Source organism: Larus michahellis, chromosome Z, assembly GCF_964199755.1.
Source record: "Larus michahellis chromosome Z, bLarMic1.1, whole genome shotgun sequence".
Classification (NCBI taxonomy): Eukaryota; Metazoa; Chordata; class Aves; order Charadriiformes; family Laridae; genus Larus; species Larus michahellis.
This window is the reverse complement of record NC_133930.1, coordinates 19,543,366-19,615,454: the sequence shown is the minus strand read 5'-3', so window position 1 is coordinate 19,615,454 and position 72,089 is coordinate 19,543,366. Positions and strand designations below refer to the sequence as shown.

General features: G+C 40.6%; 1 protein-coding gene across 1 annotated transcript; it reads left to right on the top strand.

The window, feature by feature from the left end:
• Positions 1 to 17,984: 17,984 nt before the first annotated feature.
• LOC141736400 (chondroitin sulfate proteoglycan 4-like) lies at positions 17,985 to 59,220 on the top strand. The gene is made up of 10 exons (XM_074570502.1): positions 17,985 to 18,117; positions 28,821 to 28,984; positions 29,592 to 33,161; positions 33,983 to 34,453; positions 35,294 to 35,470; positions 40,777 to 40,975; positions 44,553 to 44,684; positions 49,414 to 49,586; positions 53,315 to 53,498; positions 54,003 to 59,220. Exons 1-10 carry the CDS (start codon positions 18,030 to 18,032, stop codon positions 56,054 to 56,056), a joined length of 7,212 nt encoding a protein of 2,403 aa, XP_074426603.1. The 5' UTR covers positions 17,985 to 18,029; the 3' UTR covers positions 56,057 to 59,220.
• Positions 59,221 to 72,089: the final 12,869 nt, after the last annotated feature.

The following is a 72,089-nucleotide window of genomic DNA, read 5'->3' as shown; positions in this document are numbered from 1 at the left end:
CAAAGCTAAAATGCAGTGCCAAGAAAATACAGGCATTTTCAGTGTTATTTGACCCATAGGAAGTAATAAGAACATGACAGAGCTGTCATTAGGGAAGAAGAGGAATATGTAAAATATCAGCTGATTTAACAGACAAGTGCACATCCTAGGTGAAATTGATCTTTTTCAACAAGATATTGAAGACAAGACACTTGTGAGCTTTTAAAAAAGTTTAGTTTTCCAGAACCTGGGTATTTCTCACAATGGGACAGGTTTTGTGAACGGGCATTTTTACCTAACATTGACCTCCGAACACCTATTCTTTGTCTGTTATCTTGAACATTTGTCCTCCTAAGTGTGACAAATAGGAAAGCAATCAGTTAGTCAAACATAAAACCAACCAAAGTGGCCTCAAGCATCCATGGAGAGGGAAAATCATCACAATTTGGTGCCATGATTCTGTAATGACATGATTGACACCTCAGTTTCCCAAAGGCACTTCAGAACAATAGAAATAACTTTTTACTGTGGCAGGAAAGAATAAAAAAAAAAATATCCAGAAAGATACTAAAAGTAACAAAATCACTAACCAAGGTTTCAGAGGGATATAAAGTACAAGCTGGTGTCACCATCTTGGCAGAAATGGCTCCTGAGGTGGCTAGCAGAGAGCAAGAACTGCAGAGGAAAAACAGCAACAAAATGCTTAAGGACAGAGAAACAACAGACCCTTTCTCTTCCTCTCTGTTGAGGACTGATCCCAAACACCAAACCAGGAGGAATGAAGAGCCTGAAATGTCTTGGATGAAATGCAATTCTGACTTCCTTCCGTCCTGTCTGGTACTTAAATAGAAGATGCAGATCCCTATCTTAAACCCTTGCCGAGGAAGGAAGAACTGTGTTAAAACTCTGTGTGTTCAGAGGGTGAGTAACTGCGGATATGACAAGGGAATTAGGCATTTCATTAATTTCTAAAGCATTTTAACTGAGTCCATCTTCACCAGGTAAATTGGCTCTGGGGGCAGGTGAAAGGATACATCACTTGTATGAGTGCAATATTAAGCCACAGTCTTGTTCAGACCCCACAATTGCTCAAACAGAGACAGGGGACAGTGCATGGGAACACAACTCGATGCTGACATCCCAACAGGTGCTGATAAAAAGGCAGTGTGCTGGAAAAAAAGCAATAGGAGACCCTAATCTAGAGGTCTATATGCTGGGAAAGAAGCCAATGCCCAAGGTCTTCAAGGGTGGTATCAGGGAGTGGGAGGTGAGCTTGCTGGGGACTTCATCCGTTACTCTTGAGCTTGACTTGGAATGTAAAGAATTTGATTTGAGGGAATGCACGCTTTTATGGTTTGAGAGAAGAATGTGCTTAGAGAACAAAATCAAATAGGAGGCTTTGTTATGGTCTACTTAATAAAACATCTGTGGTTTTTTCATTTTTTTTTTTCCAGTGGGAATTCCACAAAGAAAAAGCTATTTTGCTCAGGTTGTGAAATCTTAAACTGATGCTGTTGGGAAGGAATATATCTGATTCAGAAACGTAACCAATAATTGCTTATAAGGCCTGTAAACCTAGAGGATTAAATGTCACAACTAAAACAACCTAATAACCTGAGATTTCTTAGAATTTCCTCATCTGAAAAGTGGCCAGATCTCACTTGGCTGAGCTTACTGATGAGGACAAATTCACATGAATCCAGTGGGAGCAGGACTATGCACGGCCATAGAGAAACTCTTACAGAGTCTTTTGGATTACATAGCCTGCTAGAAAGAGAACAATCAGGTATTTTAAGAATTCAAATAAAATCTACAGGTTATCCAGAAGTTAAATACTCCAAAAGAAGAAAAGAAGGTAATTAAAAACCTTTGTATGATGTCATATAACGTGGCTTTTTCTTCATATTACATCACATACTACTTGTTTTGGCCTGTTCTTAGTAGTCTAGCAGCAGTAACGAAGGAACAAAATTGTGTCTCACACTCAAAGCAGAACACTACATACCAAATACAATCATTATTAGTGCAGTCACTAATAGGATGTGGACACGTAGTTTTGACTCTGAGATTTTGCTCTAAATCTTACATGACAGTTTCTCAGAAAGATGCTACTTAACAATTCATGAAACAAAAATATTAAACCCTGAGGATCTGGTAGTGAACTTGAATAGTTACTACATTACTTGTGAGCTTACTTTATCAGTTTGTTTTAGCCAACAGATCTGTCCCTCAGTGGTCTTCCTGATGTGGGTTCTCTGTGACACGCTGCCATTTTGCCTTTTACCACAATATTTCTACAATGACATGGAAGAAAAAAAATTTAAACCTCCCAAAATCTTGTTTGACATTAAATTTCTTGGTTGCTCTTCTGTAGCTCCTTACTGCAAAATCAAGATATTATGCAAAGGTCACTGTCTAGGAGGGTACCATGTGCCCAGCGAGACAGAAATAAAAATAGGATAGCCAAAACCAGTGAAAGAGAGTTAAGATCTAGGTGTTAGATGTGTTGGATAACTACCCTGGTAGTTATGCTGGTGGTTCTTGACACACTAGTGAATATAATTTATACACTATCTTTTTGCAGAAAGAATACAGCTTCATTTGCTTATAAAGAAAAGAAGTTGGCAAACCATCTCAAAGAAAACATTTCTGGCCATGTTTGCTAGTATTTGCTGAAAGAACTCTGAATTTTTGAATTACCTCTGTACCTCTGTGTGATCCATGTTTTGTCTCAAATGGAAACTTAGCGCAATTATGCAAATCTACACACACAGATGCAAACTGTTCAAGGTTGTCTTCATAAACTTTTGAACCCTTCTGGCTTCTAAAAAGGAACACGATCACAAAAGAATTTTTAAGAATTATTGGAATTATTTAACAGAACAGGAGATTAAGTACTAATAAACAATAACCTGTCATTGGTGTTTTTGAAAGATCCAAACCTAGTTCACAATTCCACATTGAAAGTATTTGTCAGGCCTCCAATACGATACCCGAGGACTGTGATTAATGTCATGTGCCTGTTTATTTTTCCCCTGAGAACGTGAAAGGGTAAAAAAAAGATCACAACTAAACAAAAGCATATCAATAACAGGAAACTGTTGGTGAGAAATACCCCGATCTTCCTGTAAATTCACGTCACCACATTCCCCAGGGACAAAGGTGCGTGAACAGCATGGTAAATAATTATGATTTAATATGAGGCCTTGCAATGCTGTTTACAGTTTAACAACAAAAAGGAATTGTTTCTCAAGGCGCAAAATAAGCAAATAATAGAAACACATATCAATATAATCAGGAAATGATGATGTTATGTCTGGGTCAGCTGCTGAAAACAGATTGCAATCTATCAAAGTATCAACCTGATATCTCTGTGCAGCCCACAGAGAAACGTCAGTGATGGGAGAGAGTCCTTCCCTGGTTTGCATGCCAGTCATCTCACTTTGATCATTTTATGAAAGTGCTGGGGACTGGGGTCTTGCAGAAGACTCTCAACAGCTATTTTTGCTTGCTGATGTTTAGTGAATTTGACATTTAGTTGAAAGCATCTAAAAGGATTTCTTGCATTTTGCATTACAAAACTGAAAATAAAGCATTGGTGGAGGAGAGAATGGAAGGAATAGTAACAGCTGGTCTCTTTCAGGAAAATTATGTTGTTGAATCTAGCCAACAAATCGGGAATAATGATAAAAAATATTGCAGAAACACAGGGGTGAATTTCAACAGACACCAGTGAAGCTTCTTAGTTCCTTATTAAAAATATATTTTAATGAGAAATACAAAAAACCCATAGTATGTCAGTTTGCAGCAATTTTTCCCCATAGAAATATTTGTTAGGGATGTCAAGGCAAAATCAGCTATGGAAAAGCTAAACAGAACAATGTATCTTTGAACGGAGGACTAACATTGATAGCAGAAAGCCTAAAGCATGTAAATATGTGTTCAACCCTTAGCTACAGAAAAATAATTCCAGACCATGCCTGTCAGATTTTAAAGTTAAATGGGGTCAGGTCAGGTCAAAGCTTGAATGAAAAAACATCAAGAATTTTCTTAGTGTTGTCTGAAATAGCACCGATGACTTGGGAGACTTTCCTCCATCACTCAGGACTGAAATAAAGCATCAACACTTTAAGACTGGATTGCTTCTAGTATTGCAAAGATTCCCTGAAACTCCCAAGAATGAACTAATATTTGAAGAACTCTATTTTTTTTTTTTGCCTTTATCCATACTATTATCCTCAAAAGTATTTTGGAGCTTAGCACCTACGTAAGTGTCAGCTCCTGCTGAATGAATCAGCATGTGCACAACTGCCATGCATAGGAAGCATAGGCAACAAGCACCAAGCTTTGCGCAGTCTCCTTGAATTAAAGCATATGCTTTATCATACCCACTGCAAATTGAAGCTACTGTTAATTTGCTTTGGCTGTGCATGCCTGCCATCCCAAGCAGACAATTTCTACACGGTTGTCTGGATAATGCCAATCATCTTAACAGATGCTTGTGCTTTTATCTGTGCTCTGCATCACATTCCTTGAAGAGAATGCTGCCAGAAACAAACAGGTTTTCTGAAAGTACATAGGGGAACAATGGACAATAGGAGCTGTTCCATACCGCTGGGTATAAACAAGAACAAAACCCAGTTCACATGGAATGAAAAACACCGTTTATCAAGATGTAAGTCAGTGGCTGGCAGGTTGCAGATGACATTAGGGATCTGACAAAGCACTAGAGCAGATTCCAGACATTCAGTTTGTAAGAAAAAGCACTGCCAGAGCTGGATGGAGCCATCGGTACAGTTTAGGTTGATTCTGTAAACAGTTTCAGAGGAAAAAAAAGGAGAGAATTTATTTATTTTTAGAAAATTCAAGACATGTAATTTTTAAAAGTTTCCAAATAAACCATTTCAAATGTCCTTTTGAAATGACACTTCAGGATTGTCAAATGGCATTTCAGTTTTCCAAATACTGGATTAGGAAAAGGGTATCAATTTAAATGACATTAAAGCTGTTTGTTTGGCAGATAAGGTGCCTGTTCCCTCTAAGGCAGGCAGGATGCTTAGAAAGTATATAAAGAACAAGAGAAAACATCTCTGTCCTTTCCATACCTCAGATCCTTTTATCTCCTCTTTCCCCAGCTGCCTTCCTGTATGCTTTCAGACCCCAACCTCTGGTCCTGTTGGAGGACATGGCTGGATAAGAGGAGAAAGAGAGGAAGGGGAACTACTTGCCAGAGCTGGATGGGAAGGGGAGGTGGTGTCAGCAATAAGAGTTGTTATTTTTGGCTTATGAATTCTTAAAAGTATTCTTTAAATTGATGATTTGTTATGATTAAAAACCAAAGATAAAAGTCATGCTTAAAATTAAGCTCAGCTAAATGCAATTAGAAAAGTTTTAAAGATGCCTCTTCTCCCTGCTGCCCCTGAGAAAGAAGAAATCAGTGCTGTTGTGATAAAGTGGGCAAACACATCTGCTTGCCATTTAGGAGAAATGCTTCAACATCCACATGCCTATATGTAAGCACTGTGCTTGCTTCCCAACGCTGATGAAAATGAAATACAGGTTTGGTTTATGGATCTAATAAAATATTTAATTTCACCATATTTTTTACCACATTTTTTTCCAAGGTAGACCCAAAATATTTCCCCCCCAGTTTCTTTTGGTTTAGCGTCCTAACTGAAAAATCAAAGCATGCACACCATTCTACAAGCGTATGACTAAGAAACAAATACCTTAGAGCTAACTGCTTGACTGTTCTCAGTGTCTTCAGAAAATTGTTAACAAAGAAAGATAACAGATAGTTTTAATCTAAGCATTACTCTCCATTGTTGCAAGAACAATGTGACTGCCTCGCATGCCTCGTAAGAATTACTTAAAACACCCAGTGAACTTCACCCAGGTACCAAAACAACCCCGAGAATTAGACAAGGACCGCATATATTTTGCAATTTACATCTGGAGAAGCCAAGATGAGAAAAGGGAATGAGTCATCAGAAAAATTAGGAATGAATCACATTCACACTGGAAAATGAATGGTGTGTAATACTCTTAAGATTTTGATCTTTTGACAAGAACAGTAGGTAATATTTCCTGGAATTTACCAAAATATTTGCAGGCAAAGGAACATACCAACTTGCTGTGTCCCCAGCTCAACAAGTGCAAGTTTGTAAAAGTTACTCATAAAAAATTGTATCCATATTTCTCTATCTCTTTCTCATATTACTCTTGCTGTTGCCTATAACATTAATGAGACAACAAGAAAGTGAAGAGCTCTCTTTTTTCTATGGGAAGGGTCTATGATATGATATAGAACTACTAGAAAAAAATAAGAATTAAACCCCAGCATGCTGTTATTCTCTTAGCTCATCGGAATATACCTTGCTCACCATGGTTACATGCAACAACACCAACTCAGATGCTCAGATGGTGTACATCAGCATCGCTGCACTCACTGAAGCAGAACTGAGACAATTTCTACCTCAGCTGGACTTGAGGTCCAGTTCATCTGATACAACCTTTCACAAGCTCTCCATGGAAAAGAAAATCACAGTAGTGTTCATATTCCAGTGATTAATTAATGGACATTTATTCATAAGAGTCAATGGTCTCCAAAGCATCTCCTTCCACACTTCAAAAGCTTTCTTTGCCTGATATTGCTGTGGTGTCTGTCACATCAGTGCTGGCACGTGCCTGTCCTCACCAGCCAGCATATGGCCAGATCCCACAGTTACTCTCTGATTTCACAAATAGAAATAACTGGTGACTTCGTGGTTCCTTTGGCAAACTTTGACTTTTTACTGCAGGTCTTTCCACTGAAAATTAACATAATGAGGGAGGTGTTAAACAGTCAAAATAACATAATTGCTTAGTCTGATCATCCAAAACAGCAGCAACTGGGAAGTATTAAGTTTCAAGACAAAGAAAAGATGCTAAGCCCATTGGTTAAAATGTGTACAACTCTTAATTCCATTTTCTCGGCAGGTGAACAGGCTGCTTGGGTTTTGAAAACAACTGGCCATGCAGCTGTTTGTCTTAGAACTGGAAGGAGATGCTGGATGCTCAACACTTTCAGGGAAAAGGACTGGAAGCACAAAGGAAATCCTTCTTTCTGCTGGAGGATGGAGAGCTCAGCCATGCACGCCCTGCACAGCGGTAACGTCAGAGGAGGACAATAACAGAAAGAGTAAATTTCTCCCTTTGTTATTACTTCCCTCTTGAGGACTGCTACACAGATGAGGGAATATCCTATCATGAAGATTATACACCAGAGAAACTAATGCTCTCAATGGGTGTATTTCTGAAGTCATACTGCATTCAGAGAATTCTGAGCCACTGCAAAATACAGCTCTGAGGCTGCCCATACCGGCAAAATCCCTTTTTGACTGTCAGGTGGAGGATTAAAACTACTTCTGTGAGGAAAGCCAAATGTTAAGGACATTTTTACAATAGATGGATTCTGATAGTCAAAGCAGCAGGTACTTGTGAAGTCAGAGAGACTTGGATCACTGAAATCCATAGGGAGTCCCTTTCCTACTTCTAATTATTTTCATTGGATCACATGGCTGAAAGCTTTGGCTCATTTAAAAAAAAAAAGCCTCCACACTGTATTTAAGGGAAAAATGACTATCTGCAACACACCACTATTCAAATGTCAGCTATCAAATTACTAATTCTTTTTTTCCATATGAAAAACCACATTTGCACAAAGGAAGGTAAGTGGTTGCTTTCTTTCAAAACTCTACACTCTTTAAGAACTACAAAAAATCTCACTTGATCTATCAAGAATTGTATTTTATGAGCATCAATTTTACAGCCCTGAAGCAGAGTCCGGAGTGGGTTGGAAAAAATTACAGAAACCCGTAGAATGCACACCAGCGGGCTCCCATTGTCAGCAGTTTTCAAACACTGGAGTTCATCTGGATTTGGTGGTGCCACATCAGTAGGAGTGAGGAGGGAGTTGGGAGCTCTGTGGGCAGACTGTTCCTCAGGACACACCCACGCAAGTAGTTAGGCCTGAGATCTTGTCTCAAGAATCATATTAGATTCAGCTGACCTCTGCCCCTGTTAATGAGAAAATTGGGACGATATTGGGACAGCAAAGATTTTTCTACTTTTAGGGGGTTTTGTTTAATGTCTACCTCAAAGGGTTCTCACTGGCCACACAAGATCAACCCTGCCAGGAGAAGCAAGAGTGTCTCCAGAAAATCTGACAGATCAGTGTGCTGTGAATACAGAACTGAGCAGAGTGCAATGGAGATGCATGTCTATTTTCCTCATATTCTGGGTAAAAAGAGTAGGGAAGCCAAAATAAACCAGACATGCTGTGCTTAAAAGCTAAAGTGTTTGCAGAAGAAGCATGGCCAGATTACTTAACAATAGAAAGTATTGTTCTTCTGTGCAAAGAATACAAATCTAGAGCCTTGGAAAATCACAATTCATTGTGAGCACAAAGAAGAGGGGAGAGAATCTCCCCTCTTTTAAAGGGGAACAAGGCTGCAACTGGAAGCTCAGGGGTCTGCGTATGAAATAATTGTAAACTCTCTGGATTACCCTGGCTTTAGGGAAAATGCTGAAAGACGGCAAAAATAAATGATCGGTGAAACCTCTTCCCTAATTCATTAGGATACTTAACTCTTCTTTCCAGTATCTGTATCCCGGCCACACATACACAGATAGCTACCTACCACCTGCAGGGCAGACAGCAAGGCAGGTACAAGAAAGGAACAAACTCTTTCCCTGCTGCTCTTTTTTCCTTCATACATTTTTTTCTGTCTATTCTTTATCTATCCCCCACAATCCTTTCGAGGTCTTCCTGATTCCTGACAGAAGTTGGACCAACCATTAGCATCCAGGCTCCCTCTGTTTTGAAGCAACTCATCTCTGCCTGCTTTTGACTCCAGTAATGTTGCTGTGAAGAATTTCTACTTTGAAACTGCCCTGAGGAGTGGACATACCTTTAAAGCAGCCTGGGGCAGCTTGAATATAGGTTTGGAAGTAATACTGGCACTCCTCATACCTGTCCCTGTTGCTGCTCTCAGTGCTAACTCAAGGTCCACTTGTATGGTGCAACTGTTCAGTGAAGGTGGGTCTCCCGACCCAGCTGCTGCTTTCAACCTCCATATCACTAGACTGCCCTGTCTGGGAGGACCACACCTAGTGCTTAGAGTGTCACTGTCACTGCAAGTTTAGACACCCAGTCTCAAACCAGGGCGCAAGCTTTACTAGTGCTGATAGTGCCACTGCCAGGTTGGCGACAGTGGGAAAGCATGGGGAAAGCCTGTTCAGATGCCATTCTTAAACTGCCGAAGAGAAAAGCGAGTCCCATCCCAGCACAATCCTAAAGCACCAGCTGAAGAACAACAGCACTACGTAGATCTGAGATGACCGGTAAAAGCTGGAAAGAGAAACTAGCACTCAATATTTGACAGAGATTTTGCACTGAAAGACATTGCAGATGAGCTCTACCATCACCTGTGCCTGGTCAGGGCCTGAACTCATATTTTGTGTCTTACAAGCAGTCCTTCATGAACACGAGCTTTCAAGGGAGAAGCTTAATGTCTCAGATTATCTTGCTGCCACCTGTGTCTTTTGCACCCAGTTCTCCTAGCTAAATAACAGCAAGGAAACAAGCTTTCATCAGTAATCAGTCTAAAAAAAGATCCATGAGAATAGCATGTGATCAGACAGTTGGAAAAAAACATAGGGCAACATCGTTCCTGATGTTGGAGCCCCTGTCTGAACAGGTGGCTGGGTAGATGTGCAGTGGGAGACACTATGTGCTCTGCCAGTGGGTGGGCAATGGTTGGGTTTATGGACTGCTTACACACAAGGTACCCCTCATATAGTAGCCTACAGGCATACTACCTGGACTAGTAGACACTCCATAAAATGGACTGGGTATCACTGACACCATTTACAGATGGGGAAGTAAGTAGCTCATGTTGGTTTCACAGCGCATCTTTCTCCCAGCTGTGTCGGGGCCACCCAAACCACTGAAACATTCCTTGTTAGTAACAGCACAGAGCGAACTGGCTCCAGTTCAGCTGGTCTGGAGAGTGGAGTGGGATACAATAACCAGGCTGCTTCCAAAATGTAATCTCAGGGTTGAAATACCACACACCAGAACGAACTGTTCACGCCGGGTTTATCAGGGCACTGCGTGATCTGCCAGACAGGATGAGTCCAACATGCCTGAAGTGTTAAGAGGTAGCTTTTCAAACCAACACCCTCCTTCTTAAGAAAATTGATGGATTAAAAATAAAAACAATCTTACTCTTCTTTGTATAAGGAACTGTCCGGGCTGGGAAACACTGTGAAACCTGGCTGGATGACAAGTTAGCCACAGAGGGACAAAAACTGAAGCCGTGTAAGGACTTGTCCCCCCTGCCTGCAAAAACTGTAGGCATTAGGAATCAGCTTTTACCAGTGACCAAGTCACTTGAGACCTGCCATGTCTCCAGGTTTCTAAGTGTATTCAATTTTTTTTATTCGATCCCAGCCCTGTCAAGCTCAATGCAGATGGTTTTGCTGATGTTAGTAGGCCTTTAGGTTAGTACTATTACTTGCCTTTCCATTCAAGGCCATACATCACTGAGTTTGTGGCATCTGCTTCATCAAGGATGCTAGATTTGACGGTCTTTTTGATGTTCCCTTCAACTCAAAATCCCTCCTGTGCTTTCCCTGATCCTCTCACCTGATGCAATGCTCCCAAGCCCCTGAGCACCAAGCCAACGGCCCAGCCTTCAAATCCCATTCTTCCAAACTCTGTGGCAAAACTTACATGATACATAAAATATTAACCCTATTAACCATTACAGAAACATATCACCAAAGTATTGAAAACCTAGAGGCAGTTCTACATGATGTCCCTTTTGCAGCTCCCACACCTCATCTCAGTCTACCATTTCACACTTTCCTCAATATTCCTATCCCGTTGGGCTGTGCTTGTTTCTACATAGCCTGCCCTGTGAGAAGTGTGGCACTTCTGTTACCCCAGGGCAAATCAATGGTAATGATGAAGCAACAGAGAACTGGCACAGAGTCCTCAAGAAAAAGCTGTGATGAGGCAACTTGGTTAGATATGAGAAAAACAACACAGCTTCCAAACCATTAGAATAATCACGTTCAGGGGCGGTTTTGCAAAGGGTGAATCAGGCATAGGACAGGGATGAGACGAAGACATCTGAGTGTTTTTAAGACAGTTCAGTAAATGAGTAACAGTAATTATTATATGAGGTAATGTCTGCAGTAGCTGGGAGGGGGAATTTAATTATTCAGGTGGTCCCTTCCATCCTACATTATTATGCACCTGCAGCCAACATTATTCTGTACCCACAGCCAACAGAAAACAGAGAGGCTCCCATTACTTCTAATGCAAGTGCTTTAATAAGAGTCAAAATCATGGAAATAGCTAACATGAGCCAGAGGTAATTTAGCAAGCGCAGCAGCACCTGTGTAAGATCGAAGCAAGACAGGAATCAATCCAGATGTAAAAGCAACTATCAACAGAGAGTATTGGTTTACAGGAAGAGGCAGCTTTCTGCATAGCAATGGTGTGAACTTACTACAGCTGCAGTTTGATAATTAATCTCAACAGCAAAGCCGTACAAAACGCATTTGCAAATGCATCTTTTAATACAGGCAGTAGGAATGAGAGCCATGTCAGTATGAGAGCAGGAGGGCTGTAAAGACATCACTCACTTCTACTGATGTTAAAGGCAGGACATGAAAAAGCAACAGATGCTCAACCAGAATAACAACAATGACACTGACGAAAGTTCTCACCAATCCAGGATTCACTTGTTGAAAGAAAGATGCATGACCATTATTGGAAGAATCTGAACCATTTGCACAAGCAAATGAGAAAAACAGATTGGTGTGGGTGAATATAAATGATTTTCCTAGAGAGCAAGGGTCTAACCGAAGGGGACTGAGTTACAAACAACAATCATGAAGTTACCGATGAGCAGGAGTGGCATAAAAAGCCTGCTAAAGCCAAATAGGATTAGTAAAGCTGCATAAATAAATGGAGCAAAGTGTATCAGAAAAACAAAACTTAAAACTGTATGATTTTTTTTCTGTTTCACTACTTTTATTCAGTATTCTGACATACACTGCTTGTATATGTGCTGCTGCAGTGTCTGATCCCCAGACAGTCTCTAAATCAGCCATGTCACAGAATGAGACAATGTTTTTCACTAAAACCTAAGAACTTAAATTCTGTAAATGTCTTGAGGGAGATCACATGCCACTGCCCTGGAAGTGAAGACCTCTCCAGGGAGCTGCTTTTCTCTTTCAGTGTGCTGAAGCCAGGGGCGTGAAAGCATTTTCTTTAGCACCATCCCTTCAAGTCTTTCTGCCTCCTTTGACCTGTACAAAAGCTGAATTCTAGTCTCCTCCCTGTGCTAAGATAACTTACATAGTTTTGCTGTAGTTGTGTTTCTGCTTTTTCTTTGCTGGACTTCTGGCTGACTGACAGTTGTTTTGTTTTGGCAGATAGGGGTGAAGATCTGGTTCAAGACTCCTCGTTCTGACAGATTATCTCTGAGGAAGCTTCTGGAGTTGGAAGCTTTAAATAGGTTTCCTTGAAAGAAATGACCTGAGACTTGCATACAGATTTGCAGAAGAGAGGACACTAAAGTGCAACACTTAACACTGAACTTGGGGCAAATGAATATTTCTTCTAAGGCCAGTTCAAACTCTTGCACGTATGTATATACGTGCAATATATACCTGGGATAAAGAAACACATCTCTACATACTGAAACTGAACAAACAAGCAAAAATAATATAAGCTAAGGCTACTGCATTGTTGAGTGCACTTCCCACATTTGTTTTAATAATCATAGTTTGAACAATCATTCAATGTAATACCATTATTATATTCTGTAAATGAAGGAACTGAGTTGCTAAGAAATGACGAGACATTGAACTGTGACTAGGAGAGACCACATGGAGAGCATCCTGTGTTTGCTAACATGTATTCTATACAGAAAAAGGCAGAGTGTACACTGTGGCAGTATCATAATGCATATTCAGGCTTCTTCATGGTATGTCTTTTCTAAAACTTTAGCAGAAAGAGCAGCCTTTATTAGTGTAATTGATCAGTCATGATAATTCGGGCATGAACATGAGGACAGCAGGTGAGGACAGCAGGTCCTTTGCCTCACAGCCTGTAGGTATGTCCACAGCTCCAAACTGATGTAATGGGCCTTAGCACCCACAGGGGAAAAAAGGGGAGGAGGACCATGCCTAAGCCTTCACTTCATGGATAGCTCCAGGGAGAAAACACGGCCTGCCTACATGGCTGTGGTTTTCCTCTTGCCCCAGTAACATTACTGCCCTGGGGATCTCCATTGGGCTGGCCATGTAAGCAGCCCAGTACGGACTATCACTTAGCAGCTTCTCAAAGGCACACTACTGCCATGCAGGTAAAGGGCACCACTAGCTACCAGTGTCATGCCACCATTTCTCCTCTGGGTCCTCCATCAGTCAAACCTCTTCCTCCTAGGAGCTGCTGCAGCTTCCTGTGATGAGTCCCTCAGGCTGTGCCGCTCTGGATGAAAAAGAGGAAGATTTTAGTTTCCTGGATGACCTGTTCCTGAATGCAATCTTAGAGCTCTCTGATAGAGCTCACCCAACAGCAGGAGAGGAGCAAGAGCTGAGCACTCGTTCGGTGACATCTTGGAAGGGACAGGGTTTGTGTCGTGAATACCCAAAGCAGGCTAAGAGGTTTTGGTTAGAGGCATGGGCCACCGAGGGGAAGAAAGGAAGCATTTGGATCCCCAGTGAATGCCAATGCCATACTCCCTCATTCAGAGCAGAGAGCCTTGTCTTGCTTTAGGCTCTCTCCTAAAGCAAGAGAACCTGTTATGGTCCCCCACAGCACAAGATGTATTCCCAACCCCAGTGGCACAGGATAAGCTATCACACTGAGCTACTGAGCACTGTTAGCCCTAGGTGCACGTGAATTTCTCTTTCAGATACCTACATTTTTCAAAATTGTTAAAGTGGTTTAGGAACATGCATGGACTAGCATCCCACAGTGACTTGTGGGATGCAACTGCACTTTTGTGAAACCTATTTTTATTGCAACTGTGTAGCCTGATCTTCAAGATGCTGAGCATTGACAGCTGCCATTGACTTCAGTAAAAATTCAGTTTTTTAACTTGAAAACTCAGGACCACATGGTGTCTTTTAAATCTTCAATGAGGGATCACAAGAAGGGCACAGATTTTGTAGAACAGGGCACTTGTAATTTAAATTACTAGAACAATAATGTAAGAGATTCTTTTACTCCATTTTGAATGCTGACCTTAAATATCATCTTTACTGAAAAAATAAAGTCTTTATTACCATGCCCTTTTTTAAATTCACTTGGCTTGCTTAATGAATCGTTGCAAAACTTGGAATTTAGAACTTGAATACTGTTTGATCCCACCTGAATTGAATGGCTCCTTCATTTTGCCCAGAAGCTCTATTTCAACAACATTTTCATTTATAAGGCAGTGTTTACTTAAGAAATTGTTACAGGCAAAAGATTTTCTTGCAGCCTCAGGACTCCCTCTAGTGTCATTACAGGCAGGCTCTTTGGGGATCTGTATGGACCACTGCAGGTTTGTGTTTGCTTTTGATGAAGACTACAGAGCACACCTCTGTACCTTCCTATTTCTATCTGCGATGTTAAGAAGCTTTAGTCCACTACGCTGCACTCTACTCAGGAAATTCAAGTTGAATATTTTCCATCTGATACAGTGTTAAATTAAAATTAAGATGTCAAATTAAAATGTCGTTTTAATGCAATAAATGTTGGGTCAATACTGCTTTATCTAAAGACTATTAATTTCTTCTATTTAGCTGGAGATCTTCATATTATTAGCACAGGAACTCTCCTGACTGCTTGCAGACAGCATTCAATCTTTCCCATCAGAATTATCCAGGCATATCTTGAGTGTTTGTCACTTATCCACAATAGTAATTTCAGCATAATTTATCCAAAACCAAAGAAATCTGATACAAGTTGTTTCAAAACGTGGAGAGTTTTTTTTTTTAAAAATTGGTTGAAAGCCTATGGAAACTCTAAGGAAGTCTTGGCTGCAGCAGCAATTTGCAAAGAGTATTGCTGGTTGAAAACTGAATAGAAACTGATCTCTAAAGTGGTTTCTGGTGAATTTCCTTTCTTCTCAGTGGAACCTTTCTCCAACCAAATCCAACAAAAGGAAACCGACATGCAGTGTGTTATAGCGGTCAGTAACACCATGCATTCTGCTTTGACTAACAGACTGATAGGCTGTCAGTTACAAATAAGCAGATCTCCATCATTAATAAGAAAGAATCTGTCAACTAGCTGAAGGATTTTTCACATTTTCACAGAAGTGCTCAACACTGAGGCTGACTACTGTCTATGCAGCTGGCATACAGGAACAGGGGAGGAAGAAAGAACACAAACCAGAACATTTTACATACTGGATTTCTGCCTGTCTGACTGCATGACATTTTTGTTTAGGAAACAAGTCCTGTCATGCTTTCAAGACATACGAAATATTTGAGTAATAAAAGCCAAAGATGATAAAAAACCTGCAACCCCCTTCCCCTGGGAACTGCAGAAACAAAGAAAAATTCATATTTATATTTCTTAAGAAACCTAAGTCCTGCTGAAAGCAAGTAGGACTCAGGGTTGGAAACTCCTGAATGACGTAAGAAAATGTGGCTTAAAGCTATAGACCATTTAGGCCCTTCTCAAGATGTGCCCTTTATCTTCTCAGAAGTCTCTTAATGTTTGTTTTAAATGACCACGGGGATTTCAGTCTGAGCCACAGCACCACAGAATGGTTGAGGTGGGAAGGCAGCTCTGGAGACTGTCCAGTCCCACCCTTCTGCTCAAAGTAGGGTCACCTATAGTAGGTTGCTCAGGGCTCTGTCCTGTCAAGTTTTCAATATCAACAAGGACAGAGACCCCACAGCCTATCCAGGCAACCTGTTCCACCGCTTGACTACCTGCAATGTGAGGAAGATTTTTGTGTTTAAATGAAATTTCCCGTATTTCAGTTTGTGCCCAGTAGCTCTTGTCCTTTCACTGGATATCTCTAAGAAGTCCTACTCCCTCTTCTTCACATGCTCCCATCACCTGTTCAGAAACACCGATGAGATCACCCTGAGCCTTCTCTTCTCCAGGCTGAACAATCTCAGCTCTGTCAGTCCCATCTTCTGTGTCAGAGTGGATTGCCTTTCTTTGGACGAGAGGTAATTTTAAAATGAACATACTATAAAAATGATTACTCTGTTTAAGGAAAATATTATTTCAGTGACTGCTGAGTTACTCACTAGAGTTACACATAACATATTAATTGACTACATTTTTGTGACTGTATCGGTGTAGCTGCAACATGGAATAGATTTTAAATTTCACATACCCTAAAAGAAATGCATCATATTCCCAATTTTCATTCTATACCATGAATTACATGATATTTAAAAAAAAAAATCTCTGTTTTTCACAAGATCGCAAAAGTTTGGCAACTCTGTATCCAGTGTAATACCTCCAACCACATCATCGATTCGTTTTCCCCTCCTCTGAACTCAGACCTCCAGCTTGCAATCCAGCCCAGCATGGAAGTGCCACTGCTTGCACAGCATCCTGCATCTGGCCTCACCAACCCTGTACGTGATACTGGGGTTCTCGCACTCCCTGTCTCACTATCTCCATATATAGCACCAAAACACCTCGTGTGTATGGGATACTCCCATTTACCTACCTCTGCCTCTCATCCAAGCATCTAGCTGCACTATTTTTTTCCTAATGTGGTTTTGAATATTCCTTCCCAAGGCCTACAGTGCAAGTGATGCCGTGCCTTTTGAGGTATATGCAAGGACTCTCACTCTGCACAGGTTTAGGGAAGCCAAATGCTCCTAGGGGAGGATATGTGAAGTCAGACCTGTGCAACACATGAATGGTGCAAAGGTAATTTTTTTCCCCAGGCTTCCCCACCACAGCACAGTTTCACTGCCATGCGCCTGACAGTCTGCTTTTCCAGCCTCAGTCATATTATTGATCATTATTCCATGTTAAATCCTTTCTTTGCGCTTCTTGTTCACATCTTAGACTGGCGCCTTTTTAAAATTCCTTCTCCAGGTTTTCACAAATCTTCTTCAAGTGCCAGTCTGAAGAAAATCAAGTTTATTAGGCCTCTCTGCCTTGGAGATCTTTAATAAAGCTGCTAAGTGGTATTTGGGTGAAGATAACCCCCGTGATTTCCCTCCGGGCATGGACACTCCCCCTCCCCCACCATCTACATTATTCTAAAACCATAGAGACAGCGAAGCCTGCCAAAAATTGCTAAAGAAAATGTAGACTAAATGATGACTGCAAACCTCAAAGGAAGAGAAGAACCAGACGGCTGACCCAGAAAAGAGATTTATGTCGTTCTTCTTCTTTCTGCAGAGTTTGGGAATATTATCTCGGTTACTTACTCTGCTTGCTTAGTGTCAGATTTCAGGCCACGGATTCCAGTCCTGCGTGTAAGGGAGTAGTTAAAAAAAATAACCGACCTGTTGAGGCACATCGCCAGCTGATAACATCCCAGAAAACTGCATGGCTGCAGGGCCGTTCCTGGCAGGGAGGAGGTATGTAACCCTCAAATACGCCTGCATATTTGAACGAAGGCCGACGAGTGGCCTAGACACGAGTGCTTCAAGTGTGCTCTTTAACACATTTTAAAACAAAATCTCGAGCAGCCCGGCCTGGCCGCACGGCGTGACTGACGCCTGAGGCGACGCCGGTGCCGGAGGCCTGGCGCTCCCGCGGCGGGGGCTGAGGGGACGCGGACGGCCCCGCTCCCGTCCCAGGCCGGTGTTTCTGGAGCGGGGGGCGGGACGCGGGAGCAGCTGCGCTCTGAGGAGGGAAGGAGGAGGCCGTCCTGCGGCGGCGTGCGGGGACGGCCGTGCCGGAGCCCCCGCGGGGCCGTGGCGGTGACACGCTCCCGCCGCTCCCCAGGGTCGCGCCCCGCCCCGGTCCCGCCGCCGCCGGTGGTGCCCGGTCCGGCCACGGCTCCGGCATGGTGGGCGGGCGGGGGCCCAGCGTGCCCGTCGCTTTGCTGCTGCTGCTGGCGCTGCTGCTGGCCGCCGGCCGGCCGGCTCTCGCAGGTAGGGCTGCCCGCGGGGCGCCGCCATGGCGGGAGGCGCGGCCAGCCCGCGGGACGGGCGGCCGGAAGGCACCTGCGCCGGGCGGGGGAAGGGGCGGCCCGGCGCTGACTGACCGGCGGCCTCGGGTCGGGCCGGCGTTGCCGCTGCCGGGCTCCGGTGGGGCTCGCTGCAGAGGGCTTTTGGCCGGCGGCCCCGCCGAAGGGAGCCCCGCCGCCCCGGGCCGGCGGAGGGCGGCGTGGCGTGGGCCCGGTCGGGTTGAGGCCCGGCAGCAGCCCCTCGGCCTGGGGCGGCGGAGGTGGGTGGGTGTCGGGGGGCTCGGGGTGCTGGGGATCTGCCGCCCTCGGCCTCGCAGGTGGCTGGGACAGCGGTTTGGGTCAGGGCGTCGGTGTCGCCTTCCCTCAGAGCGAAGGCCGAGCCCTGGGCTAGGGTGTCCCATATTGATGCCCGCATCCCCTCCTGTGGAGGAGGCACTGGGGATTGGCACAGACTTTCTAATAAACAAACAAACAGAACTCAGGCAACGTGGATGAACACCACCCTCTCCCCCTTTCATAACTCTATAATATGCCATGGGGAAAGCGCTAAGGCGCGTGCAAGAATATTCTCTGTGGTCCCTTCCCCTGCTTTGGCATGTGTGTGAACTAGCAGTCCGGACACTAAATATCAGCAGGCAGTTGTGGGTATCTGGGGTTTTTTTTGGCATCTAGATTCAGCTGTCAAATGTCTGGCTTTTCAGGCATGCCAAGGGCCTGCAGCTCTCACTGATGGCGATGCACCTTATGGTGCAGGTCTTGGGCAGTCACCAAAACCACTGGTGCAGCCAAAAACTTCAGCTGGAAATTTCTTTTTCTTCTTCTTGTGATAGATCTTCAAGTAAATTATAATTAGACCATCAAAGACTGGTAATCAACTTCATTATTTAAAAACCTTTTTAAAATAATGGGCCAGCAGGCAGTTGCAGAAATGCACTTTTTTGTACTCTTTGCAATCCCATGTGACATGAACCAATTGCCATAACTCCCTCTATTTAGAAATGTCAGGTGTCTTGCCGGTTTCTGTGGTTGCTGTGGTGGCTGTTTTCACTAGATGAAGAGACTAGTTAGAAATGAACTAATATTTAATTGTAACGTTAAAAAATAGTTTTCAGTTCTTCAGAGATTAATGAAGGCTGAATTGGTAGTTTTTCTTACAGGATTGATGTCAGATATTACAAATGAAATACACTTCTCTTTCCATGAGAGAATTTAAATGTGTGGAGCTCAAGTGGTGTTCTCGCCGGTTTTGTGAACAGAAAGCCTGCGTGCAGGATAGGGGAGATATTTTTATTGCTCATAGGGATGTCTTGGAACTATCAAGGATGTCAGAGCCACTGAAATTCCTCTAGTAATAGCAGTGTTGTCTTAAATGTCATGAAGAAGGGCTTTGTCATTGATTCTGCTAACAGTAATGTCAGGCCAACCATCACTGCTTTGAAAACGTGAAGCTGACAAACCATGTTATGCCTCGCTGTTGCAGTAGTGTCCTCTGTCCCCAGCGTTGCAGGCAGTGCAAGGCAAAGCTAGGGACAGAGGGTTTGTTTCTGAACTGCAAGGTAGGGACGTCAGCAGCGCAGCCTGCTGCTTGTGCTAACCTGGGTGCATCAGTGCAAGATGCTCTGGCTGAGCTGCCTTCAGGCTGGGCTCTGACCGGCCATGTGGACTGGCAGCACTACCAGGTGAGCTTTTAAATTCCAGCTCTCTTCTCTTACTCCAGCTGCTGCTGTGGATTTAGCCCTACCCAGAGACAGAGGGTTGCTGCTCCCAAAAATCTCAGAGTGAAATGGAAAACCAGTCAAAGGCTGGAAGGAAAAAAAAAGCAGTCACAGCTTCTCATAGACAGTGAACCGAAATGAGGTGTTAGGTGGTTTTCCCAACTCTTCATTGTGTTTCTGTGATAGACCCGGAAATGAACATCAGCTCTGTTTATTTGACATTCAGCGCTTTAACTACAGGACTGTCTTTTGTCTGGAAATCATAGAATCATAAATGCTTGGGGTTGGTAGTGACTTTTAAACATCATCTTGTCTCATGTGTAAAGCATTTGTAGATGCAACACAAGGATGTTCCTCACTGTGTATATTTTAGGTGAGTGTAAGAAGCTTAAAGACTCTCCTAGTGTTTGATTTACCCACAAAGTCTCACTGCAAATCCTGCACTGAGAAAATGTGAATCAACCCTGAAAATTCACTTTTGAGTAATGGTTACATTAGCCTTAAAGGGCATTCACAGTGTATCTGGCAGCTCCCTTTTCCACTTCCATTTTTCCCGTGGCCCTTGTACGCTGTTGATGTCAGCTGGTGCCGGTTTAAATAAGAGGACAGAGATGGAAGTAGTATTTTTTCATTAAGTGTCCTGTTTTGGTTCTTTGTTTTCTTTTGGGCATTCTAGTGCATTATTTCTGCTTTTTGTTCTTGTAGCAAAACTTCATTAACCAAACTCCTGTTTTGTGAAGTATCAGCCCTATTTTTGGAGAGTGTAAGATTTGTAAGCAAACTATATTACCTAAGTTACTCTGTGGTACTGGTAGTGCTTTTCAGTCTCACCAGTTGAATTTGATCACATCTGTAATGCAGCAAGTACTGAGTTAAAAAAAAACAAAAACATTCAAACTATGGTTCCATCTAGCTGTAAGGGAAAATGAAGAAGCCATGAGTGCATTTTTATTTATGAGGATATATTTTCTGAAGGTGTTTTTTTTTTCATTAGGTGATTATTAGTAATTGCTGCTGAATCAGACTGAAAGGAGGTTCACTTTTTCCTCTCCCTGCAACAGCGAGAGGCATTGAAATTAATTGTAAAAGGCGGGACTATCATCAGGATCAGGTTACACCTGTGTAAAAGCAGTCTTAATTTCATCCTGCTCATGGGAGTTCTAGTTACTGCTTTAAAGCCCAATCTAGTTTTAATGGGCAGTCACGCAAACTGTAAGGTTTTCTAACATGAGGTCAGACTTCAATAAGAAACTTGAGAAAAATCAGCTACCAGTCTGATTCTTCACTGCTGTTCCGAAAAAAGAAAAGCAAATATGAAATTACTTTAAGAAAGTAATTGCTGTCAAATTTTATTTCTCTAACTTCTAGTTTATGTGAGCTTTGAATCACCAGAACTGATCATTTCTAGAATATGCAGCTCCTGAGAACTCCATGAAACCTATGGCAATTTCTTTTACTATTTCTATTATATTTTAAAAAATAGTGATTTTTATCACCGATGTGCTATAAAATACATGCAGACTTTTCCAAAGTTCCAACAAAATGTTAGACTTTTAAGATATTTTGCCTGAAAGAGTTATTTATCTTCATAGCATCTTTTTCATACACTTGGATAAGTTTATTTCAGAAGCTTTAGTATAAACTAATCACTTTAAAAATAATTCTGTGTGAGTGCTAGAACCCAGTATCTGTTTCTCCAAAATATTTTTGTATATTTAGGACTCTCCTGTAGTTGCAATGGTTTCAAACATATTACTGGCAAATTCAAGGTGAAAGAAGGAAATACAATTAAATAGGGAAATAAATGTACAAATCACAACATTTCAGAACAGATATTTGCAGCACGTGAAAGAATTGCTTTTGCTCAGTTGTTCTGAATACATGGTTCCAGCTAAGTTCCTGAGCACACGACTGAAACATGCTAAAGCTACACACTTTTGTAGGAGTAGCATCGGTATTTGTAGAGCACACTAGGGAATTAACTTTGGAGAGAACTGACAGTTCTGGTGATGCGGTAGGGGAAGTCTTGGACCTGGGTGTAAAGCTCTGCCTGTTAGCTGCAGGGAGCTAGAGAGATGGTTTGGTTCTGTGGGACAGCTCTAAGCATGTTTACAGTGCAGAATGTGAGGCCATGCAGTAATTGCAAGTGTATTCTTTAATCCCCCATACTGCCTTTTTTTTTTTTTCTGGCAGAGGACTGTTAAAAGCTTGTTACGTTGGGTACCTGGAATTTGGTACTCTTTCGCTAATGTTCTCTCCCTTTTTAATGTGTCTCCACTTGTGCGGTGCAGTCAGAGTAAACAAGGCTTTTAAAAGTTATTATTATCGCAGCTGCTTATTTATATTTGGTATTAGTAGGCTCAGAACACTTGTTTCCATCACTCAAATCCTATCCTGAGGGAGAATCTTCCTATTATATTTATGTTGAAGGTTGTGTGCTGCTTTTCCTGTAGTAAACCCTAAAGGGGTCTCAAGTTGGGACCTGCATCTTCATCTGTTGGAACCTGCATATTTTATCTCTAGTTACAGCAGAAGCTATTTGGGACTCAAGACGTCTCTCATTGTTTGCCTAGCGTCTAGTGCATGAGGGCACTTCATGAGTCTTCAAGCTGTACTTCTATATAGCCTGAAAGTGTTTTTACTATGTGGGAACCTGCCTTCATCTTTAGATTGCACAACCCCTCCACCTTTCACTGGAGCACCGTAAAAGACTTGATAGTACAAAAGAAACGCGTCAGTATGAAAACCACCTGCTCTGTTTTGAGAATGCAGGGAGAAAGGCAGAAAGGGAGGACAAAGTTAAGCCACTTTGGTTTCTCTGCAGCCCTGAAGTGAGCTCTCACAGAATGCACATAGTAGTCTAAAATTATTGTGAAAAGGTCTGCTCTACAAAAGGAGAGGTCACACCTTTTCACCAGCTGCAGGGAGAAACAGGCTGCACTCTTGGTCAGAGCTTCTACTTGAACATTCATAATAGTAGAGAGTCAAAAACTTACCCAAATTTGTCAGCAGACAGATAGAAAATCACCCTGTCATCTGGAAGATTATTATTGATCTGAGCTACCTGTGCCGATTGGTTTCTTTTACTGTTACACTTTTGTGAATGAGCTGCAAGGGACGAATCTTCAAGCTGTAAATCTCACTCCAGTGACACCACAAGGTGTCAGCAGGACAATGGGAAGTTAATGCATTCAAATAACTAAAATAAGTTTTGCCTCTAGATGTACTAGAGGTGATGAAGCCAGTACCTCACCAGGCACAACTGGTGTTGTATGTGCTTGTTGCACTTTGTTTGAGTATGCTGTTAGGACAGATGAGTGAGCGTTTATTTTGACTTTGCATTTTTCACATAGAAAGACAAGTAACTTTATTTTCTTGAAGGGACATTGTACAGTTGGGGTATCTTGAGAGGGATATGCATCAAACATCTAGTAGATAAGGACCTTCGCTGTGTTTGGGGCTCCTTAGATACCAGTGTAGCACATGATGACAGTAGATGGTAAGATAGCAGGTTCAAAAACAGTGAATGAAATTTCACCCCCCACCTCCCTTCTTTTAATTACTTTTTATACAGCCAGCCTGTAGAGCTTACTGATACGGATTATTAGTGGGGCTACTGCAAGGACTGTGGTCTTACCTGGGGAGTTACTGTGGCACAGAAGTGACTCTTGTCTTTGCAGCAAACAAGCAAACACCTCCTGGCATGGCAGCTTTGGAGTTTGGAGAGGATCCTGGCTGAAAATACATGGGTGATGTTAGACTTAATCCTTTATTTTTATGATTTTATCTTTAATGATGAGGTAGTGTAATAGATTGCATGACTTCATCCCCTCCAGTCCCTGGTAAAAGAAGTCGTATATAGTTGTTTTCGAATTGGCAGGCTACATGGGAACAATCTGTCTGAGCAGCAGTAATTCTGTCGCCTAATTATGACATTTATTGCAGTGTTGAAAACAGAAGATCAATATATTAGTATTAAAAGTAGACAAATGATTTTCTCTATGCCAGAAGGGTTCACGATGTCGGACTATACTTTTAAGTGTTACCTACATTGTTTTTCCTTACGCCATAGGCTTCTGGCCAAAACATTGTCTTTAAAGGGCAGTGACACTGATACGGCCTGAACATTTTGAAGACAAAAACATTGTCCAAATACTCTCTTACATGGCAACTAGGTAATTTTTATTTTCTACTTTAAGATCAAATTATGTATTTAAATTTTTTTGTATAAGAGCGTGGATATTAGGGGCAGGGAAGGAATCTGATAAAATGCCCCTCTTTGCTGTTTCATCTGGCATAAATGCAAAAACCTTTATGGATTACATGAGTATAAAAGTCTTTCTGGGTTACTGGTTCAGGCACAGTGGGAAAAACCATTCTGTGTGACTCTCTTTGGGAAGAAGGTGTAAAAGGGATCCAAAGAAGGAAAGAGTCAAGATATCTGGCGCTTTGGATGTTTCCTGTCCATAGCGGAGACCAAAAGGAGTTCAGCAGACATGAAGTCTGCCTTAAATTGATTCCAATTAAGAAGTGAGTATGGAATTGTGATTCCAAGATCACTGTTCTTCCTTATGATCCCTTTGTGTTGCTGAGAAGATAACGTGATCTAGTCTGAAATGAGAAATACTGATGGAAAAAAAGAAAAAAACCCTCTTTCAGTTAGCTCTTTAGTCTTGATTTTGTTGTTGGATGGATGTGCGTAGCTTGTGGTAACTGTGTAGTGAGTCTGGGCTTGGTTTCTTGTAGATACATTTCTGGGGTTGTTAGTTTTGGCAATGGAGAAGAGACAAGGCTTTTATTGCTTTGTGCTTTGACTCCAGAAACCAAGAGAAAAATTATTCAAGGTGTAGCTTTTCTTTGAATTTGGTGATGTTTTTAACGCTAAAGAATGAAAGCTGAACAAAAGGATAAAATGCCAGTCTAATGCTGCCACTAGATGACAAGTGAAGAATGTTCTGCTTTGTGATTATGAAGACTTTTGCTGTGCCTGGCCTGGTTTCTTGTGGTTAATTCTAAGAAAGATGCTGTGGGCAGACCTGGTCAGGAATCTTCAGTAAAATTACTTGAAACAAAGTTCTCAAAACTTACACTTCCCATATAAATGTTATCTGTTATGATGGAAATATTAGGAACGATTGGCTCTAAGGGATCTAAGGGAGAAGGAAGAGAGATGGGGACCACAAATTAACTCGTAATTTAGGTTGAACAGATCCTTAAATTGCATCCCTAGTGATTGTACCTCTATTTTTTTGAGCCTTTGTGTATCTTTGTCATGAAGGGATGCTATAGCTGACATAGGTCTGGCTCATTCTCAGCTGCTTCCACCCGTCTTTTCCCTATGAGGCCCAGAGCTGTTACAGAATAGGTTGTCTGCCTTAGGCAATCCAAAGGATTTGTTCTCTGTATGATATACTGAATTCACCTGTTCCAGTAGCAAGGGAGCTTCAAAGCTGGTATATTCAACAATGGTTGAACTCCACTTACTTTCCATAATGGTGTGATTGACATCAGATAGTCCAGGAGAAAATGTCCCCTTTTCAAAAGCTGTGGCACCAGATTCATTTTGAGGTCACTCATAACATGGTTTCAACTAGAAATCATTCTAAAAGTGTCTGCTCTAGTGGAACTTGATTCCTATACTATAATAACATGCTGCTTAGTTTGGTGGGTACTGAAGCAGAAATCACGCCAAGGCACTGTAGGTGGTCTTGGCCCAAGATCTCATTTAGTGCTGGATCAGTGCCTAGACTGATGTTGAGTTTCCTGCCCTGCCTTCAGTGATGGATTCTGACTCTGAAGTGTTTTATGGAAGGCAAAAGCTTTAACTTACATTTCTTTTTTCTTTTCCAGGAAATTCATATTAGTATAAACACCAAACTGTTTCCTAGTGGTGCACTGCAAAATATTGACTCTGCAGTTTTGTTTCTAGTTATTCTAAAATGCACTTAGTAATCCATGGATAAGTTTATCTTTCTGCTCAATTGCTTTCCCAAAATCCAATGTTTTTTTCCCCAGATAATTGAGTCTAATGAGAATTTGATGTCTTTAAAAGTTATTTTCAAATTATATCAGCGGTCCTTAGTTTTGATTTAGAAATTCACCAATGAAATTTGGAGACTGTGTTATGGTGATCGTAATGAAACTTTCAGGACATTAACATCTGTAAAAGCATTGGATTTCATTTGTTAATTTCTGAGGAACTTCACTGATAAAATTTTAATGAAGTCTCTTACTTGCCTGTTCCTAGGTGTGCTAGGATGTAACGAAGCAAAACAAAATGCAACTGCTGCTGGGAGTCTCAGCATGATGTGGAGAAGGGTCTGTCTTCTCAAGGTGGAACCTTCTTGTACTCATAACATTATATCAATGTTGTGATGTTTTCTACAATGTCTGAAGGAAATGGAGTAGTATTTTGATTAAGATTATTTCAGATATCTAGGTTATGCCTTCTATGATCTTCAGGAAGATGGTATCTCAGTGCCTCATTCACTGAGACGGAGGTCGGGGGACTCCTCTCCCTTGCCTGTGTTACTGCATCCAAAGCACTATAGGGTAGGGACAATCTCCTATAGTCCATCTGTATGGTAGATAGAATAGTGACAGTCTTCCCCACTGCCGTAATATGAATTTACCGTAATATAAAAATCTTCAACATTTAACTTGTTTCCTGGCTTATTAGTAAAATTTAGTCCTCACTTATATTGGGGGTTTGTCTCTACTTCTGTTATTCCAATACTTGCTTTGAAAGGGAGGTCGGTCTTTATTAACTCCACAGTAATAATATTTCTATATACAACAAACAGCATTGGTTCTTTTACTGTATAGAGTTTATGGATGACCTGTAAGGTATATTAGAGCTATTTGATGAAAGCTTCTTTTATGCTAGAGGTAAACTGTTGGGGAAGAATTCCTTTTTATTCAACTTGGAACCAGTTTTTCTATGCACAGTGGTGACTCTTCCTTTGCAAGAAATACGTGTACTTCAGTTATCTAAAAATCTTTCCTGTGTTTTTCTGTATGCTTAATATAATGCACTATTACATAGCCTTGTCTGTGGGGCTTGCTGAAATCTTATTCTTGGGAAAGCCGCCTAGAATTTTCATGTATACTACAGCAAATTTTTAGATACTGTTAGTGATTGTTTCATGAAACAGCTGGTTAATGAGACCTTTGATTTGGTAATGTGCAGAATCCAGTTCAGAGTCTGAGTTAAAGACACACTTTGTAAGAGTCATCAGAGTGTGTTAGATTCAGCAGAGCGACAGCTAATGTAGAGAGAGGAACAATTAAACCTCAGAAGTCCTCTACAGTTATGCTTAATTTTGAAAAGAACTGTGTTACAATGAGAAAGTTGTCTCTGAATGAAGCTAAAACCTGCAAAATAAATATTTAACTGGTGGCGTCCTTAAAGAGTTGTGTCCAAACATAGCTGAAAGCATCATAAACCCTGGCAGATGTAATGTGAAAATAGACAGGCCTCAAAAAAAAAATAAAAAAAGGTCAAGTATCAGCTCGCTGAAGGAATCAAAGATTTTACTAAATCCTTCTTAAATACCTCAAGAACAAAAACCCTGCAGAAGGTCTGTGCAGCCAGTTGATTAAGTTATCAGTATAAAAGAAGCACTCAGAAAGGGCCTGGCTACTACAGAGAAGCTAAGCAAAATGGTGTTTACTGCTAATTGGGAGGATTCCCAAACTGAAATTCCTTTGTTGGGGGGAGACAAGAGGGATTGACCTAAAAAACCCTCAGGGATGAAATTGCTTAGTTGCTAAGGGAATATCTGATCTCATGCTTTAAAATCCCTGGGTACCTGAAGTCTGGAGGATGGCAAATTTCATGCCAGTGTTTAAACCAAGAATGACCAAGAGGACTGTAAGCCTGACATCCATACCAGTCAAATTTATAGGTATTGTATCAAAGAATAAAAGTCACAGAAGTAAGTGGGATCAACTTGGGAAGAGTCACTAGGGTTTCTTTAAAGATAAGTTCTGCTTTACAAATCTCTTGGAGTTTTCTTGATGGGGGTGAGAAAGGTGTCTAAGATTTAGATTTGCAAAAGGCTTTTGGTAAAGTTTAACATCAAAGACTTTTGCACAGCCATTTTATAGGAATGCAGGGCTTTGTAGATTAAAAGATAGGAGGAGGGGTAAATGATTGATTGGTTTTTTTTCGTGTGTGTGTGTAGGAGGGAAGTTACCAGCAGAGTTTTTTAATATTTGGTCTTGGGTCTGTGCTGTTCAGTATAGTAATAACAGGGATGGTAAAGGCAGTGAGAAGTCAAACGAGAAAGTTTGCTGTGTTACTGTTCTTCAAGGCAGTAAAGAGAGGAGGAGAGAGTGAAGGAGTGAAGGATAGCAGGAGGCCTGTGTAGAGCTGAGTAATTGGCCCACAGGGTAGCAGGGATTGTTGGAGGCTGCATACATGAAACAAGAAGATGTTTCAGCCTGGAAAAAAGATGGATGAGAACCTATGAAAGAACCACACAGATGGCAGAACATCCACAGGTCTCCAACAGATACGTAAGAGTATGTTGTAGGTGAAGATATTTCCAAAGAGAAAATAGAGGAGTACATCAGAGAGAAATCCTTTGGTAGTTACTAAATACACTGACTGTGACAAGCTCAGGAAAATACCTGAAACAAAAAAATAATTGGAAGAGTATTTGAAGGAAAGTATTAAATATGGTTGCAGTGTTCTTATGATTCCCTGTTGTCACTGTTCGAGGTAGAATACTGGGCTATATTCACTCCTTTTCTGTACTGGTATCACTGTTGGTCTATTATCCAGTTGCTTGAACTGGTGAATTTGATATCTGAGATCTATTTTCATTCATACATCAATAAGTATATAGGGAGTTCATGTAAGTTTTTTAAATGTAGCTGTAGATAAGAAAGAGAGATGTTTTTTTGTGACTAAATCTCCCGTTCGTTTTCCTTTCTTTCTTTCTTTCAGTATCATTTTATGGTGATAGCTTTGTGGAGCTGAACACGACAGAAGCATCCTCTCAGACATTCTTACAGTTGCGGTTTCAAACAAGCAGGCCACATGGACTGCTTTTTCTTGCAGCTGGGAAGAACGATTATTGTTTAATGGAGCTACACTCAGGAAATTTACAGGTATGGTTTATAACTATAGCTGAAAAGATACAAGTAGTCTGTATTGTTTAGTGTTTTTCTTCAAATTGTTGACTATAACAGGTCTCAAAGTTTATATTCTAAAAAAATGGAAAAATCATATAATGTAATTGATAATTTCAAAATATGGTATTTATTTCTTACAATGATAATCATTAAAATTTGCCTCTAAAAGCCTTTGAGATCTCTAGATCTTAAAATCAAGATCATTGTGTTCAAAGCATGAAGTTCAGTAGAGGCAAAATTTCAGATTTGATGATGTTAGCATCATAGAAAGTGTTTGGATCCAAATAATAGTTTTTCTGGAAGGTCAGTTCTTGAAAAGATCGTTGTCACTGGGTTCTTAGGGGTTGTTGGTCCTAGCAGAACTGCAGGGGAGTCCATTCCCTCTTCTGCAATTATTCAAGTCATATTTGTGATGGCAAATAAACCTACACAAAATTTTAGTGGGATTTTTTTTCAATTATATTTTGTAAATTATGTAGTTAATATGAAAATTTATGAAAATTAATCTATTAATGCTATATTAATATATGATTGTGAAAAATACCACTTTGGATTTTGATAGTTAAAATTCTGTCTCTTGCAGTTGAGGATTAACTTTGGCGTGGGGGAACGAGTACTGCATTCTCAGCAAAGATACCAGCTGAATGATTTAGCTTGGCACCTGGTTGAACTACATCATGAACATGATAATGTCACATTGGTAATTGATAAACATCATAGAACTAGCACAAAAATGCCTGGAATTCTCTATGAATTAAATATTGATTATGGATTCTACGTAGGTGGTACTAGTAAACTTGATGTTCCCTACCTGGTTGGAGCACTGCCCAATTTCCGAGGATGTATTGATGACGTGTCTTTCAATCAGCTAGATATTCTGATGCCTCTGAGACCTTCTCCTGGCTTTAAAAATGTACATGAAGTTTCAGTGGGATGCAGTGATGAATTCTTTGCAGGTGAAGATGAACCCATTAGTTTCTTCAGTTCCAGATCCTATGTTTCTTTCCCATCATGGAATGTTGATGATGAGGGAATCTTGGAGTATACATTGCAAACCTCAGCTGCTCGTGGATTGCTGCTTTACCATCCTGGGCAAGCAGGAGATTTCGTTGCAATGGAAATGGAAGATGGATTAATTAAAGCCTATGTTGGAAAACATAAAAGTAGAATCCAGCTTTCCTCTTCTAGGTATGTCAATGATAGTCGTTGGCACTACATCGAACTGAAGTTTACTGCAGAATATTTGCAGCTGACATTGGATGAAGAAACTGTGAAAAAATCATTGCCTCCCTACAGCAAGCTGCCGCTTCTGAAAGGATCTCTCTTTGTAGGTGGTGTAGATGACAGCACGCGATCAGAAGTGATTAAGTTAGAGCTAACTTCAGTGTCTGGGAAGTATGCCAGAGGAGGGTCCTTCAAAGGTTGCTTAAGAGATCTGAAAGCCAATTCAGAAAAAAAATCGCTGAAGAATGTTCTAGTAACAAAGGACATTTCAGCTGGATGTGAAACAGAGAGTGCTTTTAATACAAACCTTTCTCTAGAGATGGCTGTAAACAACCCTACTGTGAAGACACCCCCAACAATTGCCATCTCCCCTGAAAGCTCTGTTTCTCTGGGCAAGGAAGACAAAAGCCACCTTTTAGTTCTAAGTGACTTGATTGTGCTAGAGGGTGGACAAGCTTCACTTGAATCTAAACATATTAAAGTCAACTTAGACTTTCAGAAATTAGGGATTCATCAATCGCAAATCCTTTTTGAAATAAAGAAACCACCCTCTCATGGAGAGTTGAAATTAGATGTTGAACCAGAGCAGGAGGCAAATACATTTTCTATGCAGGACGTGTGGCAACGGAAGATTCTTTATGTCCATGATGGCTCTGAGGACACTTGTGATTATTTTAATTTCTCCATTTCTACCAGCAGTGAGAAGACTGTGCCTCCATATTTGCAAGGAAATGAGCAGCATGTGTTTAGCATTACTGTCACTCCAGTAAATGATGCGCCTGAGATCACACTTCCCGAGGGAAACTTGCTGCTTCTCTTAGAGAACTCAAAGAAACGTTTGACTAGTGATCTGATAAAAGTCCTAGATAAGGATACAGATCCTGTGTATCTCAGTCTTTCAGTGCTTGGAAATATGAATGCAGATGCAGGGTTTTTGGAAAATTCAAAGCATCCTGGAAAAGCTATTACTACTTTTTCTAATGAGGACTTAAGAGAAGGTACTGTTTTCTTTGTCCACACAGGCGTCAAGAACTCAAGGATTGTTCTGAGGGCGAGTGATGGTGAGAAAGTGAGCAACACTGTTGTGTTACGTGTCATGGCAGTTCCGTTGGATTACAGAGTTGTCAACTGCTCAGGAATACAACTACTCCAAGGTGATACAGCTCTGATCACACCTAGGCATCTGGCAGTTGAAACAAATGCCAACCTCCAGGAGCTGGAGATACGATATGAGATCACGGAGGCACCTCAGTTTGGGGAAGTCCAAAGGCAACATTCAAGGGGGGAATGGAAGCGAGTCAACTCTTTTTCTCAACGCTCTGTTCAGCGCAGCCGTGTGAGATACTGTAGCACTTTTAAAGAAATTCAGCAGGAAAATGTTACCGATCAATTTAAATTCAAAGTTAGCATAGGAACCAGAATCAGTGAAGAGCATGCGTTTCCAATCAAAGTGAAATGGTTAAGGTACAGTTTATTGAAACATGCTCCTCTAGAAATTGAAAAATCAAAAAAGCAGTACTTGAATTCAGATAATCTTTTTGCTGTAATTGTGGATCTAGAAGTACCTGAAGATGAGCTTCATTTTAAATTGCTGTCCCTACCAAAGAATGGACACATACTGCTTAATGACCGGCCTTTGAAAAAATATTCAGTCTTTAGCCAGAAAGATATTACTGATCAAAAAGTGGCATATGAATTAATCAGCAGATACCATGAAGACAACCGTGATTCATTTAGATTCCTCATTTCTACGAAGTATCTGGAATCAAATTTATACGACTTTGAAGTCTACATCAAACCAGATTTCACAAATATTATTTTGACTAACAATGGCCTAACTGTTACTGAAGGTGAAGGAGAGTTAATAACAAGCACAAAATTGTTTGTGCAAACACCGGATAATAAAACTTTCCAATATAAAGTTATACAGTTTCCTAAGCATGGGAAATTAAAACTCATTAATTTTTCAGGCTCATTCGAGAGTAATGACAATCTCACCACTTTCACTAACAAAGATATAACAGATAAGCGCCTTATGTATGCGCATGATGATTCTGAGACAGCATTTGATGAATTTCTTGTCAGAGCTTCCAGTACAGAATCAGGAAAGTGGGCAAACTTTGATCCAGAACTAGAACCTTTGTCAGTAGAAATTAGATTCAATGTTTCTGTCCAACTGAAGAATGATGAGAAACCAGTACGTGTAATTGATAAGATATTTAACGTAGTGAGAAATGGGCAGCGATTATTAACTTTGGCAGATCTTTGCTACCATGATCCTGATTCTGATTTTGATGATGGACAGTTGCTGTATACTAGACGTGGCATTTCCAATGGGGACTTGGTGCTAACAAACGATACTTTGCACAGACTCTACCAATTCAAACAAGCAGACCTGGAGCAAAAGCGAGTCCTGTTTATACATCGCGGTGCAGATTTTGGGCGTTTTGTGCTGTTTGTGACAGATGGCAAGCACTATACCTCTTTGCTTCTAGAAGTTAGTGCCACTGATCCTTACGTTAGGTTGGCAAATAATACAGGCTTGTTGGTTCAAAAAGGAAAAGGGGAAGCTATTACAACAGCTAACTTAAGTGCTATTACAAACCAAGACATCAGAAATGATCATGAGATTACATATGAGATATTCTCTTTCCCAAAATATGGAAGAATATATGTAAATAATTTATTGATGGATTCCTTTACTCAACTTGATCTGATAAAGGGGTATGTGACCTACAGACATGATGACAGCAACAACCTTATTGACACATTTAACTTTACCATCCATGCTAGAGATGTTCATCTGGATGCTGGAGTGCATGTTCGCATATATTTGGAAAGTCATCAGTGGCCACCAAGGATTGTGAACAAAAACAGTCTCTTAGTTGAAGAAGGAAAACCAGTTAAAATCAGTAAAGGAAAACTGCAAGTAAGTTAAAAATGGACTCCATTTCTCCAATCTTGTAGCAAATTTTCTTCACTGTTTTCTCAGCCATTGCAATGTCTTTAGTCTCACTGTCTTCTCTAACTCCTTTTGGTTTTCACTAACATGACTGAATTCTGGATACTTAATTCTGGAGAGACTACCACTAGCAAGCTTCCATTTCTAGAAAGGAAATGGGTTATGCCCATAGTCTCTGACTCCATTACATATTGGTGCTTGAGAAAGCTAAGATTTGTAGATACTGCACTTTTGTATTTGTTTTAGATATGACAATTGTTTGTACTTAATGTTCATACCTCATTCTTAGTTGAGCTGGTGAGAAATGCCAAGGAAGAAAGGGTTTTGTTGCATTCAGTTTGGGGTTAGCTAGTTGTCTGAGGGTTGCATCCAAAATTTTAAAAACATCAAGTCACAAACCTGAGGTGGTTTCTCTTTGGTTAACACTTTCCTCCCCGTTGTTTGCATGCAGCCTTTCAGTAACCACCATGTGGGGGCTCTGGCAGCATGTGGCTGTGCGGCTGAAATCCTTGTTTCAGGTGGGAGTTTGCAAGGCTTAGGCTATTAGTTAATTCTGCAGTGTGTTCCTTTTCAAAATTTACAAATTTGGGACTACATTATTTAACAAGTCTACTTGAAGTATTACTGTGTTGTATTAAGAATTTGCAGATATACCACGTAACCCAACAAAGGAATGCCAATTAATTAGGCAGACAGTCCAAGGGTTAAAAGTGAAGAATTCAGAAGAGAACTAAAGAATTTCTCCCATTTCTGTTTAAATAATTTTGGGGTATGTTTCTGAATTTAAGGTCGTTCATGAAAACAGTTCTCCATCTGAGATTGTGTTCACCCTAAGACAGCTTCCAGTACATGGATACATTCGTAAGTTTTCCTCCGAAGAAAGTTATTTCAGTGCTAACCAAAGGCCAGTTTTGAGCTTCACACAGCAAGATGTCGATGAGGGCAAAGTTCAATATGTGCAGACAGTTTCTGATCAACTAGACGACTGTTTTTCTCTGGATGTGACCAACGGTGTCCGAACAGTGAGTGGAATAGAGATCTCTGTAGACATCATCCCCAGAATGATTCCCCTGGAAGTACAGAACTTCACAGTAATTGAAGGGGGCTCAAAAGCCCTGGTGGAAGACTATCTAAGAATTTCTAGTAGACACTTTGCAGGACTCAGCTGTGAATTTATTTTAATTGAGCAGCCAAAACATGGGTATATTGAAAACTCGCGTGTTCCTGGAATAAAGTTAACCACGTTTACCAGAAAACAGGTAATGCATTTAGACCTACTTTGCTGTAGTCACAATTAATTATTTGCTCTGCTAAAAGCTCATTTTTGCCTGCAGTGGGATGATTTGGTGGGAGGTGGTGATATGCATGAGTTTGAGCTTTATTCTGGCCTTGTACTGAAGATCTTTCTGCAGTTGCTAGCTGGTCATTTGGGGTGGGGAGAGAGGGTGCCTTGTTGTGGTGGACCACAGCACTTCCTTGTGTGCCACTGGTCGTCACAGTAGACTGATGGGCCACTCATACTCAGGCAGAGTTGTTGATACTTTGGAAACTGAAGACAGACAGCCTGTGGGTCTGTTTTGAAAAGACCAGAGGAAATAGTATGTAGATTGAACAAGGAGGAAAGTGGAAAAAAATTATTTTTTTAGGTCATGTCTTTGCTCACAGAGAGCCCATATATGCATAATAGGCTAATTTTCAGTCTTTTGACTCTTTCAGTCTTTTAACTCTAAGAAGCAAAACTGTACTATAAGTCCCCATCTACTAATAATATGTTTGGTTTATAGATTACAGAAAACATTGTGGTAAATATAGTGGCATGGGATTTTTCATTTTCCTTTCAGAGGGAAGGGGGAATGCCAAGACTGGCAAGTTAAGATATTCTGGCTAGAGGAATGGACAGATGAGCTGTACGATTTGCTGTTGTGGACAGAACAAAGATAGAGGTACAGATCAGATATGAGCATAAATAAAGTCTTAGAAGTCATAAAGAGTTGAGGCAATAAATACAGAGGGGCATGACTAGACTTGAATATTTTTGGTTTTTTTAAAAAGTGTTTTCTTTTAGCCTCTTTAATTGTTCTGGTTGTTATATTTTTCAGGTGGAGCAAGAATTAATCTACTATGTTCACGATGACAGCGAGGAATGGATGGACAATTTTACTGTGATAGTAAATAACACGGAATTGTGGAAACAAAGCTTGCCCCAAACTGTGTTTGTAACAGTTACTGCAGTAAATGATGAAGTTCCAGTTATAAAGGTTAACAGAATTCTTCGGGTATGTTTGCCAACATTTTGAAATGTTAAAATTATTTCTAACCTGATAAATTTAATGCACCTTCATTAACAGAGTATTAGGTTTGTATCTGGTGGGATAGTCAATATAATAAATGGTCAATATAATAAATCAGTGTTAATGAAGGGAGACAGTACATGTCTAGTGTTTATTTAGGGAGATTCTAGTCACCATGAAGAACAATTTTCTGCTGTTGTAATGTAAAGTTTATCTAGAAGGCTGACTGAGCTTTCTTTTAATCTAAGCGTAGCTTAGAAAAGTACCAAGAGTAGCACTGATGAGGGTGCAAACATCTTACTGTTGCCTTCAGACCCTGTCCCTCTTGCCAGTAAGTGTACCGAAGGTTCAGACCTGCTGAGGTGCTTTCTGCTGCCTGCTCCTCTCCAAAACCCTAGTGGGACAGGACAAGAGGAGAGAGCAGCATTCTCAGTTGCACTACATTAGAGAATTGTCTACATGTTGGATATTTCTGATAGAAACGAGGAATGTTCCCTTCTTTAAAAGTTTCTGATAAGAATAATACAATGCAGTCTGTGAAAATCTAGACTATTAGAAGTCATCAAAATATTAGTGCAGGCACTGAAGCCATTACTGTGTGATACTGTGAACTAAAAAAAGGACATGCTGACTTGTTCCTAACTCTGCACCCCCAAATTCCTGAAGAAAATTTTAAAATTGTTGACTAATGCTATCTTTTGCTCTTAATAAGTATAGCTGGCTTTTTAATCTTTTGATCTTGAAAAAAGCGACTACTGTCACTTCAGTTTCAGTGCTTTTCCAGATCTATTTATTTATAGGATAGTTATTTGTTTGTGTTATAGTAGCACTCGGTAACCATAACCAATTTATTATGGACCCTGTGCCCATGTAAAATAAAAAGCCCCCGCGTGTAAAGACTTCCAATCTGAGATCTGATGAGCAAAAACAAATACGGTGACTTTGAAAAGCAGAATGAAGTTGGTTATGTGTCAGCTAGTGAAACCATGGTGACAGTAAACCATCTAAGAGGTGTCAAGACAGAAGAGATATTTTGGAATAGGTTTGAAAGAAGCTAAGCGGGGTATTTTGAGGCTGCATCATGCCCGGGCACCTAAAACATGCATTTAATTTTACATATTTAGTTGTGCATTGCAGAAGCAAAATAGATTACTAGAAAGATTATCATAACCTTGTGTTGTGTATTTAGCCTTTTCACATGAGAAAAGACTTAATTTTTAAACAGCTGTAGTGGTAGTATTGTGCACTTTCACAGTGACAGCAGGTAAACTGTGATAATCCACAGACGCCCACAACACAACACAGCCTGCCCTGTGCAGAGACTGCTGGCAGAAGGGCAGACTCACTTCACAAGCTTTTGGGTGGTACAGAGTAAAATCTCCCCTGGTTAAAGTAATTACAGTGGTACTCTACAGACATCAGCACAGCACGCAGTAATGTTTGTCTAGTCTCAGACAAGAAGGATATATGTCCAGTCAAAATTTTTCAGTGTCTCTCTTCTGGTGCATTGCTGGCATTGAACTGCAGTCTGTTAACAGAACTGAGGCTGTGCAATGCACTGCAGTGCAGCATATGGATTTTTCTAAAAATATCTATAAGTCTAGGCTTTGCAAGAACAGTGATAACACAGCTTAACCCAGCCAAAGTTTGTCCTCTCTGCTAGGGAGGCAGTTTGCACACCCAGAATCAGGATGCTTTAGGCTGTGGTTTTGATGTGGTTTTGCTGGTTGTGCATAAGCTATTGCTGAGAAATGACCTTTATTTTTGTCATGAGAGGGTACTAATATGCACACATATGTTGGATTCATGTGCAGACTAAAACAAAGCTGGCAGTTGAATTACGTACTGGGAGGAATACACCGAGATGATCTTTCTTCAAAGCAAACTTGCACATCCCCAGTAGGTGGGAGAAAATGGATTTCTCCTGGTCCTGCTAAGTGCTGGGATAAGCCGGTGATACTTGCTTGCCCCATTTTCTAGCCAAGCAGTTTGTGGTCCTCAAGGACATGGCTAGTGGTGAATGTGAAGTAATAAACTGCGTGCTACTTTTAAAAAGGGAGAAGCTCTTTTGTATGTTTTGAACGGTTGGAAATGTACAAAATGTACAAAGCATAAAATGAGGGACCAGTACCGTGAAAGCTGAGATCCAGTAGTACCATTTGAGTTAACTGATGTTTAGCACCTCAGAAATTTTGTGGATCTCAATACAAAGAGTTAGAAAGAACTGTTGAACAATTGAAAAATAGGTCAGTGTATGGCATCTGCTGTTGGGAAATAGCTTCTGTAAAGAGCTGCATTATGTGGCCAGTGATGTTGGCCTGGATATATGAAAGTTAATTTTGGCCTTTGTTGTGGGGCTTCTGGCTAAATGCAGGAAACTGTTGAGCACGAGTACACATGTTGAATGAGGCCTTCAACTCTAGCTCCCTCACTTCTGAGGCATCCATAACATCCCTTCTTCAAACAACCTTGTTTGTTGTCAAAGTTATGAACACCATCAAGGTTATGAACACCATGGGAGGAGTTTCAGGAGCACAACCAACCAAGCATTTTGGGACTTGTTTCTGATTTTTTCTAGGAAGTGAAAATAAGTGTTTAGGGGTTTGGTTGTTTGGGTTTTTTTTGACTGAGAATTTATGACATGCTTAAGTATTTACACTAACATAAGGTATAAGATACAGAAAATTCTACTGTCCTGAGAGCTTCTCTAATGTATGCTAGTAATCCTTGCATTTAATTTAAAGCCTTTCTATTAGAACAGTAAGTGCATGAGGGATATGTTTATTTAGAAACTATACACCATTTTAGGTATAACTTCCTAAAATTTCCACAGGTTCTACGGTCATTTGTTTTTTCTGGGGTGGGAATAGGGAAGGGAAATAGGATATTTTAAAGAAAATCACTATTCTGGCATTGTCTGCTGCATTTATGTATGTGTTTAAATATGTTTACGCGTAGTGATGCTGTGAAATGACTGTATCCTCCTGTTGCCACAAGAGGGCCGTATATTCCTAAAATTAGATTTTTTTAAAAAGCAAATTCAAACACTGATTATTTTTTTTTTTCTTTAAATCACTTAACTAACCAGAGTATTAAAATGGCCGTGAATATAGAGTGTCTGGTAGCATATGTAGCATGCAAGGAGATACTGATAAGCTGAGTGCTGTAAGTAGAGCAGAATGGATTATTTGCCAGCAGGCAGGGTTATGAACCTTTTTTTGGGCCATGCCTGTGGAATGTGTTAGGCACATGCAGAATTAGTCTAATGCTACATCCTGGAAGTTCTGATACAGTTTTTGTGGTAGTCTTCAAGGAGGACTTGATCCCAGATGTGGAAAATAAGCAATTTGTACAGGATTAGCAGTATCCTTAGTGTCCGCTTCCCTGCAGCCCTTTTCAGCTCTTGGATCTCCTTTCATTCCTCAAGGATCATGTTGCAGGTCATAGAGCACCTCAGCATCTATAATACTTTAAAAGCATTGTGTGTTAGTGTCCTGGAACAATCGAAATAGACAGTGGCTTTATAGAAAAAAAGCTCATTTTTTCCTTTAATAAGAGAAAAAATATCAAAACTTTTGGACATTTAATGAGTCATTTGTAATAACATGTTTGCATAGTCCTTTCTTACGCTTTTGCATATTCTATATGTGACCTTTTCTGTGTGGAACGATATGAATCAATTGCTACTGAGGTGAGTTAAAGGGTCTCAGTAAAAAAGCACACTAATGTGCTTATTTGATGCCACTCAGTAAGCCAGCCTTTGCTACAAGTTATCATCCTGTGTTTCAAAGGTGATGTCTTTTATCAAACTTTGATAGTAGTAATTACATTACAGAGAAATACATATTTCAAGGGAGAAAATAGCTATTTCCTGGTTGCAAGATATTTTCTATTATAAAAAGTAACACAGTTTCTTTTTCAAACTGTTTTTTGAATTAGAAAACACATATAATTTCATTTTAGTATCTCTTTTTCCATGGCACATATTTTGTGACACAATGTAGTCCGAGATCTTTCCTCTATTGAAATGGCAAAAAATCCCAGTGGCTTTAAAGGATTTTCTTCCATGGCTTTTATTAAAAAGTAAAATTAATACTTAGGGAAAAATCTGTGATTGCTAATTGTTGGTTTTGGCAGAGGTAAAATGCCCTTTGTCAAGGATCACTTTTCCTCTTCAACCATTTGGTGTGATGTTACTACCAGATATTTGTTAAGTGTACTAAGACCCTAGGAGGATAGGAAGGGACGATGCAGTATGTGTTACAAAGCTCAAGCTGAGATTTTTGAAGGGTCAAGCTCTTAAGATTGTACACTATATAAACTCTGCGTGGAAAGAATGTGTATAGTTGTATTGAATATTTGGGAATTTAATTTCATGTAGAGATAAGTATGTATTGTTCTTTGTCTTTTGTCTGTAATTCCAAATAAATACAGCGAAGGTGAAGAGTAAAATGGGCTGTTGCTTATCATTTCCAGACAAGGAATTATCCAGTGAGATGCAATGAAGCTCAGATAGCAGTCCTTTCTGATTGAAAGAAGGATCTTGCAGTTTGTGCATATCTCAAGCTAAAAAAAACAAAAGTATTTAGATTTACTAGAATTAATTGATGGGTTGGATAACATCTTTCCAAATACTAGTTAGCTATTTTGTCTGTAAGCATGACCTTACAAAGTGCTAAGCAGCTGTTGGAGGTGTTGATTCCTTCATCTCCCACTGGACTGAGCACCTCTGTGGGTTGTTTGGTGCACTGAAAAAAGGGCCTTTAGTGCAAGTCGTTAGAAGGAAATAATGCAGCTACAAGAAGCGTCCCATTTGTATTAGAGATGATGCTGTCCCCAGGCTGTTTTTCTTTTTTCTTTTCTGCTGGTGAACGTAGAGCATATTGAATGCCTTGCCTGCTGTGAAGTACATGACAGTAATATTCATGTGTATGTGTTGGAAAGGAGCTCCTTGACTCAGTTATCAAAATACAATTTTGTTACGTTTGTAAGAGTTTGGATAGTGCCTGACAAATATAGCACTCATGCTGCATCTGTCTAAAACTCAAACTGATGTAGGGTGTGTTTGCTTGTATTATTTTGTGGTCTTGTCTTTTAAAAACCACTTGTCAACATTAGCGATTCCAGTCCACAATCAGAGATTTGGGTGGACAGCAAGGAAACATGTCACAGCTGCTAGTGTTGCATAGCACAAACCTTTATTCTTTCTTTTTCTTTGAAGGTTTTTTCCACCCCTGATTTTATCTTGTGTGCATTTTCTTTATTAACAATATTATTATTTTTTTTCCTAGGTGTGGGTGGGTTCAGTCACAGAAATAACTATTGATGACCTCTGTGCAGAAGACAAGGACTCCTCACCATCAGAACTGATATATTCCATTACTCCACCTAGCAATGGGCACTTGGCTCTGAAATCTTCTCCGAACAAGAGCATCCTTAGTTTTACCCAGGCTCATATAATTGAAGGACAGCTGGTATTTGTACACAATGGTATGTGGTTTCAAAAATACAACCTCTGTTACCAAAATATTGCTCCTAGTCAGTATATTTGTGTTTGTAATCCTTTGAAGATCTCCCTGTAATGTCAGAAAAATCTCAAAGCACCGGTTATGTGATACTTGATCTCACAAACTAAACAGGAAAGGGTCTGATGGCTAGTTAAATGTGTGCTCACCAAGAAACCTTGGTGTATTAGTGGTTCAGTTGGTAGCAGCCATCTTTCTGAATGCAGGCTTGCAGTAGGGGAACGTTGCCTTGCAGCTTTCAGAGATAATGAAATCCGTTTTTTTTTTGACAATTGTAATTGAGAATCTCCTGAAGCCGTGCTGCAGTGCAGAGCTATTCGTGGACCAACAGTCTCTCAGATACCTGCCACGGTGTTCCTGAGCAGCTTTGGGAAATGAAGTTATGGGTCATCTGGGTGATGTCATCCTCTCTTTCAGACTGTGGAGGAATTCAGCTTTAACCACTGACTCTTTTCTGCCAGTGGCCAGAGCTTGGGTTATTTGTGCTGCTGCTGCTACAGAGAGAATGTGTGAGCAATACAAAAAGAAGTCAGGGTAGCTTCATTCATCGTTGAATGGCAGTGCTGGGAAGCCGCAGGAATGAAGATCCCAGCAGTGTTCCAGCCAGAGGAAGAGGTGGGGCTTTTTCAGGGCAATAGCGGCGTTTCTTCTGCTCCGGCTCTATTATCATGTTACCTCAGCTCGAAGAGAGGAGGTGCTAAAGTAGGAATACACCAACTTTGGAGAAGGAGATGGAAGAGGTGCAGCACTTTCTTGCCTGCCCTGAGGTAGGCTGGAATTATTTCCAGTCTTCCCTTGGGTGCAGCAGTCACTCTGTGCTGTGTCTTCGTGAAGGCTTGGTGCAGGTTAAAGTGCTCTGACTTGCGATGCACTGTCTTGCAGAGCGTGTATGTGTTGCTGAAATTGCTTTACAAGCAGCTGCTGGTGAGCTGTAAGTATCCTGCTCAAATAATTTGGTCAGGAAATGAAAGGTCAAGAGCATGGCAAAAGTGAGCCAAGCTCTTTAAATTTTTCCAAGGGAGACTTTGACATGTAAAAACCCCTATGGTGGTAGGATGGTGGTAGTCTCAGTGTGAGGAAATGAATCCGCTCTGTGTTCCAGAAAGGGCAAATGCACATCTGTAGCCTTAGGAAGTGAATCTTGATTAATAAAAGTAAAAAGAACAGCAAATTTAATTTTCCAGTGAGTGGGAGTGTGCGTTGTACAGTATATTTGAAATGTAAAATTGCCCAGGTCATATGTCATCTCTTGCAGCTGCTCTGTCTCTGCCATCTGCTCAGCCTTATGTCCTCCAGTGTTTCAGAAAGTACTTTGGACATTTGCTTCTTTTTTCCTTTCTGAGTTTGTGGTTTTCTTTCCTCCTTCATCTTGGACTGTTGCTAGAAGTGTACTTGTTACTCGTCTTCTTGCTCCCAGCCTTGTCCTGGGCCTTTTCACATCTGGTTGCTCTCATTTGGCTTTTTACCCCTTTTCTGTTGTCTGTCTTTCTGCTCTGTCCATTGTCTTTAGTCTTCTAGTGTGTGCAAGCTTCTTTGGCTCCTCCTGGGAAGTACCCCCACTTCATGTTCTGCGCAGCCTGGCATCTGCTCGTCTACTCTCTCTAACCCTTTCCAAAAGGAAAAGCAGCATCTTCTTGGCTAAGGCAACTCTTCCATCCCCTTCTCCACGTGGCACTGCAGATCTTTTACATCTGTACATGGCAGTGACTCTCCATCCTTGGGGTCTTTTGTACTGCCGAAGAAAGCACTACTGCACTTTGCTTTTATGCCTCTAATATTAGACTTCATAAATTTTCCTCTTCATTTCTGCTCAGTCTTGCGAGTTCCGCTATACTGCTTGTTCTGTGCTGTGAATTGCAAATCTCCCTTTCTGTTCTCATGTTTCCCCCTTAAATTTTGTATTTGTTTCCTCTGTAATCCCCGGTTGTTCTGTCAACAGCATACATGCAGAACCAGAACATGCCTTTCCTTTTCTGTACTCCTCTTTCAATGTGAGAATTCTTTCCCTTTTCCACCCTTGCTTCACTCCAGGGTGCTCCCATCCCGCTTTCGCAGTATGGGGCCTGCCCTTAAACCCTGCCGATATTTTCCTTAGGGCAGTACTGAATTGAACTCTTGTTAGTTCTGAGGTCTCTGTGTCTTTGCAGTGCAGTTTTTACAGTCCTCTTTCTGGTGTCCTGACCTCTGATCAGATACGCCTTTAAAAATTAATCATGATACAATAATATGTGCTCCACCCGAGCAGCAATTCAGGATTTAGCTCCGTTCCTGACTCTGCTGATGACAAAATATCTGTGTCAATTGGGCAGTTGACCTGCATTAGCCAAAAAAGCAAGTGAGGCTTTTTTCGCAACCTGAGGCAAATAGTACAATCCTCAATGCCTTTTTCAAGGGCACAACTACTTGTGCATTTTCATCAAGAAAAAACATCAGAGAATAAAAGCTTTTAAAATAAAAACAGTATGACCTGATCTTCCAGAGCTGCTTCAGTGCCTGGCTGGATATAAGAGCATTGCCTGGGGTAGTTGTTAACTATAATTTCAGAACCCGTATTTGATTCTTCTGATATGTTAATTTATAGTTAGGCAAGGAGTGCTGATCTTTAAGTGAAAGTATGTGCACCCTCTCACTTTCAGGGTATATATTCGTGTAGCAAGATCTCATGGCTAAATTGGGCAAAGCAAGTAGAAGAGCAATGCTAACTGTTTGCAACAGTTAATGTTTCAGTTTTTTATTCTCTCTTTCTACCTAGTTAAACCAATTGGGGAGCCTCTACTTAAAGCAAGATAAAGGAAGCTGTGTACACCTCAATAAGTCAGTTCTGAGAAATGTATTTTTACAGGAATCTGCTCAGATTCCTGGAGGTATTTTGCTATCACTTGTGCCAAAGTACATACAGGTCCAAAGATGAAAGAAAAAAATGTGCATTTGTTATGAGTACACATAACCTCTGAAATAGTTTAAGCTGTGACAACATACACTCTTCAGCAAAGCTGAAGTGATGCAAAGAGGTGAAGGAAACAACCTGAGAGTTTATTCAGTCTTTTAAATGTAAATCAAAATGAAAGAACATTCTAGTTGTTTTTCTTCCCAAATTCCTTCTTTGCCGAAATAAGGCTGCTTAAGTGCTTTGGTCCCTCCTAAGATATAGAAGGAGTAGGAAATCTGGGAGTCTCCCACAGGTTTAACTGTCCCCCAGGTTCCCAAGTAGGAAATTTGTCTCCCCAAGTTTACCTTGGTTTCAGCTCCACCGGGCTCAGTGAAGAAAGAATGGAAGGGCCGCTCTGCTAATTTACATCTAAGGGATGTCTGTCCTTCAGTGTAAGCAACAGCCAGTAGTTCTTCATTGTGAAGGTGTTCTATGCATTATTAATTTATTTAGTTCTAATTAAGGTACAAAGGTATTGATCAAAAATTGCTTCAGGATGACTTCAGATATATGTCACTGTAGCCAAGACCAAAAGGTGTCCAGTGTATGTTTGTATGTTTGGGATGACAAATAGAATAATACAAGAATAAATTTACATTTTTGTTTTATACAGGAGCAATGTCTGGAGGCTTCAACTTTCAGGTAACAGATGGTTTGAACTTTGCACCTCGACAGATTTTTAGCGTCACAGCTCGGATGCTAGTCATTAGCCTTGAAGTGAACAAAGGGCTCGGAGTCTTTCCAGGTCTGTTCTTAAATATTATCATGGTTTCATCTACTTGAAAAAAATGCATAATATACGGTTATTTGTCAGATAGCTAGCTGGCTAAACTGTAGAAAACTGTACCTGGGAACATCTATCTGTCTGATTTTTAAAAGAACAGTTATGTCTTCTCAAACAACATATTGCTTTATAGTTTTATAATCTTTAATTTTTTCATATGCACATGTGCTTGGAGTCATGGAAATTGGCAGTGAAATATATAAGCACAGTGTGACAATAACACCGTTTGCCTAAGCTCTGAACATTCCCCATTCAGCTTTGTTTAAAAGCTCTATACTGTATTCATATATTTAGAGGTGTCTTAGCTGGTTGTGATTTTGCCTGGTAAAACCAGAGTGAAGCTTGTCTCTGTGAGATTCTGAATAGCACACGAAAGCATGCCAGATTGCTAGTTCGCATTCTTACTGTTGGAGCTGAGTTACGTATGGAGAGCAGCACAGACTCACTGATGAATCAGAAGGACTGAAAACTTTGATTTGTATTTGTGCATTTGGAACTAGTTGGATCAGCAGCTGAGTATTTTTTTTTTAATGAAATCCTGCTCCTGCAGGAGTTGATGTGTTAAGAGAGTCTCACTAGAGCCATTTAGTGCTTTACATTGGCAAGAATAATCCCTCATTGAGTTAGTAATCTAACATTAATTGCAGAATGAAAGGAGAAATGAAGATTAGTCTTCTCTCAGCGATGATGTCTTGCATCACACTTTTGTTTGTGCTACCTTCTTTTTGCTCTGAACGTGATCTGTGTAGCCAGAGTGAGATTGAGACTTGGTAAAGCTCTATAGGTATTAATCTGTAGCGTTATTTATTAATTTGATACAGAGGAGAAGCACTTTAGTTTCTTAAACTTTCTGAATATAAGCTGCATAAACAAAGGCTTGCAACAAAAGCCACTTTAACAGAGGCAACAAAAAATGAGATTGTAGCAGCATGATCTTCTAATTCAGTCGATATAAATGGGATGCACATAAAATCCACTTACAAAGTTTATTAATCTGCGATTTTGGTGTGTAAGCTTGCCTCAGGCACAGGGATTTACAAGAATTCTGTCTTAAGCCAAAGATAATTGTAAAAAAAGTATGCTTGACACTTCCGTAGATGGCAAAGTCTCTAGACTCAGTTCTCCAGTTTGCAAAATACATTATTTCTTTCAGCACTGCAAGCTGTATTCATCTAAGCCTGCAATTTTTCCTGAATTCTTCCTTACTTTGTGTTAGAAAAATTCCTTTTTGGTGTTAAAAAGTATTAGTAGCTTTTTCACCTGTTCTCTTTATGATACTTTTTAGAGACATTCTGGAGCTGCATGGGTTTCAGCTATACTTGCTCATCATGAAATGACTATTACAGCAATGATGGTGCCAAATGTTTAGTACAAATAAAAACAATAGCCAGTGTCCTGTTATATTTTATAGCACTGCAGGAAAAGTTAATTTTGAGACAACTTGAAGACTCTTCTCTCTAGGGAAGTAAAAATTAAAGAATCACAGAATGGTAGTGTTGGAAGGGACCTCTGGAGATCATGTAGTCCAACCCCGTGCCAGAGCAGGGTCACCTAGAGCAGGTTGCGCAGGAACGCATCCAGGCAGGTTTTGAATGTCTCCAGAGATGGAGACTCCACCACCTCTCTGGGCAGCCTGTTCCCGTGCTCTGCCACCCTCAAAGTAAAGAGGTTCCTCCTCATGTTGAGATGGAACTTCCTATGCTCAAGTTTGTGCCTGTTACCTCTTGTCCTGTCACTGGGCACCACTGAAAAGAGCCTGGCCCCATCCTCCTGACACCACCCTTTAAGTATTTATAAGCATTGATAAGATCCCCCCTCAGTTTTCTTTTTTCCAGACTGAAAAGACGCAAGTCCCTTAGCCTTTCTTCACAAGAGAGATCATAGAATCATGGAATGCTTTGGGTTGGAAGGGCCCTTAAAGATCATCTAGTTCCAACCCACCTGCCACGGGCAGGGACACCTCCACTAGATGTTCCAGTCCCCTAATCACCTTTGTAGCCCTTTGCTGTACCCTCTCCAGCAGTTCCCTGTTCTTCTTGAACTGGGGAGCCCAGAATATATCTTGAAGAATTTGCCATGTTTCATGACTGGATATAATCTATTCTTTCAAGCTTATTGTTCTGCAATTTTATAAGAGCATGTACTGCTGTCTTCTTTTGTGTTGGATATACCAGATTTGTTTATACAATTTATTGATTTTTTTTTTTTCTGCTCCACAGAAGCTTGTTTTATTCAGTGTGCTAAGTAAATTGACTGCTAGATATATGATTTTTTTTCTTATATATGCTAGATACCTATGATGTGAGGATTTGCTCTCTTCAGGGAAGCAATTCCTCAGAGAAGGAATGAGCTGAGTTGCCCTTTGAGAGCAACCTGACTTGTAGGTATTTGGAAGCAGAGCTGTCTAAGCAGTCAGTAGATGAGATAATTCATAACTGTTTAGCAGTGATAGGCAGAATGCTCATGCCAAAGCACTTTCCAAATCTTAAACATAGGCAGTGAGAGTGGATGCCAAAATTAATGGCCTCATGCTGTTGCATACTACTTTGTACAGATTAGTTCGTCCCTACTCTGCATCACTCATCCTTGTTGTGTGTCTTCCTCCCCTGTCTCTGTTCCTTTCCCCTGTGTTTGGGTGGGGTTGGTTTTGTGATCTCTGCTCCCGTGTTTGGGAACAAGCAGGCTGTTCTCACTTCCTTTTCCTTCACCCAGTCTGTTGTCTGGCAAGTAACCTTCCTCTCCCTGTTGAGGTGTCAGACCAGAGCAGAACTACTGTGGGTGCTGAAAAGGTTCTCAAGTCTTAGGACAGATGTGGGTGAAGGAGAAGGTTATGTTTGGTGGAGGATCTCATTGAACAGGAAAGTGTGAGAGACACTATTGTCTGTGGCCCTAGACTCTATTTCAGCCTGTGCTGTGCAGTGAGTGAGATCGGGTCTATTAGGAGCAAATGGGGGCTTTGTGGTACACATCCCAGACATCCCCATGTCCCTGCACTGTGGTGGTGGTGGAGGGATAACCTGGTATGGTTGTGAAAAATTGCAGCGGTAACTTCCATCACTACAGCATGACCATGTTTGAGAGTTACTCTGTCTTACTCTGTTAAGGCAGTGAGGCCCGATTTGCATAAGCAGAAGGTTATTGAGAAATAACAGTTTGCAGATACATGTGATCTGATTAGCTGTTGCTCTCAGTTGTACATTCCTGACCACATCTGCTGTATGCACAACACAAGGTGGTGCTTCCCTCTCTGTGGTCACGCAGAAAAGGGGAAAAAAGAGAGAGGAAGAGGAGGGAGCCTTCTTGAATTAGATACAGCGTGGAAGAATTTTTCTAGACCTGAGGGACTGCTTTGCTTTTCAAGGCAGTATGGAGATAGAGAGGCATGGGAAGGTAAAAAGGGGAAAACAGACAGAGACAGAGATCTCATTTTATTGTATCAACCCTGTTTCAGAGTAGATCTGGCTTGAAGCAGGGCACAAGTACATGTAAACAGGCAGAATCCTGATGTTACTAATGTGTTGCAAGACATCTCCATTCTTCAGTTTGCTTACCATATTTTTTTCTTTGAAATATTATAGCAGGAACATGTTATTTTGTGTTATTCCTGTATAAACATTATGCTTTGTCGAAGATCGATTGACAATTCAGACTTCAAGGATATATACTGCTAGTATCTGAAGTTATGTATTGATAGCTATAAATGCTTGTTGCTCAAGAAAAAAAGAAAAAATGTAAAAATGGAGGCAGAAGTGGGGTCAGGGGGCGTAGGATTATGGAAATCTATTGCTCCTCCAAAAATACCCTTAAACGTGAGATTTAGTTTGCTGAGTGTGTACTGTGAAACAGTGCATCAAAAAGAAACCAAATAAACCTTCTTTTTTTCTTTCAGGAAATTACTAGGTTTGGTTTTGTCACAGCTATGTCAAAAATGGTCTTGGTTTGACTAAATGCCAGAAAGATCTTTAGAATCCTTATAATGTTTAAGCCAGAAGGTATTGTTCAGTGTGGTGCTATGTGTTAAAAGCATTTTGTTACCTCTCAGTGTCCATCCATCTTAATAATACATTGTTTCAGTTCAGGCAGCTATTTCTGCTGTGTGATGGTCTTCCTAATTTCTTTAATTCAGTATTTATTTTTTAATTTCATTTAATGAAAATCATCTTTCATATCGATAAGGTGTGGTTCAAGCTTCTGATAATAACTGATTTTGGTTTGTGTGTTCACTAGAAACTTTGCTATGTTAAGGTTTCTTTCTGACAAATCACCCTGCCTTCTGTGGGCATCTAGGGTAACCAAAAAACATTAACAATAGTGACTTCAGCTGGAGTTTGAATTCAGTTCTAGACAGGTAATAGAGGAACAGGGCTTCTTATACATGCTCTACTCCTTACATGGGGTTGTTTTTGCAGAAGCTGATATTTAGCAATTACATGTGCTGAAGAGAACTGCACTTTTTTAATTTCTGTAAAACAGAGGTGCATCTCACTGACGGGCTTTTTGATTGAAAAAGCAGTGGAAGTGGTATAACTAGAAGGTAACTAGAAAAAGGGTAAACTTCCTGATCTCATAAAACATTATTAATATGCTAAGTAGAATAGCTAGATGAGAGAGTGAGTCATGCATACAAAACTTACTCTTTGGGAAAAATTGCTGTTGCAAATCTGTGTTACTTATAATTGATGTTTTTTAGGTTCCAGGAAACCTATTTTACGACATGATCTGAAAGCTGTAACCAATGATGTGACCCATGCAGGAAACAGAACTATAACTTTTATGGTTGTAAGTTCCCCAAAACTTGGAAGGCTGATCAGAGTAAATTCTGATAACACCACTCAGGAAATCCTCAGTTTTACGCAGTCTATGGTAAGCATTTACTTTATAATAACTAGTTCAGGGGTAGATTGTAACTTCAAAGGGCGTCTCAGTTGCTTGTTCTTTGTCTGATCCAGGAACCAGGCATATGTGACCCATCAGTGCAATCACCGAGATTTGCTGTGTCATTAAATATCTGGCAGCTAGTAATGAATGCAAGAGGAGCCTTTGTTCCTCTCTGCTTGGATACTAGCAGGGTCTTGGCAATTTCCACTGTTTTGCTTGTAACAGTATTTTTCAAGAAGAGCTGTTCTGGTGCCATTAACCAGCAGTCCGAGGTTGGAAGCCTTTAGTTTTTGGCAGAAGGAACAGCCTTTTGCTCTATGAAAAGTCCAAGTATCAGATTCATTTCAGCTGTACACAGTCCTCATGAGTGTCCCCAGGAGGACTTTTATTGACTTGATTGGCTCTGATATTAAGTGTTTAAACAATCTTAACTGTGATACAGGGTCTCATACTTGAATGACTAAAACGTGGCAGCTCATGTAACTTGATGGAAAACATTCTTTTGCAACTGAAGTTACTTATGTCTGTGTGCAGAGTCTGAATCTAACTGTGTGCTCTGTGCGTAGAAAGTTATTCTCAGAAAATGTAAGTGGGGGAGATAAAGGGAGCTTAATCTCCTGACTTTGCTGGAGGGAAAATTAAGAGATAATTTGGTCTCAATCTGTATTTACAGATTGTAGAAGTAGCTGTTTGATTTAGTGTTTGAAGGAATGAGAAAATCTATTAGCCAGAAATTGAAACTTGCCCAATAAAACCTGGAAAAAAGGTTGACATTTTTATTAGTTATCATCACACTTTGAAAGAACCTGACCAAGGACTGTGGTGAAATGAATCTCCACTGGAACTTTATAAGATGAACACAGAATGTTTCGCTTGAAACTATTTTCTAATCCCATTATGTTATTGGTCTTGTTGCAGTAGTTCCTGAGTTTTGTCTTGCATTATGGTGGAGATGAACTGTATAATGACACTTTTCCCTTCTGTTTCTAAAATGTGTGATTTTTATAACATTAGATGAAACAGTTAAGCATGTCAGACAGAAAATCTTTCAGCTAAGGTTTTGAAGTTTTACTTTTTTAGTCTATGGATATGATCTTTACACATGTTTATCAGATAGTGCCATGTCAGTACATACCACATTCTGCGTAGCTTTGGTTCTAACTAATGTATAGCTAACTTTCCTTTGAACTTTGTAAATTGTGTAAGGATTTGACCTTAATAATAATATGTATGCTTTTCTTCTCTTCTCTGATGGAGGTATTTGTATTGGCCATTTTAACTTCAAACAAATAGAACTAAGTTACTTATTGCAGGTAGAATTAAAGTATCCTGAGAAGCTTGCTGTTTATTCTGGTAGAGAGTGAGGTATAAGGGAAAGAAAAGGGATCCTAAATAAACTTTCACTGTCTAGCATGTTGTAGCCACATGAAGTTAAATATCAGTGAGAAAATAACATCGATATTACAAACTGTATCTTCTCCATGTAATGGAGAATAAGGCATTCAATTTCTGTTTGGTGATAAGAAGCTTGTAAATCTGATTTGAATTGAAAATAGTTTGTGATAGCTTAATTCTTTGGGTTTTCATTGACTTCATTCTGTATTGTGGAACTTGAAATTTCATTTCTGAAAAATACTATGCAGCTAGCTTATAAAAGTGGTTAGCACTCTTGCTATGGTGCTGAACTCTTCACTGTGCCCTGTGGTTTGTTGCTTTGTTGCCAAACAAAAAAAAGAGAAAAAAGAATTGAAATCACTATTACATTCCAAGAAATTTTTTCACAGACAGTTGTTGTTCACCCAATATAAGAAAATTAATTGTGCATTAAACACATCTGAATAACACAGTAGTTTTTGACATGAAGTTTGGTGGTTTTTTTCTCTGCCAATATTTTCTATGGTATGCTGGAAGTATTTTCATCTTGCAGCGAGCCACGGTTTCTTCATTGTATTTGAAAATCACTACAGAGGTAAACACAGAAATCATCACCAATTCCATTCACTTCTTAGCCCAGATATTAGCATGGGCTTGCAATTGAAAAAAAATATAAGAATCCTATTTATTATGATTGAGACTGAACACCCCTGAATTTAAAGGATGCATATGGTGCCTGTTCATGTTACAAAAATTTGCTTTCTCCAACTTGAAGTCCTAGAGGCATGCTTTGGAAAGTTATCCTGAAGGAACATATCCTTGTAATATCAATTCGGTTTGTTTTGTTCTGTAAGAGACATTAAGAATTAAATCAGTATAGGGAAAGTGTAAACCTGGAGATGTGCATACAGGATTTTTTATCACATCAGTCTGTATTTTTTAGACAATATGTTGGAGTAGTTTTGAGGCTGCTGAGAAAACTGACCCTGAAAGCCCTGTTTCCCTAGTGATCTCAGTGGGGGCTGTTGCTGTTATTTCAGGATTAGGTCTCTGTATCTGTAGTCACAGCTCAGATTCTATACTGCTAAAGTGCTTCATCCATGATAGCAGTAGGTGTTTTTTATTTTCTTTTTTTGCACCTTTCAAGCATACGTGATGGGAACATGTGTTAATGAGTTCCTTCAGGGTCTTTGCAAGCTGTGTAGAGTATGTTACAAACAGTAAACTCAGAACCAGCAGCATCTCAAACAGGGATCTCTCTGGCAATTATGAACTTGCACATGCAAGCCAAGTCACTAGTTGTCTGGGAAGTTGCCAAGGATTTAATAGGTATAGCTGTCTTCTCTTCAGGTCAGTGAATGAATTATCAAGACCAGATGCCGAATCTACTGGATGAGATTTAGTAAGTGTTCTAGTCTTGCAGTTATTAGGGATCCCATTACAGTTTCAATGTATTATGGTATCGATCTTAAAGTTCAGGTGTAGTTCCAACTGACGAGAATCCTAGTCTGAAAATACTGCCTTTTTCATTGGGGCCTAAAGAGTTAAATGGTTGTATCTTGTATAAATATGTTTTTCTCTGAAGATTTACTGCAGTGTCTTGCGGTACTTTGATGCGTAAATCCTCACAGTGGGACTGATAGGATTGTCTTGATTATGATGATCTTCAAGGTCAGTGAGGGCAGGTATAGGACAAGCCAGGTTCCTTCCTCTCTCTTGGGAATCCCCATCTTGCTGTCACGTAGAAATTTTCCACTAAGTAATCCCATCAGCTCTTTGGTTATAAACGAGAGTTTATTTCAATGGTCCTTGCACCTCCTTCTTGTTTCTGTAGTCTCTTACCAAGTTTTTTTTGCTATTCACCGTGAAATATCTGCATCAAAGTCTTCAGTCTTTCATACGCATTTTCAGGACAGTGAGTCCAACCCTGCTGGTATCCTTATAAAGAAAAAACCCTAGACATAGGGTATCATACGATACTCCAATTCACTAAAGATACAGTCCAGCTGAGCTCCTGTTCACCATTGCCATTGCTAGTTTGAGATAAGCTTCTCAATGTTTTATATCTCTGTTCCTCACCTAAGGCCTTTACTAACTATTCATGCCCAGTAACATTTCACCTACATTCAAGTAAGCTTGTCTGGCAACACTGAGTCCATCTGAAGAGTAAGGAAATCCGAGATAATCTCAGTGTAAGTTACATATACGCTGTGTGTGGACTAAGGTACAAAGGCCTCTCTTGAACAATGTTCTTAAGATATTATTTTTTTCTTTCCTTACACTTCTGTATTTAAAATTATTCTCCTTTCATACCTATGGCTTTTCTTTACCCTAAACAGGTGGATGAAGGTGTGATCATGTATGAGCACTTACATGCTGAGTCAGCTGTCTGGAATGCAGAAGATTTCTTTACATTTACTGTCTCCTCTCCACCATCAGCTCTGGACCTCCAGGTGTTCCATATTGTCATTTCATATGAAATTACCAGGCATGATCGGAACAGTCGTCTTCTGGCAAATACAGGTAAAGATGTTGGCCTGTTTGGGCTCCAAATTGTGTTGGATCTGTTAGGGTACCAGTGAACAGATGTCAGAAAACAAAGGCTACTTCCTCTTCAGTAGCAAATGACCAGAATACTTTTGTCACAGAGTTTAGTTTAGATAGTAGTTTGGAAAACTGCATCACTGCATCTTTCAAAAATTAGAGTAACTACCTATGTTTGAGCCTTCGTACTGCTGTAGTGGATATTCTCCATTTTGCTGTAATGGTAGGTGAAAGCACTGTCAGAAGCTTTGAGATATTGATATTTCTTTAATCTTAATGTATGCATCAGTGGAAAATCTTATCTCTTACATGTGACTGTATTTTAAAAATAATGGTAATATATGTTTAGCCATGACATATGGAAATCAAGGACACCATGAAGGAGAAATTTTTCTAAGCATCATCAGTATTTGCTATCTAATTTCTGAAACATTGCAACTGTATAATAGTCAATTTCTAAGACTCTCTTTTCCTTTTTGCTAGGTGCTGTAGTCCAGGAAGGAGGTAGAATATTAATCAATAAAACAAATTTAGATGCTTCAAATCTATTGATTAAGCTACCTGAGGTAGAGCGCTTCATGTATGAGGTCTGGTATCAAGTTGTATCTTTACCCCAACATGGCATGATTGTTGTCGGAGAAAGAAATGTTTCCAAAGAAAAACCTAACTTCTCCCAATACATACTGAACAAATTTGGAATTTTGTACATACATGATAATTCTGAATCACTTAATGACAATTTCACTTTTGCTGTTTGGTTAAACCTAAAGAGCAAGTCTGCAACAAAGCCCCATACCGAAGTTTTAGAGGAGATGTTTAATATCACTGTTGTTCCAGTGAATGACCAAGCTCCAGAATTGAAGACTAAAAGGCTGCACTTGAAAGTCCTGCAGGGAGATGTGTCAGTGCTGGGGTCAGAGAATCTGAAAGTTGAGGACCTAGATAACACCCCAGCCGAGCTGAAATACACCATTGTTAGCAACCCCAATAATGGTTACTTAGCAATGAAAAACAATCTTAGTGTCTCTATAAAGGATTTCACACAAGCTGATGTCGACAGTGGTAAAGTTTGGTTTGTACAGGATGGAAGTTCATCTTCTGGAGTGTTTTATTTCAGCGTGACAGATGGTAAACATCGCCCTTTATACAAACTATTCAGTCTTGAGGTCATACCAATCGCTCTTGTCCTTGTCAACCTTACCAATGTTGCACTTCCACAGGGCCAGACATCTGTCACTATTACTAACGTGCAGCTTTCAGCTGTCACAAATGGAAAAAGCACTAATATCACATATGAAATAACTCAGCCACTCAAATACGGGCACCTGATGATTGGAAATGAGCAGGTTACTAAATTTGAACAGGCAGATTTGTACTCAGGAAGGCTGTCTTACCACCTGACAAATCTCACTGTGTCCAAAGAAGAACTGGAGTTTATGCTCTTCACAGCAGAAAGCAATCTAACAGGACAAGTGCTGAACATCACAGTGAAGCCTTTAGTGCAAGTTGTACCTGACATGCAGATTTCAAATCAAGCGGCTTATAAATTCAGAAGCAGCGACCTGGATGCTTCTGAGCTAGCTAATTTGACAAATAGTAATCCTAGATTTGAAGTGATAGTGCCCCCATCTCATGGAAGGATTGTAAAGAAGAGGTTCGTGAATGATTCAGCGTTCGAAGATGTTCAGACGTTCACCCAGGCTGACATTGATAGTGGTATTGTTCTTCTAGACATAGACACCAATATGACGGGCATTGATCTACTAAATGACTCATTCACGTTTATACTCAGGGCAGATGCTGTGCAGCCTGCTGTCGGCTATTTTCAGTATTCCATTGTGCCGTACAGTCCTCCGCTTGTGCAGGGTTTTACAACCGAAGTGCCTTCCGTAACCAGCATGACCACTTTAAAGATTCACACTACCTCAAAGGATGAGCCACCAGGCTCCTCTCAGAATGAAGAGCCTACAGCAGCACCACAGAAGACTGGACCAGCCTTGTGGCCAGGGCGGAATCACTGGGGAAATCTACATGAGGAAGGTCCACTGCTAAATCTGGCAATGGGAACAAGTGGATTTGCGGGGACTAAGACCACAACCCAGGTTAATGCCAGGAGTCCCAGACAGCAGGCAGGTGAAAGCAGCAACCCTTGGTACATCATTATCCCCCTGGTCCTGGTGTCCATGCTACTCATTGTTGCTGTTATTTCTGTGTGCATTTTGCTAATGTGTCAGAAGAAAGAGAAGACAAAACCGGTCACCAAAAGTCAAACGGATGCAGTCCTAAGCAATCCAGACCGATGTCTGGAACGGAGCTTGACTGTACCCAGTGTTACAGTGACTCCTCTCCTGAAGGGGGTTGAGAGAAGTACGGCCTCGACATTCATGACAGTAAGACATGAACAGCTGCTTCCTGCAATGATTTCTCCGACTGTAGAACGGTCTCTGCAGAAAAGCTGGTTAAACCTTGATCCTGAAATGATCCAATATTGTCGAAAAACAAACCCAACTTTGAAGCGCAATCAGTACTGGGTGTAGTTATGGCCATTTTTAGTCATGCTAATTGATGTAGTATGGAAAAGAGAGTATACATTGTTGACATATAATTTGTTTTTACACTTATTTATTATAGGTCAAATGATGCACTGTTTGTTAGACGAAAGCCGAATACCTGTGAAATAATAATAATAATAAAAATCTTACTGATCACGGTGGCCATAAAATAAGATTTACAGTTGATACTTCAGCAAAATTCCAATGTAATTCGGTGCAGAATTTGGCCCCGTAGATTTTGAGTGCACCCTGTGTATGCAATATTTTTTATTGCCTGTGACAGGAGTAAAATAGAATGGTCTGTCATGGATTATGTATTTTTTAATATAATTACTTTTTTTTGAAGAATGAAGTTTGCTATAAAGGTCTTGTATTCTTTCTTGACACACCACTTTTATTTGAAGAACTTTCAACTGTTTCTATGAGTAATTGCCAAGGTCCTAATCTCAGTAATGTCATTTTGACCCAAAGGCTATTCAGAGGCCAGTACTAAAGAAACAAAGCTGTGATTATTTTGACAGGTGTTCATCCGGGTCACTGAACTGAAAATCTAGAATTAAACTCACCAATAATAGTACAGCAGTGACGGTATATAAGGATTCTGGTAAAATACTCTGAGATGTTCTTTGTTCTTCTGTTTTTCCCTCATTTGAAGCTGAACGTAGCCTTTAATGTCTGCAGACTGGTAAAATGCATCCATGACCTCTAATCCACATGGCAAAAACTGTGTGTCTGCCAGTCAGCCTGTCTGCTGAACTATCTTTAGGCTTAGGTTATGTCTGAAGTGCATATCAAAATTCCCTGCTCCTGACAAAGGCCTAAATTCTGCCTCTGGTGAAGCCAGCACAACTCTCTCTGGAGTCTGGGCATTCAAGCAGATGACAGTAGAATCGAGTCCTCTTGCTGCATACTATCATGTATTGTGGAGCTACTGACAGGAAGAATCCTATGAGGAAGTACATATCACCGTCTCAAGTTTCACAATTTACCCTTCATCTCCCAAAATACTGAACACGCATGCCTTACACACTATGACAAGTACTACCTACTCTAATTTCACTCTGGTGGTAAAATGTGCAATAATTTCTCTGCGAAGGGGATATTTTTGTAGTTTTGGAAATCCTAGCTCAATAGTGATGTACAGTCTCTGTTTAAGGTCCAATCTTCCTTCAGCTGTGGACAGCAGCAAAATTCTTGTTGACTTCCGAGAATGTACTGACTTCAAGGGAATAAACTAACCACTAACTTACTAACCACTGAACTTCTCATCTATTTTTGTACTTTTTTATTGTTACAGCTTCCAGTTAGCTTCTGTGTAAAACACTGTGCTTGGTGTCAGGATGCAGTCTCAGCACTGCACTCAGTTAACACTGGAATACCACTTTTGTTTGAGCCCAGGTACTGCAGTTTTTGCTTTTATAGAACAGATGTATGGGCCTCAACATCCTTGGTACTGTTCATTTGCCACTACTTTGTTTTGGATTATTTTATTTTTGTCGTTGATGATTAGCTGTGTTTCTGTCATTTGTATATTTCAATTATGGTAAATTTTCACCCGTGAGGACAGCCAGACTAAGTCTCTGCTCGCTGCTTTGTCTGGGAACTAAACACAGGACCAGTGGGGGGAGCTTCCTCCAGATCCCAGCTGTCTGCTACAGCCTGCCTCCAGTGCCTTCTAGCCAGTAGCAGGAACTGGATCCCTTTACACCTCCTCCAAGGCCTCACTCCCAGGAGGAGTAAAGAATTATAAACCCACACTTCCCTGACACTTAAAGAAACCTGTCTCGCATTTTCCTACCACCGAGACCTCCCTGTCAACAGCAAAAGAGGCGTCATACTCCAGTACCTACCAGGAGACCAAGCGATAGGCCTCCAGTTTGGTACCGAAATATTGCAGTGCTGAAAGCACTTCTGTCACCACACCAAAGGTCAGTGAGCCTGTGGCAGGCTGAACAGAAATGTGGAAGTGAAATGCAGGCTTAATGAGATTTTGCTAAATGTACCGTTATAAAGGCAGGTGGGCCCAAAGTAGCCGTGCTCAGTGTGCCGTGGAGATGGAACACAGGGGCTGCTGAAGTGCTGGTGGTGGTAAAAAATTAGACCATGACATAATAGCCATTGAATCAAAAAACAGCAATGCAATTAGAACTCCACAATTGCACAGGCATTCTTGAATTTCAGCATTCACATGCTCCAACCAAGGAATTGTACATGGAAAAAATACAGAAAAGGTGGTAGAATTTTTGCTGGCCTTTTTGGTATCAGCATAATGGGCTGAACTTTTTTTCTCTGTTTCCAAAATGCTTTTGATTCACAAGAGTTGTTCATTTCAAGTAGATCAGGCGTTAAGGAATTATAGTTTGAGCATTGGGTGCAACTTTTAAAAGCACTGATTTTTGTTTTGTTTTGTTTTGTTTTAAATAAAAACAGCCAAAATGCCTAATTCATCAGTGAATTGTGCCGGCATTCAGTTTTCTCCTTTGGTTGGTGCTACTGTGAGACGATTGTGCCAAAATGCCTGCCACATTATGTAATGTTTTAATTAGATCTTTATATCCGTATAAATGGTATTGTGTCAGTGATTGCTGGGTTTCATACAAAATGCAGAGGTAATATTGTAACTGGTAACTATGTTATGGATTTTGCTTTAATATTCTACCCTGAATCCTGAGTAAAAAAAAAATAAAATCAGATTGCATTAATGCAAGCTTTCCCTGTGGACAATACAGAATAATCTTTGTCAGCGGACAGTTATCTTGTTATTGCATAGATATTTAATATAGGTGAGAGGAGTCAACTCTGGAGGAGTTAGGGTCACTGGGTCAGCTAGAACTCCAGCTTTGAGATGGTAAAAACTTGCTAGAAGTAATTTCATCCTGTGTTTCATAAATAACAATCAATATAGAAAATCCCTAAGATAAACATTTTGTACTTATGGATTCTTTTTGTGATTCTAGGAACATACATAGTTTATGGTCAGGATCTGGTTTGAATTTTTTCGTTGTTTCACTTAACCTTGAAGTTGTGTGTTTTATTTAGTGAAGATGGGGTTTTATGAAGGATTCCCTTTCTTACCAAATGGAGTTCTAAACTGCAGCATAAAAGTGCCTTGAAAACATATATAAAATCAATAAATTGTCTTGTTTATAATCCACACACTTATGTTTTTGTGCTTTCTTTAAAGACCTGTAAAGCACTGCAGTCGGTGCAGAAACACAGCAGGATCCCATTGCTAGCAACGGCATTCTTCCAGGTTTTCTGATGTTTATTTTTTAAGTTGCATATGTGCTGAGATCGATGTGCTGTGTCCAGCGTTGTACCTCTAACATAATGCATGTGGCCGGACAAGGGGAGACATCTCATCGTGCTCATACCTGGTCGTGTTTAGCACTTGCGTAAAGGTAGCATCAAAAAAAATGCATTGATTTGAACTTGCTCAAACGGGACTGCACTGGGTTTATGTAATTTATTTAATTTATTATATTTAAATAACAGTTTTTATGTTATTTCACTGCACATGCTGAGAAGATTTTAAAATATCAAATTCCTAAATGTTAATGCATTAGTGCTGTTTTGTCATAAAAAAATCTTTGATTTTTTTAATCTCTAAAGTTTGTCAGATTATCTTTTAATCTCGATCAAAAATACACACTCCCTCCAGCTTCACACCAAATGCATTGTTTGACCTGATTTTGATTTTTCGTTAATCAGAACTTTGCTGGTTTTTAGTTGTTCCTGTAACTTGAAATGAGGAACTTTTGTCTTGAGACGTCGGAAATGCTGGTGGCCCGGTGGAGCAGCTGCCCCCACACCATGGCACAGCATCCTGAGGGCAGAAACGTGTGACAGCAGTAGCGGCACTTGGTCTTGGTGTTGCGTCCCCTTCCCACGGCCCTCCTACAGTCAGAAAATGTTGGTTTGGGAAGAAAAGGAAATAGGACAGAAATGGTCATAAACCATTTATGTTTTCCTTTTTATTAAAATATTAGTGAAGGCCAGCTACCACTTTTGCTGCAGTAGCCTGTTACTACCTCCAGTGCCAAATTCAGCAGTGCATCTACTTATGTGCCCTGAGCTACATACAGGCCTCCGTCCTGCTTGCACCATTTTTTTCAAGTCAATCCTTGTGATGTTATGTTGAAGTACATTCTGTGAATATTTTTAAACTGGCTGAATATAATTGTCCTGGCATATTCGATGGAAACTCTATTAATTTATCTTCATTCATTTCAAGCTAAATAATTCCTGCCAGAGCTTGCATATCCCAAATGCAGTCCCAGAACAAAATGTTCTTTCATTGCAACTGGTGAAATCCATAGTTTCACATCTGTTTGTAGGGAGACGCTGTATGGCGAAATGCTTGCTTTATGTGATCGTTTCCTCATTTCCAGTCTTGCTGCTTAGTTATTTTTGTGGTAATGCTTTATACGTGCTAGTAAACACTACTTGAGCATGAAGTTGTTCACAGACTGAGATTTTAGCTGCAAAACCTTTGCATGGCATCACAGTGAGAGGGACACCGTGTCTTAAAAATTTGTGGAGGAAAAATGAAGACTGAGCAGATCGAGCATTGGTATGGGATGGTACTGAGTGTCAGGTCTTCCTGCAGGAACACAGGCAATAGATCAGAATCTAAATACGTGCAGTTTATAGTGTGTGACCGATCACAGTGACTTGCTCCAGCTAGTACCCTGTACAACTTCATCTTGCATAGCAGCTTTTATGTATGATGCATGAAAGCACATTGATGAGGAAATTCTCGAGAGAATAAAAAATAATTAGAGGAATCAAAAGTTTGTATTTCGTATACAAGTACCTATTGAAGTACATATAAATGAAACGGAATCCGTAGCGGAGAGGCACATAGGAAGTTGGTTTGAGACATGCGAAGCCACCAGGGAAGTTGCTTTGCTAGCAGGGGATGCTGAGAGGCAGGGGAAGGTAGGAGGATGGGACAGAGACAAGCTCCCTGGGGTTAGACGGGATTTCTAAAAACAAGGGAAGGTCATGTGTAAGCAGACCCATGGGCAGAGGGCAGAAGGGCAGAGGTGACATGGTGGGTGGTGCCTCTGGGAAGCAAAGTATGCTTTGTAAGTATGCAAGTATGCAAAGTAAGATCCACCAGGCTGCTTGGGGAGTTCACGTCACTGCCAGAGAAAGGGAAGGGCAAGAATCAAGATGACAAGTTTTGTTCCCATTAGAGGAGAGAGCTGTACTTGGAAGGGGGTGGCAAGACTTAGAAGCTCAGTTTGCTTTCTCTTCTGCTTCCCTCTGCAGCTGGCAGGAGATTTAGGAGAAGTAAATCTCCCATGGCATGAACATTTTGAATGTTGACTTACAAAGGTGTCTGGCTGTCAAGAAGTGCGGTTGTAGGGATTCATCAGGTCAGATCACTAAAATTCTTCCTTGTATAACCATCGCCCGGTCTGGCTGAGCTGAGTTGCCTAGGTTGTAACTCAGATGTTAAAGCTTGTTGGCATGAATATTGCCTTAAAAATAGAGCTGCACTGTTCCTAGTGTCTTGGTCAAAGTGCAGAAAGGAACAGGGTGAACTTGCTTGAGGTTTTGACTGTAATCACAATTAATGATTAATGGTAGATCTGGTTACCTGCAGACACTGAAAGGTATTTATAAGTAAGGCAACAGAGGTCTTGATTTTGAGCACTGAGCTGACTAATGCAGGTAAAGATGGACCAGAGCTTAGTCCTCAAAAGAAATGAGAAATGAAAGTATCTTAAGGACTGGTCTGGTTTACACATGGCTGCACAAAATACTGTATAAGAGCAGCTCTAGGACTGAGATTAGACCAGGTGTAGAAGTAAGCAGAAGTGGAACGAATCAGGTAGAAGAACAACTGCTACTTCATAGCATCTCTTAGTCAATCTGTATTGTCCATCCCAGGTCCTATATGCTGCTAGGAATGCTGCAGTATAACCACCAGTGAGATGAGTTGACAATTTTCCTTCCCTAAATCAACTTGCTGGTGGCTGTGGGGCTTAGTTTCATTTAGTCTTTCCTATTGTGCTAACTTGTGGGATTCTGAGATGTCTCTTTGGTGGTCCTTGGTTCTGAGTATGGGATCTGCCCTCAGGAGCCCAGTACTTCTGTGTGTGCTGCTCAAGAGCCAACAAGGTGGTAATGGTCGTTCACCACTGATCCGTGTTGTCGCCTACTCTATAATGAACCCATAAGATACACTTCAAAACACATTATACCCATTTCCATTTCATTGCTCCCCCGGAGTGCCTGAAGGTTTCTACAATGGTGGGTTCATAATGCCCCTCAGTGATGCTACAGCTCAGGAAGCAGCTGCTTGTTCCTCTGATGTCCAGCTCAGCAGCAGCACACACTGTGCCTGGCAGACCTTGGTCATTCAACAGCCTCTTTCTTGTCATACCAGGCTGTGTCACAGATGAAGGCAAGAACCTTCACTCTGCCTAGCCTCTCTGCGCTGCTTCAGCTGTCAGGGAGAAGTCCTCACTTGCATCTTGATGAGTGCAGCTGCAGAAGGAGGTGCTCTCAGGGGTTGTTGGGTAGCGGAGCTCTGCTCTGGTTTCAGGGATTCCCCACTTCCACCCTGCTGGGAAATTCTCAGGCTGGCAGCTGTGAGCAGAAGGCAGTACTTTGCCAAGAAACCTAGACGTACTCGCCTTCTGCTTTACAGTTTTAACTTCCTTTAAAAAAAACCCCAAAATCTTTCTTTTTTATGAAACACAAATCCAGAACAGGAATATATAAGCACATACATAAATCAAAGCCTGTGCCCGCAGCAATTGTAATATTTCAGTTGTAAGGAGTGCATCACCTCCCAGGGGTTAGAGCTACAATCTGTATAGGATGGATGCACATACCTGAACACAGCTTTGCCCATCACCTCAGTAACAGTTTATGTTGCCAGTTGTGGATGGTGTCATTTTCTTCAAACAATTCTTACTGCCTGGGAGATTTACTTGTCTCTGTTATTTACTTGTCTCTCTTACGTGGTTTAATGCTGACAGGTCACAAGTCACCAATACAAATTGCTTTAGTTTATGGGAAAGTTCGTTGAGAAGCTGTTCCAGTACATAGATTTTTGATCAGAAAGTTTGTAGTACTTCAAATGGTTGAAAGTCCTTGTAGTTATCACTCCTGAACTCCTGGAGCTGATAAGCATATGTCAAGGAATAGCATGGCTGCTGTTGGCAGCTGCTCCAACTTCTATTGCTTTGGGAAAAACAAACCAACCCTGCTACATATGCGTAACTCTGTTCGACAGTAGAGTAGTTTAAAATAAATGGCAAAATATATTTTGCCCTAACTTCTTCACACTCTTTTCTGATCATGTGAGACATAGATCTGTTTCTTTCTTGGCTATTGATATCATAAATGAAAGATAGCAAAAATTATGAGGTTGTTTGTGCGGCCAGTGCAGAGTCCACTGAGACTACGGCTGCCTTTCTCTAGCAAGTGAAGAGCAGCTGTTGCTGGAAATGTGTTTTGGATGCTGTATAGGGAAATCATCCAACTGGTTACACTGACAGCACGTGCTCAACAAATACCAAAGGTGGATCAAGCAAGTTTCTCAAGAAGCTATTTTATTTTCTTGTTTACAGTTTCCACAGAGGAACGGAAGCTGTTGTTTTCCTATTGTGGGATATTTATATTTACATAGTACTCCACTGAGCTCAACTTTTTGTCCCATGCTAGAGCAGCCGACACAAGTGACTAATAGGTTCCACCCAAGCATGTGATTCGGCGTGAAGGAGATGCCTGACTCAAAGTCTCTGCAGTCTGCCTTTGAAGATTCCCCAGGCACAGGAAGCAGCACGGCCTCTCTTGCCTTGGGGGCAGACACACAGGACTCCTGCATCCTTTGAAAATGACATGTGTGTTGGAAACACCGACAGCTACATGTCAGATCTGTAGCCTGGCTGGTTGGAAGTGACTTCTCTGTGCCAATTTTCTCCTTCAAACCTATCTTGGAGGGGTCTTCCACAGGGCATGTAATGGGCACAAACACTGTTGGCACCAGGATGTTGCTCAGGGTGTGAAATCCAGTGTGTTGGCCATAGCCACTGATAAAAGAGAACACCTGGTGAGCTCTTTCACTCTGAGGTAAATCACAAGGATGTGGGTATCACTCCACTTGCTTAGTTGTCACTCCCCAATACACAATGACAAACATCAGCATTCACGAAACCTTCAACACTTCCAGCAGCCAGAGTAGACCGTGCTGAGTGGAGACTGGCCCTGTCCTGCAGCCTGTGGCTGGGAACCAAACCCCCTTTCCTGATCCAGACCTTGTTCCGTCCTACTGGTTGGTTCAGGCAGCTCCAGGCACATTTCACTAGCTACTATGAAAAACTTTTTCAGATATCTAATGCTCATTTATACTGTGTGAATATGTGTGCGTGTCTAACTCACTAGCTTGCAATTTTTGTTTTTAATTTTTTTATATAAAGCCACTGACTCCCGGCGTGGTGTTGTCTAAGCATTCAAATCCTCTAGGACAAAGGCATTGCATAAATTTTCTGCTCCAGAGAACAGCCCTTAGATGTTAATGACAAGGGGTTTTCCCCCCATTGTTTTACTTCTGATTTTTTTGTTTTCTGATTTCAGATAAACAGTCCCACAGAAACCGTATCATGTCTTTCTCTGCAGTCTCAGGCAAAGCAAATTTTCTGACATTTTACTGTCACACATCAGTTACCCAACAGACACATTTTCCCACTGCTTTTGCAACAATGCTTACTTTGTTTTCAAGTTTTGATGAGTTACATTCATCTATGTTTGCTCTGTCTTGACAAGTTGCTTCCCTGTTGCTGCTCCAGCTTCTACTGTTATTCTAACATGCGATAAAAGAGCCCAGCTGGCAGCAGATGTGAATCTACCATGGCAGACTCTCTGTCTCGATGTGTACAACACAAAATCACACTCTTTCTTATACCCATGCTGTTTTGGAGTGGCTTTACAAGAAGGTGTTTTGGTTTGTTCTTGAAAATACAGGAGGCGGCCTTCACAGTACACTGCCTGAACTTGCTGCAGAACTAACTTTTATTAAATGCCGCTTTTAAGAGTGTAGGGATAATAATATAGGCGTGCAGTGTTCAACTTCAAAATCCCTTGTGATTTGCTATCAGTTTTCTCAGGTCAGCACATTTCAAAACCTGGTTCTGTGTTAATCTGAAAGCGTCTAAGATGCAAATAGGTTGGGGACAATATTGCTAAGCACAAAGAAAGGCCCTTCAAGAAGTAAAAATGAGAACAATATTTATTAGGAAGCTGGTATAAAATTTTATCAGCTCAAATATTTTATGCAGTCTGCACAGCCTTGTAAGGATGGTGTGAGGTAATGACTATGCATTCGGACAAGATGGCACAAAAGGGATGACAGCATACTGCTGTCATCTCTTTGTTGAGTTTTGTGGGATCTGTTGGCATTTCCTAGTGTCTTGGCTGCACTGATTCTCCTGATAGGTATTGTAAAATACCTAACTAAACCGACCAGTGATCTGGCACTGAGCCCAAAAGTTATCAGTGGTTCTCCTTTCCTTGTCCTAATTTCTTCAAATTCTTTAAAAGGAATCACTGGTAATTCCTTTAAAAGGAATCACTGGAAGATGAGGAGCAGCAACATGAATGAAGTCTAGCTTCCCTTGGATGTGTGCTTTACAGGCCCTAGTCCCACCCTTCCTCACGTTCAGCTTCGGCTCCAGCTCCTTCCCACATGTCTTACACAGAAAAGCTCCAGTGCATCCTGTGGCTGATTCAGAGCTACATGTATCCCGACAAACCAGCCAAAATGTACCCACACCCTGTCCAGATGGCTGCTGCCTCTTCAAATAGAGAAGATGCTGAGTTGGGCCTGTCTTTCACTTACCATGAGACACTAAATTGGGCTTCTTTCCTCTTTTTGGCTGCCAGTTTTCAATGAACTTGTAAGAACTTAGCATCTTTGAGACCTTCGCACCTCTTTCAGAGTTCGCTGTTGCATTGAAGTTGGAGTTGGGAGGCAGACAGGCAGATGGCATAGTTGCACAGGGGTTGTTCCCTTAGAAAACCAGGCTAGAAAGGAAGAACAATTCAGAGTTCAAGGTAGTTTTCAGTGTTGCATATATTGAAAGAATGAAATGTGTAAAATGTCTACACGGAAGAAATCTGGTAAAAGGCTGTTTTGTAGATAGCTGAAGAATGAGGAATTAGGTTTTAAAACATATTCTGTGATTGTCAAAGATAAATGCTATTACGACCTTGCTCCCTCTCCTCTTCCCTGTGGTGCTCTTAGTTATTGGGCTTCTTTTGTTTTCCTTTTGAACCCCTTTTTTCTTTTCTGTTCTTCAGTTGAAATGGGAAACTGGGCTTCTGGAAAACCTCCATCCATGTTCACACAGGGCTGTATCTGAGGGAAAAGACTGTAAGTCAAAGTGGAGTTTGCCTCCTCCTAGAAAGCAGTGACAGTGAACAGGAACTACAAATGACTACAGATGACAGTAGAAAACCAGCTCAGCCTGATCTGCAACCCAGTGCTTTAGATCAAAGAGGATAATCCGTGTCTCTGGTGGATTAAGGAAGAAGTATTATCTTGGTACTGCATTGATGGGAGCAAAACAAAGTAGATCTTTTCAGTACCCATGTCCATGTTTGGAAAAGTATTAGAAGAAGGAAAGAAACCTAAAAGAGAGTGATTTGGTGAGGGGGAGTATTTGAGGGAATAAACCTCTGCCTCTTATGAGAAGACTAATAAGCTGCAGTTATTTTGCTTGAAAAAAGAATGACCGAGATCTGTCTTGAGGATGGCCAAGAAGGTTAACAGGTAACAGGTAATACAGGTAATAAAAAAAGGCAAAGTTAACTTTGATGTTGACTGTGAAGAAATTTAGAAATAACAGGAAACGTTTCAGTGTGAACAGCTTACCTATTGCAAAAACATACTTGGGAACATCATCATGCTTTTGTTTATTTGGAAGTCTTCAAATTAAGCCTGTAAGTCTTTCTTAAATATATATTGCAACTCAAAGACATTTATAGGCTTAAATAGACTCAAAGTCTGAAAATTTATGAACTCAAGGATTGAGTCAAGCCTTGTCCAGCAGAAGTGCCCTGGTCAAAAAATGACATAAAAAAGGAATGCCAGCAGCCAAGCAAAGAGATCCTGCCCGCCTCATCTGTTTGGGGAAGGGAAATAACCAGGCTGGCCTATCTTGATGCCCGAGCACATCCTCCTGGGCACAGCAGGTGGAATCTCTCCTTCCTGGCCTCTCCTTTTTCCCATCCCAACAATCTTCAGTCTCTGGCTCCAACGGTGGTGGGTAATGCCTGCCTCAATATACAGACTTCTTTGGTCGTGGGATGAAAGTGTGGCCTTTCATTCGGCTTTGTCTATCTCGCACCTTGCTCTGACAGGCAGGCTGGTACCCGAAGTTCTCCTAAAATAACATTAGAGCTATAGTATGTGCTTTACCTCTTTGAATTTGGCTGTTAAATACATATTCTGCTAGGCATTGTGGAGTCAAACTGAAGATACCTTATATTTTAAGTGTACTCAGTCAGTGTCATTGCAGATGTCTTTCTCAAAGCCTGGTGAGGCTCTGGTCCAGGATGGGTGCTAAGGGGTTGGAAAGAAAGAGCAGAGTAGGACGGGCTGCCTGTGCAAAGCCCAGCAAGGATGATCCTCACATTGCCATGCTCCGAGAGCACTTTACGTGCTTCCCCATTTCTAAACTGAAGAAATTATGATCCTTTTCAAAGGAAATGACACTGGCATTTATTCCTGAATAAACTTCTTAAAGAGTAAGGCAAGGAAATGTCTATGACACTGGAGGAAAATGCTATAGCTGTTTCACCCTGCACTTTCATAGTAGGTATGCAGCACATGCTCTTGGAAAATGGAAAAAAGCACACTTTGTTTCTCACTTTGGTTTTAAATTCTTGAAAAACTTATAATAAGCAGCCATCTGGCTGCTGTTTAGTGTCCTTGATGAAAGGATGGTACTCTGAACTGTGTATCCAGAGGACAGTGTCCATCCCATTGGAAATTACCAGAGTAATTGTTAAAGAGGCCAGAATCTTGTGGGAATGTGCAGTCTAAGTAACCTTTCTGTAATGAATGGACATAATTTAATTTTTTAGACCATAAAACTGTGGAGGGTTTCAGGTTGCGTTTTTTGTTTGTTTGGGTTTTTTTGGGGGGTGTTTGTTTTCTCAGATAAAAGTATTGTGAGACTCCCTAATGTCAAGTTTTCAGTATTTCTAACATTAAGGCCCGCATGATGGGTGCTGTGTGTCTGTCCTGAGATTCTTAGTCTGGAAATAAATGCACTTATCAAATTAAGTGAGACAAAATACAAATAAAGACAAGCTGATACCTTTTTTAAACACTGCTATCTGAATTGTGATGGTTAAACTATTGCAATAGGGGAAAGAACAGGGGAAGGACACTGTTAGGTTGCAGCCTAAAAAGTAAAAAGGGTGAGCCTTTTCCAGGATAGAAAAATGCAGCATCTTAATACGCATGATATGTCAGCAAAAAATCAGGTTTTAGAATATCCTTTTAACTTTTAAATCACAAATTAACAACAAAAAATTATTTTGAGCGAGAACAGATTTGTAGTGGATTTTCTGCCTGTTCTCTGAGTGGAATTTAAATTAGATCCAGTAATTCAGTAGGTTTGTGCTTTTTAGAGTCGTCAGATGATAATCCAATCCCAGCAGAAAGCTGTTTGTGGTTCAATCAGAAAGATAAGCGACTCCAAATGAGATGTTTTTCAGCTCCCTGAAATGCTTGAATTACATTGATAATGGCAAGAACTATATTTTGACATACATATTCAAAGCAGAGTGTTTATATGTTTGGGGCGTTATAGCAGGTGTAAGAACCTTACTTTTACTAATAACTTGAAAATATTTTGAATGTGACCATTAGCTTTCCAATGTGAAAGGCAGACTAGCTTTCCCCTCCCAGCTTCACAGTGAATAATGGATGACACGTATTTGTGGTTAGTTCTGCCTGAGATCTCTCCATCAGGAAACCTAGTCATTTCGTTACTCAGAAATTACTGATGGTCACTTGCTTTCACAGGAGAATATAAGCTTCAGTTTCATTCTTACTTACTTCTGTTGAAGTTGATGTACTGATGTCTTTTTAAACAAAAGGGATGTTTCGTATTGTAGTATCAATTAACAGAGAAGAAAATTCTAGGATTCAAGCTTAGAAACATACAGAAACGCTAAGGGAATCAACTCAAATTTTGCCCATATACTCCTCACGTGTCAGTTCAATACAAACCCCAAATATTTTCACAGTTTTTGCATTATGTGCAAAATGTGTAGATCTTCTGTGATCACTTGTTCCAAAAAGGAGGAAATAGACAGTAAGAGGCAGTTAAATACAGACATCAGGATTCTCAAAGTCTTGGCTTCTAATCCTAACTGGCACAGATTTAAATCAATGTCTTTAGGTGAAGTGCTTTACTGTGGGGACCATTTGCACATATCTTCAGGGCCTAAGAATTAAGGTGTCAAAAACCAACGGCTGAATAAACACGTACACCTTAACTTCTGTTTGGCTCAAATTTTTTGTCCCTAAGCAATAATCTTTGACTTCACTGAACTGACACAAAGATTCATATATTCCTGTTTTTAGAAGGATTTTTGAGTTCTTTTGCATAAAGCACTGGAATTCAGCCATATTCCTCTCTTGGGAACATGGGAGATCATGGAAAGTGAACGGCTGCTAACAGGGGAACATATGAGTGCTAATAGAAACGGGTCTAAAAGCAAAGGCCCATACAAGAGCCTTATCAGCATGCTCGGATGCAAAGGCAGGTGCACAGGCTCAGCTGTGCTGCCTTCACAACTCGTGTTCTTGCTGCCTCTTATGCAAACTGCCTCGGTGGGCAGCGGGCAGGTGGTCCCATGGTCCGCAGTGCCACCCACCCCCTCCTTTCCCAACCCACTCACCCGTGCCACCACAACGATATGAGATCCCATACCTGCTCATGCCTTTTTCCATCCCTTCCCTTGCCTTATTCATCCTGCTCAAATTATACAGTTGACTCTACCTTTCTCCTCCTTGCTTCATGCCACAGAGCCCTCACCTAAAATAGGAACTCTTTTCAATAGAATTTAATTGGTTCAGTCTTCCATACATCTAGATACCGCTACTTCCAGTAATGACATTTTGTTTTTCAAAGTGTGGTGTAGTCTTATGTAGTCCATAGTCAGTTAATTGTCCAGATTTTTCAATGTTAAGAGAGAATTCTTGAATACAGGATACAGGTCTCTTCATAGGCATTGGAAGCATAATAATGGTAGACCTGGAGGAGGAAGATGATACCCACACACATCTGAATCTGCCCTTCTGGCAACTCTTTGCAACGCCCCCTTCCTTGCAATAAACCCATTCTCTATTCACAACCACACAACCATGCTACAGGCTCAACATATTTCTTGTCAATGTGTTTGTGGAAAATGCTGTTTAATTTCACGCACTGACCAAAAACCACATTTTGCCTGATTGTCATAGACCCTGTAAAGACAAAAGAACAATGCTTGTGCGATCTTGCCTGCAGTGTGTCTGATATGGAGAATGACTAACATTCAGGTTTTCTTAGTAACTCTGTTATGTCAACATTTCCTGGTTGCAATAGTCATGGGTTTCTCTTTCATTGAAATGTGATGAGTTGGGCAATATGGCCTCTGTCTGGAAAGATGAGGCTACTAGCTGCACTAAATTACAGCTGAATCCACTGTCCTCCACACCCGTGGTGTTTTTCCCTTTTGTTCCATGGCACCTCTCCCTTTCAATTTTATTTTTCCGTGGTCTGCTGTAGGGTTAAAGAATGGAAGAGAAACACAGAGGTAAAAAGTAAGAGTGGAAAACATCAGGAAAAAATCATTGCCCAAGTGCATAAATAACAAGGCACTCTCAAAGTGCACAAAGAATAAAGTAGTCCTTTTCTATCATTTTTTAAAAGTTATTTATTTCTATAGGACCCTTGTTGACTTAGGTGAATGATGCAATGGCTAAGGATGACTGCCTGTGTACTATTCTCCTTTTCTGAAACTTGTAACCCTTTCGGGCATTCTGACATAAGACAGGTTGTTAAAAGAAAGTTTGCTGCAATTGTATCTGAAGAGCAAAATCTGAAAAAAAAGCAACCATCCAAACAATTTTTGTAAGAATGGTTTGTTTCATATATGCAGTGTGCTTATAAAAATATCAGCAACAAAACTCCTATTGGCTTCTTTGGATTGAGCTGCTGTTGAACGTATTTGTTCTCTCTTCTCATCCAGGAAAAATGAGTTTTAAATTTCATTCCAAAAGCACAAGAACTTGTCAGAGCTTCTATATTTTTCCAAAGTTAAGTTCCATTTTCCTGTGTTAACTGTCCAGAAAGCCATGTGCTGGGGCTCACAAGTTCTGCCTCTGCAGTTATCAGTTCTGGTGTTCCACTGGAAGGTGCTGGTGGGGAGAGAAGATCTCACATCATTTGCGTCAACCTCAGAAGGAAGATGGAAAAGTTGGATTTAATACAGTGTTGTCAGGGGACTTGCAGACAGCAAGGTGTTACAGTGATGAGTTCTGACTTGCTGTGCTCTGCATCCTCTGGAGCAGATTTAGGGGCCATAGAATCATTTGTAGATACCAGCTACTGTAATCATAAGATATTAAGATCACAATTACAGAAATCATTGAGGTAAGAGCTGAATTTGGTGATTAAATCTATCCTGGTAAATTAAGTATAACAGAGATCTTTTTCTTGCACAGAGGCCAATCCTCTTAGGAGACCCCACAGCCTATTGACCTCACTTGCCTTTCCAAACATGGTGGCCACAACTGGAAATTACCATGTCTAGGAAATTTTGGGTGTCTATTTGTTGGTGTGGACCAAAACCTTGCAGAGGACGATTCTAACGATTTAACAGCATCAAGTGCCACTGCCTAAGCACATCCCACAGCACTATTTAATTAATTAGCACTGGTCTACCTAGCACGAGCTGTATGCCTCGTACTTCAGTGCGACGCTAACCCTCATAC

Coding starts and splice junctions, on each gene's coding strand:
- LOC141736400 (XM_074570502.1), top strand. CDS start 18,030: ATGGTGGGCGGGCGGGGGCCCAGCGTGCCCGTCGCTTTGCTGCTGCTG. Junction 28,985..29,591: donor TACACTCAGGAAATTTACAG/GTATGGTTTATA, acceptor TGTCTCTTGCAG/TTGAGGATTAACTTTGGCGT. Junction 49,587..53,314: donor TCAGTTTTACGCAGTCTATG/GTAAGCATTTAC, acceptor TACCCTAAACAG/GTGGATGAAGGTGTGATCAT.